General features: G+C 52.6%; 1 pseudogene; it reads right to left on the bottom strand.

Annotated features, from left to right (window-relative positions):
- Positions 1 to 30648: 30648 nt before the first annotated feature.
- On the bottom strand, positions 30649 to 58867 carry LOC110518299 (tubulin beta chain-like; annotated as a pseudogene).
- Positions 58868 to 72089: the final 13222 nt, after the last annotated feature.

Raw genomic sequence — 72089 nt, 5'->3', positions numbered from 1 at the left:
TGGTCTTCTGATACAGACAGGAGTCTCCTGACTGACCCTACCCTACCCCCTGGTCTTCTGATACAGACAGGAGTCTCATGACTGACCCACCCCCTGGTCTTCTGATACAGACAGGAGTCTCATGACTGACCCTACTCCCTGGTCTTCTGATACAGACAGGAGTGTCTCTGACTGACCCTACCCCCTCGTCTTCGGATACAGACAGGAGTCTCCTGACTGACCCTACCCCCTGGCCTTCTGATACGGACAGGAGTCTCCTGACTGACCCTACCATACCCCCTGGCCTTCAGATACAGACAGGATTCTCCTGACTGACCCTACCCCCTGGTCTTCTGATACAGACAGGAGTCTCCTGACTGACCCTACCCCCTGTTCTTCAGATACAGACAGGAGTCTCCTGACTAACCCTACCCCCTGGCCTTCTGATACAGACAGGAGTCTCCTGACTGACCCTACCCCCTGGTCTTCTGATACAGACAGGAGTCTCCTGACTGACCCTACCCCCTGGTCTTCAGATACAGACAGGATTCTCCTGACTGACCCTACCCCCTGGTCTTCTGATACAGACAGGAGTCTCCTGACTAACCCTACCCCCTGGCCTTCTGATACGGACAGGAGTCTCCTGACTGACCCTACCCTACCCCCTGGCCTTCTGATACGGACAGGAGTCTCTTGACTGACTCTACCCCCTGGTCTTCTGATACGGACAGGAGTCTCCTGACAGACCCCACCCTAACCCCTGGTCTTCTGATACAGACAGGAGTCTCCTGACTGACCCTACCCCCTGGTCTTCTGATACAGACAGGAGTCTCCTGACTGACCCTACCCCCTGGCCTTCAGATACAGACAGGATTCTCCTGACTGACCCTACCCCCTGGCCTTCTGATACAGACAGGAGTCTCCTGACTGACCCTACCCTACCCCCTGGTCTTCAGATACAGACAGGAGTCTCCTGACTGACCCTACCCCCTGGTCTTCAGATACAGACTGGAGTCTCCTGACTGACCCTACCCCCTGGTATTCTGATACAGACTGGAGTCTCCTGACTGACCCTACCCTACCCCCTGGTCTTCTGATACAGACAGGAGTCTCATGACTGACCCTACCCCCTGGTCTTCTGATACAGACAGGAGTCTCATGACTGACCCTACCCCCTGGTCTTCTGATACAGACAGGAGTGTCATGACTGACCCTACCCCCTCGTCTTCGGATACAGACAGGAGTCTCCTGACTGACCCTACCCCCTGGTCTTCAGATACAGACAGGAGTCTCCTGACCCTATCCTACCCCTTGGTCTTCAGATACAGACAGGAGTCTACTGACCTTACCCTTCCCCCTGGTCTTCTGATACGGACAGGAGTCTCCTGACTGACCCTACCCTACCCCCTGGTCTTCTGATACAAACAGGAGTCTCCTGGCTTACCCTACCCCTTGGCCTTCTAATACAGACAGGAGTCTCCTGGCTGACCCTACCCACTGGTCTTCTGATACAGACAGGAGTCTCCTGACTGACCCTACCCCCTGGCCTTCTGATACAGACTGGAGTCTTCTGACTGACCCTACCCCCTGGTCTTCAGATACAGACAGGAGTCTACTGACCCTACCCTACCCCCTGGTCTTCTGATACGGACAGGAGTCTCCTGACTGACCCTACCCCCTGGTCTTCTGATACAGACAGGAGTCTCCTGGCTTACCCTACCCTACCTCCTGGCCTTCTAATACAGACAGGAGTCTCCTGACTGACCCTACCCTACCCCCTGTCATTCTGATACTGACAGGAGTCTCCTGGCTGACCCTACCCTACCCCCTGGCCTTCTGATACAGACCGGAGTCTCCTGACTGACCCTACCCCCTGGTCTTCTGATACAGACAGGAGTCTCCTGACTAACCCTACCCCCTGGTCTTCTGATACAGACAGGAGTCTCCTGACTGACCCTACCCTACCCCCTGGTCTTCAGATACAGACAGGAGTCTCCTGACTGACCCTACCCCCTGGTCTTCAGATACAGACAGGATTCCCCTGACTGGCCCTACCCCCTGGCCTTCTGATACGGACAGGATTCTCCTGACTGACCCTACCCTACCCCCGGGTCTTCTGATACAGACAGGAGTCTCCTGACTGACCATACCCCCTGGCCTTCAGATACAGACAGGATTCTCCTGACTGACCCTACCCCCTGGCCTTCTGATACGGACAGGAGTCTCCTGACTGACACTACCCTACCCCCTGGCCTTCTGATACAGACAGGAGTCTCCTGACTGACTCTACCCCCTGGTCTTCTGATACGGACAGGAGTCTCCTGACAGACCCCACCCTAACCCCTGGTCTTCTGATACAGACAGGAGTCTCCTGACTGACCCTACCCCCTGGCCTTCAGATACAGACAGGATTCTCCTGACTGACCCTACCCCCTGGCCTTCTGATACAGACAGGAGTCTCCTGACTGACCCTACCCCCTGGTCTTCTGATACAGACAGGAGTCTCCTGACTGACCCTACCACCTGGTATTCTGATACAGACTGGAGTCTCCTGACTGACCCTACCCTACCCCCTGGTCTTCTGATACAGACAGGAGTCTCCTGACTGACCCTACCCTACCCCCTGGTCTTCTGATACAGACAGGAGTCTCCTGACTGACCCTACCCTACCCCCTGGCCTTCTGATACAGACAGGAGTCTCCTGACTGACTCTACCCCCTGGTCTTCTGATACGGACAGGAGTCTCCTGACAGACCCCACCCTAACCCCTGGTCTTCTGATACAGACAGGAGTCTCCTGACTGACCCTACCCCCTGGCCTTCAGATACAGACAGGATTCTCATGACTGACCCTACCCCCTGGTCTTCTGATACAGACAGGAGTGTCATGACTGACCCTACCCCCTCGTCTTCGGATACAGACAGGAGTCTCCTGACTGACCCTACCCCCTGGTCTTCAGATACAGACAGGAGTCTCCTGACCCTATCCTACCCCTTGGTCTTCAGATACAGACAGGAGTCTACTGACCTTACCCTTCCCCCTGGTCTTCTGTTACGGACAGGAGTCTCCTGACTGACCCTACCCTACCCCCTGGTCTTCTGATACAAACAGGAGTCTCCTGGCTTACCCTACCCCTTGGCCTTCTAATACAGACAGGAGTCTCCTGGCTGACCCTACCCACTGGTCTTCTGATACAGACAGGAGTCTCCTGACTGACCCTACCCCCTGGCCTTCTGATACAGACTGGAGTCTTCTGACTGACCCTACCCCCTGGTCTTCAGATACAGACAGGAGTCTACTGACCCTACCCTACCCCCTGGTCTTCTGATACGGACAGGAGTCTCCTGACTGACCCTACCCCCTGGTCTTCTGATACAGACAGGAGTCTCCTGGCTTACCCTACCCTACCTCCTGGCCTTCTAATACAGACAGGAGTCTCCTGACTGACCCTACCCTACCCCCTGTCATTCTGATACTGACAGGAGTCTCCTGGCTGACCCTACCCTACCCCCTGGCCTTCTGATACAGACCGGAGTCTCCTGACTGACCCTACCCCCTGGTCTTCTGATACAGACAGGAGTCTCCTGACTAACCCTACCCCCTGGTCTTCTGATACAGACAGGAGTCTCCTGACTGACCCTACCCTACCCCCTGGTCTTCAGATACAGACAGGAGTCTCCTGACTGACCCTACCCCCTGGTCTTCAGATACAGACAGGATTCTCCTGACTGGCCCTACCCCCTGGCCTTCTGATACGGACAGGATTCTCCTGACTGACCCTACCCTACCCCCGGGTCTTCTGATACAGACAGGAGTCTCCTGACTGACCATACCCCCTGGCCTTCAGATACAGACAGGATTCTCCTGACTGACCCTACCCCCTGGCCTTCTGATACGGACAGGAGTCTCCTGACTGACCCTACCCTACCCCCTGGCCTTCTGATACAGACAGGAGTCTCCTGACTGACTCTACCCCCTGGTCTTCTGATACGGACAGGAGTCTCCTGACAGACCCCACCCTAACCCCTGGTCTTCTGATACAGACAGGAGTCTCCTGACTGACCCTACCCCCTGGCCTTCAGATACAGACAGGATTCTCCTGACTGACCCTACCCCCTGGCCTTCTGATACAGACAGGAGTCTCCTGACTGACCCTACCCCCTGGTCTTCTGATACAGACAGGAGTCTCCTGACTGACCCTACCCCCTGGTATTCTGATACAGACTGGAGTCTCCTGACTGACCCTACCCCCTGGTCTTCTGATACAGACAGGAGTCTCCTGACTGACCCTACCCTACCCCCTGGTCTTCTGATACAGACAGGAGTCTCCTGACTGACCCTACCCTACCCCCTGGTCTTCTGATACAGACAGGAGTCTCATGACTGACCCACCCCCTGGTCTTCTGATACAGACAGGAGTCTCATGACTGACCCTACTCCCTGGTCTTCTGATACAGACAGGAGTGTCTCTGACTGACCCTACCCCCTCGTCTTCGGATACAGACAGGAGTCTCCTGACTGACCCTACCCCCTGGTCTTCAGATACAGACAGGAGTCTACTGACCCTACCCTACCCCCTGGTCTTCTGATACGGACAGGAGTCTCCTGACTGACCCTACCCCCTGGTCTTCTGATACAGACAGGAGTCTCCTGGCTGACCCTACCCTACCCCCTGTTATTCTGATACTGACAGGAGTCTCCTGGCTGACCCTACCCTACCCCCTGGCCTTCTGATACAGACAGGAGTCTCCTGACTAACCCTACCCCCTGGTCTTCTGATACAGACAGGAGTCTCCTGACTGACCCTACCCCCTGGTCTTCAGATACAGACAGGATTCTCCTGACTGGCCCTACCCCCTGGCCTTCTGATACGGACAGGATTCTCCTGACTGACCCTACCCTACCCCCGGGTCTTCTGATACAGACAGGAGTCTCCTGACTGACCATACCCCCTGGCCATCAGATACAGACAGGATTCTCCTGACTGACCCTACCCCCTGGCCTTCTGATACGGACAGGAGTCTCCTGACTGACCCTACCCTACCCCCTGGCCTTCTGATACGGACAGGAGTCTCCTGACTGACTCTACCCCCTGGTCTTCTGATACGGACAGGAGTCTCCTGACAGACCCCACCCTAACCCCTGGTCTTCTGATACAGACAGGAGTCTCCTGACTGACCCTACCCCCTGGTCTTCTGATACAGACAGGAGTCTCCTGACTGACCCTACCCCCTGGCCTTCAGATACAGACAGGATTCTCCTGACTGACCCTACCCCCTGGCCTTCTGATACAGACAGGAGTCTCCTGACTGACCCTACCCTACCCCCTGGTCTTCAGATACAGACAGGAGTCTCCTGACTGACCCTACCCCCTGGTCTTCAGATACAGACTGGAGTCTCCTGACTGACCCTACCCCCTGGTATTCTGATACAGACTGGAGTCTCCTGACTGACCCTACCCTACCCCCTGGTCTTCTGATACAGACAGGAGTCTCATGACTGACCCTACCCCCTGGTCTTCTGATACAGACAGGAGTCTCATGACTGACCCTACCCCCTGGCCTTCAGATACAGACAGGATTCTCCTGACTGACCCTACCCCCTGGCCTTCTGATACAGACAGGAGTCTCCTGACTGACCCTACCCCCTGGTCTTCTGATACAGACAGGAGTCTCCTGACTGACCCTACCCCCTGGTATTCTGATACAGACTGGAGTCTCCTGACTGACCCTACCCTACCCCCTGGTCTTCTGATACAGACAGGAGTCTCCTGACTGACCCTACCCTACCCCCTGGTCTTCTGATACAGACAGGAGTCTCCTGACTGACCCTACCCTACCCCCTGGTCTTCTGATACAGACAGGAGTCTCATGACTGACCCACCCCCTGGTCTTCTGATACAGACAGGAGTCTCATGACTGACCCTACTCCCTGGTCTTCTGATACAGACAGGAGTGTCTCTGACTGACCCTACCCCCTCGTCTTCGGATACAGACAGGAGTCTCCTGACTGACCCTACCCCCTGGTCTTCAGATACAGACAGGAGTCTACTGACCCTACCCTACCCCCTGGTCTTCTGATACGGACAGGAGTCTCCTGACTGACCCTACCCCCTGGTCTTCTGATACAGACAGGAGTCTCCTGGCTGACCCTACCCTACCCCCTGTTATTCTGATACTGACAGGAGTCTCCTGGCTGACCCTACCCTACCCCCTGGCCTTCTGATACAGACAGGAGTCTCCTGACTAACCCTACCCCCTGGTCTTCTGATACAGACAGGAGTCTCCTGACTGACCCTACCCCCTGGTCTTCAGATACAGACAGGATTCTCCTGACTGGCCCTACCCCCTGGCCTTCTGATACGGACAGGATTCTCCTGACTGACCCTACCCTACCCCCGGGTCTTCTGATACAGACAGGAGTCTCCTGACTGACCATACCCCCTGGCCATCAGATACAGACAGGATTCTCCTGACTGACCCTACCCCCTGGCCTTCTGATACGGACAGGAGTCTCCTGACTGACCCTACCCTACCCCCTGGCCTTCTGATACGGACAGGAGTCTCCTGACTGACTCTACCCCCTGGTCTTCTGATACGGACAGGAGTCTCCTGACAGACCCCACCCTAACCCCTGGTCTTCTGATACAGACAGGAGTCTCCTGACTGACCCTACCCCCTGGTCTTCTGATACAGACAGGAGTCTCCTGACTGACCCTACCCCCTGGCCTTCTGATACAGACAGGAGTCTCCTGACTGACCCTACCCTACCCCCTGGTCTTCAGATACAGACAGGAGTCTCCTGACTGACCCTACCCCCTGGTCTTCAGATACAGACTGGAGTCTCCTGACTGACCCTACCCCCTGGTATTCTGATACAGACTGGAGTCTCCTGACTGACCCTACCCTACCCCCTGGTCTTCTGATACAGACAGGAGTCTCATGACTGACCCTACCCCCTGGTCTTCTGATACAGACAGGAGTCTCATGACTGACCCTACCCCCTGGTCTTCTGATACAGACAGGAGTGTCATGACTGACCCTACCCCCTCGTCTTCGGATACAGACAGGAGTCTCCTGACTGACCCTACCCCCTGGTCTTCAGATACAGACAGGAGTCTCCTGACCCTATCCTACCCCTTGGTCTTCAGATACAGACAGGAGTCTACTGACCTTACCCTTCCCCCTGGTCTTCTGATACGGACAGGAGTCTCCTGGCTGACCCTACCCTACCCCCTGGTCTTCTGATACAAACAGGAGTCTCCTGGCTTACCCTACCCCTTGGCCTTCTAATACAGACAGGAGTCTCCTGGCTGACCCTACCCCCTGGTCTTCTGATACAGACAGGAGTCTCCTGACTGACCCTACCCCCTGGCCTTCTGATACAGACTGGAGTCTTCTGACTGACCCTACCCCCTGGTCTTCAGATACAGACAGGAGTCTACTGACCCTACCCTACCCCCTGGTCTTCTGATACGGACAGGAGTCTCCTGACTGACCCTACCCCCTGGTCTTCTGATACAGACAGGAGTCTCCTGGCTTACCCTACCCTACCTCCTGGCCTTCTAATACAGACAGGAGTCTCCTGACTGACCCTACCCTACCCCCTGTTATTCTGATACTGACAGGAGTCTCCTGGCTGACCCTACCCTACCCCCTGGCCTTCTGATACAGACCGGAGTCTCCTGACTGACCCTACCCCCTGGTCTTCTGATACAGACAGGAGTCTCCTGACTAACCCTACCCCCTGGTCTTCTGATACAGACAGGAGTCTCCTGACTGACCCTACCCTACCCCCTGGTCTTCAGATACAGACAGGATTCTCCTGACTGACCCTACCCCCTGGTCTTCAGATACAGACAGGATTCTCCTGACTGGCCCTACCCCCTGGCCTTCTGATACTGTAGTGGCAAATTGGTTCAAATATGACACAACCAAGAACTTTGTGAAAATCAATATAGACTTTTAATACAACAGTATCATAAGCCGAAGCGGTCCGCGGAACACACACACTTTTTCAGAGCCCTCGCTCTGAGTTATACACCTACCATATAAGTCCCTCCCATATGCAAATTAAGTTACATCCCAATCCATGCTTCCTGCTTGTTCAGCCCAATAACTCCCCCATCTGCTTTCCATTAGATCCTAATGGTGACAAGACCCTTGCTTTGACCCTTCACTCAGCTTAATGCGTTCTCCTGTTTGTGTGTTATCTAGGGTCAGCAGACTATGTGTCTCTTCTGTTTTTAGCATGCTCAGCTATACTAAAAATACTATACATTCCCCTTTCCTGTGGCCTGTGTTCATACCCTGTAATTAACTCCATGTGTCCCTTTTGGTGTCTTTCATCTCCTTTAGCTTTATGGTGCCTAGCTGTTCTGGTCGCCTTCTTTTCATATGGTTGTCTAAGATCAAACAGACTTGTCTCCTGTGATGTGATTGATGTCTGTAATCCATCAATTGGTCCTTTGGCTGACCCCCTCCTTAGATAACCTCTGACCTTTGTATGTCCAGCTGCCCTGGGTGTTGCCCTCTCCCATGGCCCCACTCTGGCTTCCTGTCCTATACAATAGACAATGTACCTTACCAGAATGGCAAATGCATCCCTCTTTTATATAGGACAGTATATTTATCCATATATGTACCTAATTTCTCCCACAATACGGACAGGATTCTCCTGACTGACCCTACCCTACCCCCGGGTCTTCTGATACAGACAGGAGTCTCCTGACTGACCATACCCCCTGGCCTTCAGATACAGACAGGATTCTCCTGACTGACCCTACCCCCTGGCCTTCTGATACAGACAGGAGTCTCCTGACTGACTCTACCCCCTGGTCTTCTGATACGGACAGGAGTCTCCTGACAGACCCCACCCTAACCCCTGGTCTTCTGATACAGACAGGAGTCTCCTGACTGACCCTACCCCCTGGTCTTCTGATACAGACAGGAGTCTCCTGACTGACCCTACCCCCTGGCCTTCAGATACAGACAGGATTCTCCTGACTGACCCTACCCCCTGGCCTTCTGATACAGACAGGAGTCTCCTGACTGACCCTACCCCCTGGTCTTCAGATACAGACTGGAGTCTCCTGACTGACCCTACCCCCTGGTATTCTGATACAGACTGGAGTCTCCTGACTGACCCTACCCTACCCCCTGGTCTTCTGATACAGACAGGAGTCTCATGACTGACCCTACCCCCTGGTCTTCTGATACAGACAGGAGTCTCATGACTGACCCTACCCCCTGGTCTTCTGATACAGACAGGAGTGTCATGACTGACCCTACCCCCTCGTCTTCGGATACAGACAGGAGTCTCCTGACTGACCCTACCCCCTGGTCTTCAGATACAGACAGGAGTCTCCTGACCCTATCCTACCCCTTGGTCTTCAGATACAGACAGGAGTCTACTGACCTTACCCTTCCCCCTGGTCTTCTGATACGGACAGGAGTCGCCTGACTGACCCTACCCTACCCCCTGTTCTTCTGATACAGACAGGAGTCTCCTGGCTTACCCTACCCCTTGGCCTTCTAATACAGACAGGAGTCTCCTGGCTGACCCTACCCCCTGGTCTTCTGATACAGACTGGAGTCTCCTGACTGACCCTACCCCCTGGCCTTCTGATACAGACTGGAGTCTTCTGACTGACCCTACCCCCTGGTCTTCAGATACAGACAGGAGTCTACTGACCCTACCCTACCCCCTGGTCTTCTGATACGGACAGGAGTCTCCTGACTGACCCTACCCCCTGGTCTTCTGATACAGACAGGAGTCTCCTGGCTTACCCTACCCTACCTCCTGGCCTTCTAATACAGACAGGAGTCTCCTGACTGACCCTACCCTACCCCCTGTTATTCTGATACTGACAGGAGTCTCCTGGCTGACCCTACCCTACCCCCTGGCCTTCTGATACAGACCGGAGTCTCCTGACTGACCCTACCCCCTGGTCTTCTGATACAGACAGGAGTCTCCTGACTAACCCTACCCCCTGGTCTTCTGATACAGACAGGAGTCTCCTGACTGACCCTACCCTACCCCCTGGCCTTCAGATACAGACAGGATTCTCCTGACTGACCCTACCCCCTGGCCTTCTGATAGGGACAGGAGTCTCCTGACTGACCCTACCCTACCCCCGGGTCTTCTGATACAGACAGAAGTCTCCTGACTGACCCTACCCCCTGGCCTTCTGATACGGACATGATTCTCATGACTGACCCTACCCTACCCCCGGGTCTTCTGATACAGACAGGAGTCTCCTGACTGACCATACCCCCTGGCCTTCAGATACAGACAGGATTCTCCTGACTGACCCTCCCCCTGGCCTTCTGATACGGACAGGAGTCTCCTGACTGACCCTACCCTACCCCCTGGCCTTCTGATACAGACAGGAGTCTCCTGACTGACTCTACCCCCTGGTCTTCTGATACGGACAGGAGTCTCCTGACAGACCCCACCCTAACCCCTGGTCTTCTGATACAGACAGGAGTCTCCTGACTGACCCTACCCCCTGGTCTTCAGATACAGACAGGATTCTCCTGACTGACCCTACCCCCTGGCCTTCTGATACGGACAGGAGTCTCCTGACTGACCCTACCTTACCCCCTGGTCTTCTGATACAGACAGGAGTCTCCTGACTGACCCTACCCCCTGGCCTTCAGATACAGACAGGAGTCTCCTGACTGACCCTACCCCCTGGCCTTCTGATACAGACAGGAGTCTCCTGACTGAACCTACCCTACCCCCTGGTCTTCAGATACAGACAGGAGTCTCCTGACTGACCCTACCCCCTGGTCTTCAGATACAGACAGGATTCTCCTGACTGACCCTACCCCCTGGCCTTCTGATACGGACCGGAGTCTCCTGACTGACCCTACCTTACCCCCGGGTCTTCTGATACAGACAGGAGTCTCCTGACTGACCATACCCCCTGGCCTTCAGATACAGACAGGAGTCTCCTGACTGACCCTACCCCCTGGCCTTCAGATACAGACAGGATTCTCCTGACTGACCCTACCCCCTGGCCTTCTGATAGGGACAGGAGTCTCCTGACTGACCCTACCCTACCCCCGGGTCTTCTGATACAGACAGAAGTCTCCTGACTGACCCTACCCTACCCCCTGGTCTTCTGATACAGACAGGAGTCTCCTGACTGACCCTACCCCCTGGTCTTCTGATACAGACAGGAGTCTCCTGACTAACCCTACCCCCTGGTCTTCTGATACAGACAGGAGTCTCCTGACTGACCCTACCCTACCCCCTGGTCTTCAGATACAGACAGGAGTCTCCTGACTGACCCTACCCCCTGGTCTTCAGATACAGACAGGATTCTCCTGACTGGCCCTACCCCCTGGCCTTCTGATACGGACAGGATTCTCCTGACTGACCCTACCCTACCCCCGGGTCTTCTGATACAGACAGGAGTCTCCTGACTGACCATACCCCCTGGCCTTCAGATACAGACAGGATTCTCCTGACTGACCCTACCCCCTGGCCTTCTGATACGGACAGGAGTCTCCTGACTGACCCTACCCTACCCCCTGGCCTTCTGATACGGACAGGAGTCTCCTGACAGACCCCACCCTAACCCCTGGTCTTCTGATACAGACAGGAGTCTCCTGACTGACCCTACCCCCTGGTCTTCTGATACAGACAGGAGTCTCCTGACTGACCCTACCCCCTGGCCTTCAGATACAGACAGGATTCTCCTGACTGACGCTACCCCCTGGCCTTCGGATACAGACAGGAGTCTCCTGACTGACCCTACCCTACCCCCTGGTCTTCAGATACAGACAGGAGTCTCCTGACTGACCCTACCCCCTGGTCTTCAGATACAGACTGGAGTCTCCTGACTGACCCTACCCCCTGGTCTTCTGATACAGACTGGAGTCTCCTGACTGACCCTACCCTACCCCCTGGTTTTCTGATACAGACAGGAGTCTCATGACTGACCCTACCCCCTGGTCTTCTGATACAGACAGGAGTCTCATGACTGACCCTACCCCCTGGTCTTCTGATACAGAAAGGAGTGTCATGACTGACCCTACCCCCTCGTCTTCGGATACAGACAGGAGTCTCCTGACTGACCCTACCCCCTGGTCTTCAGATACAGACAGGAGTCTCCTGACCCTATCCTACCCCCTGGTCTTCAGATACAGACAGGAGTCTACTGACCTTACCCTTCCCCCTGGTCTTCTGATATGGACAGGAGTCTCCTGACTGACCCTACCCTACCCCCTGGTCTTCTGATACAGACAGGAGTCTCCTGGCTTACCCTACCCCTTGGCCTTCTAATACAGACAGGAGTCTCCTGGCTGACCCTACCCCCTGGTCTTCTGATACAGACAGGAGTCTCCTGACTGACCCTACCCCCTGGCCTTCTGATACAGACTGGAGTCTTCTGACTGACCCTACACCCTGGTCTTCAGATACAGACAGGAGTCTACTGACCCTACCCTACCCCCTGGTCTTCTGATACAGACAGGAGTCTCCTGGCTTACCCTACCCTACCTCCTGGCCTTCTAATACAGACAGGAGTCTCCTGGCTGACCCTACCCTACCCCCTGTTGTTCTGATACTGACAGGAGTCTCCTGGCTGACCCTACCCTACCCCCTGGCCTTCTGATACAGACCGGAGTCTCCTGACTGACCCTACCCCCTGGTCTTCTGATACAGACAGGAGTCTCCTGACTAACCCTACCCCCTGGTCTTCTGATACAGACAGGAGTCTCCTGACTGACCCTACCCTACCCCCTGGTCTTCAGATACAGACAGGAGTCTCCTGACTGACCCTACCCCCTGGTCTTCAGATACAGACAGGATTCTCCTGACTGGCCCTACCCCCTGGCCTTCTGATACGGACAGGATTCTCCTGACTGACCCTACCCTACCCCCGGGTCTTCTGATACAGACAGGAGTCTCCTGACTGACCATACCCCCTGGCCTTCAGATACAGACAGGATTCTCCTGACTGACCCTACCCCCTGGCCTTCTGATACGGACAGGAGTCTCCTGACTGACCCTACCCTACCCCCTGGACTTCTGATACAGACAGGAGTCTCCTGACTGACTCTACCCCCTGGTCTTCTGATACGGACAGGAGTCTCCTGACAGACCCCACCCTAACCCCTGGTCTTCTGATACAGACAGGAGTCTCCTGACTGACCCTACCCCCTGGTCTTCTGATACAGACAGGAGTCTCCTGACTGACCCTACCCCCTGGCCTTCAGATACAGACAGGATTCTCCTGACTGACCCTACCCCCTGGCCTTCTGATACAGACAGGAGTCTCCTGACTGACCCTACCCTACCCCCTGGTCTTCAGATACAGACAGGAGTCTCCTGACTGACCCTACCCCCTGGTCTTCAGATACAGACAGGATTCTCCTGACTGACCCTACCCCCTGGCCTTCTGATACGGACAGGAGTCTCCTGACTGACCCTACCTTACCCCCTGGTCTTCTGATACAGACAGGAGTCTCCTGACTGACCCTACCCCCTGGTCTTCTGATACAGACAGGAGTCTCCTGACTGACCCTACCCCCTGGCCTTCAGATACAGACAGGATTCTCCTGACTGACCCTACCCCCTGGCCTTCTGATACAGACAGGAGTCTCCTGACTGACCCTACCCTACCCCCTGGTCTTCAGATACAGACAGGAGTCTCCTGACTGACCCTACCCCCTGGTCTTCAGATACAGACAGGATTCTCCTGACTGACCCTACCCCCTGGCCTTCTGATACGGACCGGAGTCTCCTGACTGACCCTACCTTACCCCCGGGTCTTCTGATACAGACAGGATTCTCCTGACTGACCATACCCCCTGGCCTTCAGATACAGACAGGAGTCTCCTGACTGACCCTACCCCCTGGCCTTCAGATACAGACAGGATTCTCCTGACTGACCCTACCCCCTGGCCTTCTGATAGGGACAGGAGTCTCCTGACTGACCCTACCCTACCCCCGGGTCTTCTGATACAGACAGGAGTCTCCTGACTGACCCTACCCTACCCCCTGGTCTTCTGATACAGACAGGAGTCTCCTGACTGACCCTACCCCCTGGTCTTCTGATACAGACAGGAGTCTCCTGACTGACCCTACCCCCTGGTCTTCTGATACAGACTGGAGTCTCCTGACTGACCCTACCCTACCCCCTGGTCTTCTGATACAGACAGGAGTCTCATGACTGACCCTACCCCCTGGTCTTCTGATACAGACAGGAGTCTCATGACTGACCCTACCCCCTGGTCTTCTGATACAGACAGGAGTGTCATGACTGACCCTACCCCCTCGTCTTCAGATACAGACAAGAGTCTCCTGACCCTATCCTACCCCCTGGTCTTCAGATACAGACAGGAGTCTACTGACTGACCCTACCCCCTGGTCTTCTGATACGGACAGGAGTCTCCTGACTGACCCTACCCTACCCCCTGGTCTTCTGATACAGACAGGAGTCTCCTGGCTTACCCTACCCCTTGGCCTTCTAATACAGACAGGAGTCTCCTGGCTGACCCTACCCCCTGGTCTTCTGATACAGACAGGAGTCTCCTGACTGACCCTACCCCCTGGCCTTCTGATACAGACTGGAGTCTCCTGACTGACCCTACCCCCTGGTCTTCTGATACAGACTGGAGTCTCCTGACTGACCCTACCCTACCCCCTGGTCTTCTGATACAGACAGGAGTCTCCTGACTGACCCTACCCTACCCCCTGGTCTTCTGATACAGACAGGAGTCTCCTGACTGACCCTACCCCCTGGCCTTCTGATACAGACTGGAGTCTCCTGACTGACCCTACCCCCTGGTCTTCTGATACAGACTGGAGTCTCCTGACTGACCCTACCCTACCCCCTGGTCTTCTGATACAGACAGGAGTCTCCTGACTGACCCTACCCTACCCCCTGGTCTTCTGATACAGACAGGAGTCTCCTGACTGACCCTACCCTACCCCCTGGTCTTCTGATACAGACAGGAGTCTCATGACTGACCCTACCCCCTGGTCTTCTGATACAGACAGGAGTGTCATGACTGACCCTACCCCCTCGTCTTCGGATACAGACAGGAGTCTCCTGACTGACCCTACCCTAACCCCTGGTCTTCAGATACAGACAGGAGTCTTCTGACTGACCCTACCCCCTGGTCTTCAGATACAGACAGGAGTCTACTGACCCTACCCTACCCCCTGGTCTTCTGATACAGACAGGAGTCTCATGACTGACCCTACCCCCTGGTCTTCTGATACAGACAGGAGTGTCATGACTGACCCTACCCCCTCGTCTTCGGATACAGACAGGAGTCTCCTGACTGACCCTACCCTACCTCATGGCCTTCTAATACAGACAGGAGTCTCCTGGCTGACCCTACCCCCTGTTATTCTGATACTGACAGGAGTCTCCTGGCTGACCCTACCCTACCCCCTGGCCTTCTGATACAGACTGGAGTCTCCTGGCTGACCCTACCCTACCCTCTAGCCTTCTGATACAGACAGGAGTCTCCTGACTGACCCTACCCCCTGGTCTTCAGATACAGACAGGAGTCTCCTGACTGACCCTACCCCCTGGTCTTCAGATACAGACAGGAGTCTCCTGACTGACCCTACCATCTGGTCTTCAGATACAGACAGGAGTCTCCTGACTGACCCTAGCCCCTGGTCTTCAGATACAGACACGAGTCTCCTGACGGACCCTACCCCCTGGTCTTCAGATACAGACAGGAGTCTCCTGACTGACCCTACCCCCTGGTCTTCAGATACAGACAGGAGTCTCCTGACTGACCCTACCCCCTGGACTTCAGATACAGACAGGAGTCTCCTGACTGACCCTACCCCCTGGTCTTCTGATACAGACAGGAGTCTCCTGACTAACCCTACCCCCTGGTCTTCTGATACAGACAGGAGTCTCCTGACTGACCCTACCCTACCCCCTGGTCTTCAGATACAGACAGGATTCTCCTGACTGGCCCTACCCCCTGGCCTTCTGATACGGACATGATTCTCCTGACTGACCCTACCCTACCCCCGGGTCTTCTGATACAGACAGGAGTCTCCTGACTGACCATACCCCCTGGCCTTCAGATACAGACAGGATTCTCCTGACTGACCCTACCCCCTGGCCTTCTGATACGGACAGGAGTCTCCTGACTGACCCTACCCTACCCCCTGGCCTTCTGATACAGACAGGAGTCTCCTGACTGACTCTACCCCCTGGTCTTCTGATACGGACAGGAGTCTCCTGACAGACCCCACCCTAACCCCTGGTCATCTGATACAGACAGGAGTCTCCTGACTGACCCTACCCCCTGGTCTTCTGATACAGACAGGAGTCTCCTGACTGACCCTACCCTACCCCCTGGCCTTCAGATACAGACAGGATTCTCCTGACTGACCCTACCCCCTGGCCTTCTGATACAGACAGGAGTCTCCTGACTGACCCTACCCTACCCCCTGGTCTTCAGATACAGACAGGAGTCTCCTGACTGACCCTACCCCCTGGTCTTCAGATGCAGACAGGATTCTCCTGACTGACCCTACCCCCTGGCCTTCTGATACGGACAGGAGTCTCCTGACTGACCCTACCTTACCCCCTGGTCTTCTGATACAGACAGGAGTCTCCTGACTGACCCTACCCCCTGGTCTTCTGATACAGACAGGAGTCTCCTGACTGACCCTACCCCCTGGCCTTCAGATACAGACAGGATTCTCCTGACTGACCCTACCCCTTGGCCTTCTGATACAGACAGGAGTCTCCTGACTGACCCTACCTTACCCCCGGGTCTTCTGATACAGACAGGAGTCTCCTGACTGACCATACCCCCTGGCCTTCAGATACAGACAGGAGTCTCCTGACTGACCCTACCCCCTGGCCTTCAGATACAGACAGGATTCTCCTGACTGACCCTACCCCCTGGCCTTCTGATAGGGACAGGAGTCTCCTGACTGACCCTACCCTACCCCCGGGTCTTCTGATACAGACAGAAGTCTCCTGACTGACCCTACCCTACCCCCTGGTCTTCTGATACAGACAGGAGTCTCCTGACTGACCCTACCCCCTGGTCTTCTGATACAGACAGGAGTCTCCTGACTAACCCTACCCCCTGGTCTTCTGATACAGACAGGAGTCTCCTGACTGACCCTACCCTACCCCCTGGTCTTCAGATACAGACAGGAGTCTCCTGACTGACCCTACCCCCTGGTCTTCAGATACAGACAGGATTCTCCTGACTGGCCCTACCCCCTGGCCTTCTGATACGGACAGGATTCTCCTGACTGACCCTACCCTACCCCCGGGTCTTCTGATACAGACAGGAGTCTCCTGACTGACCATACCCCCTGGCCTTCAGATACAGACAGGATTCTCCTGACTGACCCTACCCCCTGGCCTTCTGATACGGACAGGAGTCTCCTGACTGACCCTACCCTACCCCCTGGCCTTCTGATACGGACAGGAGTCTCCTGACTGACTCTACCCCCTGGTCTTCTGATACGGACAGGAGTCTCCTGACAGACCCCACCCTAACCCCTGGTCTTCTGATACAGACAGGAGTCTCCTGACTGACCCTACCCCCTGGTCTTCTGATACAGACAGGAGTCTCCTGACTGACCCTACCCCCTGGCCTTCAGATACAGACAGGATTCTCCTGACTGACCCTACCCCCTGGCTTTCTGATACAGACAGGAGTCTCCTGACTGACCCTACCCTACCCCCTGGTCTTCAGATACAGACAGGAGTCTCCTGACTGACCCTACCCCCTGGTCTTCAGATACAGACTGGAGTCTCCTGACTGACCCTACCCCCTGGTCTTCTGATACAGACTGGAGTCTCCTGACTGACCCTACCCTACCCCCTAGTCTTCTGATACAGACAGGAGTCTCATGACTGACCCTACCCCCTGGTCTTCTGATACAGACAGGAGTCTCATGACTGACCCTACCCCCTGGTCTTCTGATACAGACAGGAGTGTCATGACTGACCCTACCCCCTCGTCTTCGGATACAGACAGGAGTCTCCTGACTGACCCTACCCTACCCCCTGGTCTTCAGATACAGACAGGAGTCTTCTGACTGACCCTACCCCCTGGTCTTCAGATACAGACAGGAGTCTACTGACCCTACCCTACCCCCTGGTCTTCTGATACAGACAGGAGTCTCATGACTGACCCTACCCCCTGGTCTTCTGATACAGACAGGAGTGTCATGACTGACCCTACCCCCTCGTCTTCGGATACAGACAGGAGTCTCCTGACTGACCCTACCCTACCTCATGGCCTTCTAATACAGACGGGAGTCTCCTGGCTGACCCTACCCTACCCTCTAGCCTTCTGATACAGACAGGAGTCTCCTGACTGACCCTACCCCCTGGTCTTCAGATACAGACAGGAGTCTCCTGACTGACCCTACCCCCTGGTCTTCAGATACAGACAGGAGTCTCCTGACTGACCCTACCCCCTGGTCTTCAGATACAGACAGGAGTCTCCTGACTGACCCTACCCCCTGGTCTTCAGATACAGACAGGAGTCTCCTGACGGACCCTACCCCCTGGTCTTCAGATACAGACAGGAGTCTCCTGACTGACCCTACCCCCTGGTCTTCAGATACAGACAGGAGTCTCCTGACTGACCCTACCCCCTGGACTTCAGATACAGACAGGAGTCTCCTGACTGACCCTACCCCCTGGTCTTCTGATACAGACAGGAGTCTCCTGACTAACCCTACCCCCTGGTCTTCTGATACAGACAGGAGTCTCCTGACTGACCCTACCCTACCCCCTGGCCTTCAGATACAGACAGGATTCTCCTGACTGACCCTACCCCCTGGCCTTCTGATACGGACAGGAGTCTCCTGACTGACCCTACCCTACCCCCTGGCCTTCTGATACAGACAGGAGTCTCCTGACTGACTCTACCCCCTGGTCTTCTGATACGGACAGGAGTCTCCTGACAGACCCCACCCTAACCCCTGGTCTTCTGATACAGACAGGAGTCTCCTGACTGACCCTACCCCCTGGTCTTCTGATACAGACAGGAGTCTCCTGACTGACCCTACCCCCTGGCCTTCAGATACAGACAGGATTCTCCTGACTGACCCTACCCCCTGGCCTTCTGATACAGACAGGATTCTCCTGACAGACCCTACCCTCCCCCCGGGTCTTCTGATACAGACAGGAGTCTCCTGACTGACCATACCCCCTGGCCTTCAGATACAGACAGGATTCTCCTGACTGACCCTACCCCCTGGCCTTCTGATACGGACAGGAGTCTCCTGACTGACCCTACCCTACCCCCTGGCCTTCTGATACGGACAGGAGTCTCCTGACTGACTCTACCCCCTGGTCTTCTGATACGGACAGGAGTCTCCTGACAGACCCCACCCTAACCCCTGGTCTTCTGATACAGACAGGAGTCTCCTGACTGACCCTACCCCCTGGTCTTCTGATACAGACAGGAGTCTCCTGACTGACCCTACCCCCTGGCCTTCAGATACAGACAGGATTCTCCTGACTGACCCTACCCCCTGGCCTTCTGATACAGACAGGAGTCTCCTGACTGACCCTACCCTACCCCCTGGTCTTCAGATACAGACAGGATTCTCCTGACTGGCCCTACCCCCTGGCCTTCTGATACGGACAGGATTCTCCTGACTGACCCTACCCTACCCCCGGGTCTTCTGATACAGACAGGAGTCTCCTGACTGACCATACCCCCTGGCCTTCAGATACAGACAGGATTCTCCTGACTGACCCTACCCCCTGGCCTTCTGATACGGACAGGAGTCTCCTGACTGACCCTACCCTACCCCCTGGCCTTCTGATACGGACAGGAGTCTCCTGACTGACTCTACCCCCTGGTCTTCTGATACGGACAGGAGTCTCCTGACAGACCCCACCCTAACCCCTGGTCTTCTGATACAGACAGGAGTCTCCTGACTGACCCTACCCCCTGGTCTTCTGATACAGACAGGAGTCTCCTGACTGACCCTACCCCCTGGCCTTCAGATACAGACAGGATTCTCCTGACTGACCCTACCCCCTGGCTTTCTGATACAGACAGGAGTCTCCTGACTGACCCTACCCTACCCCCTGGTCTTCAGATACAGACAGGAGTCTCCTGACTGACCCTACCCCCTGGTCTTCAGATACAGACTGGAGTCTCCTGACTGACCCTACCCCCTGGTCTTCTGATACAGACTGGAGTCTCCTGACTGACCCTACCCTACCCCCTAGTCTTCTGATACAGACAGGAGTCTCATGACTGACCCTACCCCCTGGTCTTCTGATACAGACAGGAGTCTCATGACTGACCCTACCCCCTGGTCTTCTGATACAGACAGGAGTGTCATGACTGACCCTACCCCCTCGTCTTCGGATACAGACAGGAGTCTCCTGACTGACCCTACCCTACCCCCTGGTCTTCAGATACAGACAGGAGTCTTCTGACTGACCCTACCCCCTGGTCTTCAGATACAGACAGGAGTCTACTGACCCTACCCTACCCCCTGGTCTTCTGATACAGACAGGAGTCTCATGACTGACCCTACCCCCTGGTCTTCTGATACAGACAGGAGTGTCATGACTGACCCTACCCCCTCGTCTTCGGATACAGACAGGAGTCTCCTGACTGACCCTACCCTACCTCATGGCCTTCTAATACAGACGGGAGTCTCCTGGCTGACCCTACCCTACCCTCTAGCCTTCTGATACAGACAGGAGTCTCCTGACTGACCCTACCCCCTGGTCTTCAGATACAGACAGGAGTCTCCTGACTGACCCTACCCCCTGGTCTTCAGATACAGACAGGAGTCTCCTGACTGACCCTACCCCCTGGTCTTCAGATACAGACAGGAGTCTCCTGACTGACCCTACCCCCTGGTCTTCAGATACAGACAGGAGTCTCCTGACGGACCCTACCCCCTGGTCTTCAGATACAGACAGGAGTCTCCTGACTGACCCTACCCCCTGGTCTTCAGATACAGACAGGAGTCTCCTGACTGACCCTACCCCCTGGACTTCAGATACAGACAGGAGTCTCCTGACTGACCCTACCCCCTGGTCTTCTGATACAGACAGGAGTCTCCTGACTAACCCTACCCCCTGGTCTTCTGATACAGACAGGAGTCTCCTGACTGACCCTACCCTACCCCCTGGCCTTCAGATACAGACAGGATTCTCCTGACTGACCCTACCCCCTGGCCTTCTGATACGGACAGGAGTCTCCTGACTGACCCTACCCTACCCCCTGGCCTTCTGATACAGACAGGAGTCTCCTGACTGACTCTACCCCCTGGTCTTCTGATACGGACAGGAGTCTCCTGACAGACCCCACCCTAACCCCTGGTCTTCTGATACAGACAGGAGTCTCCTGACTGACCCTACCCCCTGGTCTTCTGATACAGACAGGAGTCTCCTGACTGACCCTACCCCCTGGCCTTCAGATACAGACAGGATTCTCCTGACTGACCCTACCCCCTGGCCTTCTGATACAGACAGGATTCTCCTGACAGACCCTACCCTCCCCCCGGGTCTTCTGATACAGACAGGAGTCTCCTGACTGACCATACCCCCTGGCCTTCAGATACAGACAGGATTCTCCTGACTGACCCTACCCCCTGGCCTTCTGATACGGACAGGAGTCTCCTGACTGACCCTACCCTACCCCCTGGCCTTCTGATACGGACAGGAGTCTCCTGACTGACTCTACCCCCTGGTCTTCTGATACGGACAGGAGTCTCCTGACAGACCCCACCCTAACCCCTGGTCTTCTGATACAGACAGGAGTCTCCTGACTGACCCTACCCCCTGGTCTTCTGATACAGACAGGAGTCTCCTGACTGACCCTACCCCCTGGCCTTCAGATACAGACAGGATTCTCCTGACTGACCCTACCCCCTGGCCTTCTGATACAGACAGGAGTCTCCTGACTGACCCTACCCTACCCCCTGGTCTTCAGATACAGACAGGAGTCTCCTGACTGACCCTACCCCCTGGTCTTCAGATACAGACTGGAGTCTCCTGACTGACCCTACCCCCTGGTCTTCTGATACAGACTGGAGTCTCCTGACTGACCCTACCCTACCCCCTAGTCTTCTGATACAGACAGGAGTCTCATGACTGACCCTACCCCCTGGTCTTCTGATACAGACAGGAGTCTCATGACTGACCCTACCCCCTGGTCTTCTGATACAGACAGGAGTGTCATGACTGACCCTACCCCCTCGTCTTCGGATACAGACAGGAGTCTCCTGACTGACCCTACCCTACCCCCTGGTCTTCAGATACAGACAGGAGTCTTCTGACTGACCCTACCCCCTGGTCTTCAGATACAGACAGGAGTCTACTGACCCTACCCTACCCCCTGGTCTTCTGATACAGACAGGAGTCTCATGACTGACCCTACCCCCTGGTCTTCTGATACAGACAGGAGTGTCATGACTGACCCTACCCCCTCGTCTTCGGATACAGACAGGAGTCTCCTGACTGACCCTACCCTACCTCATGGCCTTCTAATACAGACGGGAGTCTCCTGGCTGACCCTACCCTACCCTCTAGCCTTCTGATACAGACAGGAGTCTCCTGACTGACCCTACCCCCTGGTCTTCAGATACAGACAGGAGTCTCCTGACTGACCCTACCCCCTGGTCTTCAGATACAGACAGGAGTCTCCTGACTGACCCTACCCCCTGGTCTTCAGATACAGACAGGAGTCTCCTGACTGACCCTACCCCCTGGTCTTCAGATACAGACAGGAGTCTCCTGACGGACCCTACCCCCTGGTCTTCAGATACAGACAGGAGTCTCCTGACTGACCCTACCCCCTGGTCTTCAGATACAGACAGGAGTCTCCTGACTGACCCTACCCCCTGGACTTCAGATACAGACAGGAGTCTCCTGACTGACCCTACCCCCTGGTCTTCTGATACAGACAGGAGTCTCCTGACTAACCCTACCCCCTGGTCTTCTGATACAGACAGGAGTCTCCTGACTGACCCTACCCTACACCCTGGCCTTCAGATACAGACAGGATTCTCCTGACTGACCCTACCCCCTGGCCTTCTGATACGGACAGGAGTCTCCTGACTGACCCTACCCTACCCCCTGGCCTTCTGATACAGACAGGAGTCTCCTGACTGACTCTACCCCCTGGTCTTCTGATAGGGACAGGAGTCTCCTGACAGACCCCACCCTAACCCCTGGTCTTCTGATACAGACAGGAGTCTCCTGACTGACCCTACCCCCTGGTCTTCTGATACAGACAGGAGTCTCCTGACTGACCCTACCCCCTGGCCTTCAGATACAGACAGGATTCTCCTGACTGACCCTACCCCCTGGCCTTCTGATACAGACAGGAGTCTCCTGACTGACCCTACCCTACCCCCTGGTCTTCAGATACAGACAGGAGTCTCCTGACTGACCCTACCCCCTGGTCTTCAGATACAGACAGGATTCTCCTGACTGACCCTACCCCCTGGCCTTCTGATACGGACCGGAGTCTCCTGACTGACCCTACCTTACCCCCGGGTCTTCTGATACAGACAGGAGTCTCCTGACTGACCATACCCCCTGGCCTTCAGATACAGACAGGAGTCTCCTGACTGACCCTACCCCCTGGCCTTCAGATACAGACAGGATTCTCCTGACTGACCCTACCCCCTGGCCTTCTGATAGGGACAGGAGTCTCCTGACTGACCCTACCCTACCCCCGGGTCTTCTGATACAGACAGAAGTCTCCTGACTGACCCTACCCTACCCCCTGGTCTTCTGATACAGACAGGAGTCTCCTGACTGACCCTACCCCCTGGTCTTCTGATACAGACAGGAGTCTCCTGACTAACCCTACCCCCTGGTCTTCTGATACAGACAGGAGTCTCCTGACTGACCCTACCCTACCCCCTGGTCTTCAGATACAGACAGGAGTCTCCTGACTGACCCTACCCCCTGGTCTTCAGATACAGACAGGATTCTCCTGACTGGCCCTACCCCCTGGCCTTCTGATACGGACAGGATTCTCCTGACTGACCCTACCCTACCCCCGGGTCTTCTGATACAGACAGGAGTCTCCTGACTGACCATACCCCCTGGCCTTCAGATACAGACAGGATTCTCCTGACTGACCCTACCCCCTGGCCTTCTGATACGGACAGGAGTCTCCTGACTGACCCTACCCTACCCCCTGGCCTTCTGATACGGACAGGAGTCTCCTGACTGACTCTACCCCCTGGTCTTCTGATACGGACAGGAGTCTCCTGACAGACCCCACCCTAACCCCTGGTCTTCTGATACAGACAGGAGTCTCCTGACTGACCCTACCCCCTGGTCTTCTGATACAGACAGGAGTCTCCTGACTGACCCTACCCCCTGGCCTTCAGATACAGACAGGATTCTCCTGACTGACCCTACCCCCTGGCCTTCTGATACAGACAGGAGTCTCCTGACTGACTCTACCCTACCCCCTGGTCTTCAGATACAGACAGGAGTCTCCTGACTGACCCTACCCCCTGGTCTTCAGATACAGACTGGAGTCTCCTGACTGACCCTACCCCCTGGTCTTCTGATACAGACTGGAGTCTCCTGACTGACCCTACCCTACCCCCTGGTCTTCTGATACAGACAGGAGTCTCATGACTGACCCTACCCCCTGGTCTTCTGATACAGACAGGAGTGTCATGACTGACCCTACCCCCTCGTCTTCGGATACAGACAGGAGTCTCCTGACTGACCCTACCCCCTGGTCTTCAGATACAGACAGGAGTCTCCTGACCCTATCCTACCCCCTGGTCTTCAGATACAGACAGGAGTCTACTGACCTTACCCTTCCCCCTGGTCTTCTGATATGGACAGGAGTCTCCTGACTGACCCTACCCTACCCCCTGGTCTTCTGATACAGACAGGAGTCTCCTGGCTTACCCTACCCCTTGGCCTTCTAATACAGACAGGAGTCTCCTGGCTGACCCTACCCCCTGGTCTTCTGATACAGACAGGAGTCTCCTGACTGACCCTACCCCCTGGCCTTCTGATACAGACTGGAGTCTTCTGACTGACCCTACCCCCTCGTCTTCGGATACAGACAGGAGTCTCCTGACTGACCCTACCCCCTGGTCTTCAGATACAGACAGGAGTCTCCTGACCCTATCCTACCCCCTGGTCTTCAGATACAGACAGGAGTCTACTGACCTTACCCTGACCCCCTGGTCTTCAGATACAGACAGGAGTCTACTGACCCTACCCTACCCCCTGGTCTTCTGATACAGACAGGAGTCTCCTGGCTTACCCTACCCTACCTCCTGGCCTTCTAATACAGACAGGAGTCTCCTGGCTGACCCTACCCTACCCCCTGTTGTTCTGATACTGACAGGAGTCTCCTGGCTGACCCTACCCTACCCCCTGGCCTTCTGATACAGACCGGAGTCTCCTGACTGACCCTACCCCCTGGTCTTCTGATACAGACAGGAGTCTCCTGACTAACCCAACCCCCTGGTCTTCTGATACAGACAGGAGTCTCCTGACTGACCCTACCCTACCCCCTGGTCTTCAGATACAGACAGGAGTCTCCTGACTGACCCTACCCCCTGGTCTTCATATACAGACAGGATTCTCCTGACTGGCCCTACCCCCTGGCCTTCTGATACGGACAGGATTCTCCTGACTGACCCTACCCTACCCCCGGGTCTTCTGATACAGACAGGAGTCTCCTGACTGACCATACCCCCTGGCCTTCAGATACAGACAGGATTCTCCTGACTGACCCTACCCCCTGGCCTTCTGATACGGACAGGAGTCTCCTGACTGACCCTACCCTACCCCCTGGCCTTCTGATACAGACAGGAGTCTCCTGACTGACTCTACCCCCTGGTCTTCTGATACGGACAGGAGTCTCCTGACAGACCCCACCCTAACCCCTGGTCTTCTGATACAGACAGGAGTCTCCTGACTGACCCTACCCCCTGGTCTTCTGATACAGACAGGAGTCTCCTGACTGACCCTACCCCCTGGCCTTCAGATACAGACAGGATTCTCCTGACTGACCCTACCCCCTGGCCTTCTGATACAGACAGGAGTCTCCTGACTGACCCTACCCTACCCCCTGGTCTTCAGATACAGACAGGAGTCTCCTGACTGACCCTACCCCCTGGTCTTCAGATACAGACAGGATTCTCCTGACTGACCCTACCCCCTGGCCTTCTGATACGGACAGGAGTCTCCTGACTGACCCTACCTTACCCCCGGGTCTTCTGATACAGACAGGAGTCTCCTGACTGACCCTACCCCCTGGTCTTCTGATACAGACAGGAGTCTCCTGACTGACCCTACCCCCTGGCCTTCAGATACAGACAGGATTCTCCTGACTGACCCTACCCCCTGGCCTTCTGATACAGACAGGAGTCTCCTGACTGACCCTACCCTACCCCCTGGTCTTCAGATACAGACAGGAGTCTCCTGACTGACCCTACCCCCTGGTCTTCAGATACAGACAGGATTCTCCTGACTGACCCTACCCCCTGGCCTTCTGATACGGACCGGAGTCTCCTGACTGACCCTACCTTACCCCCGGGTCTTCTGATACAGACAGGAGTCTCCTGACTGACCATACCCCCTGGCCTTCAGATACAGACAGGAGTCTCCTGACTGACCCTACCCCCTGGCCTTCAGATACAGACAGGATTCTCCTGACTGACCCTACCCCCTGGCCTTCTGATAGGGACAGGAGTCTCCTGACTGACCCTACCCTACCCCCGGGTCTTCTGATACAGACAGGAGTCTCCTGACTGACCCTACCCTACCCCCTGGTCTTCTGATACAGACAGGAGTCTCATGACTGACCCTACCCCCTGGTCTTCTGATACAGACAGGAGTCTCATGACTGACCCTACCCCCTGGTCTTCTGATACAGACAGGAGTGTCATGACTGACCCTACCCCCTCGTCTTCGGATACAGACAGGAGTCTCCTGACTGACCCTACCCCCTGGTCTTCAGATACAGACAAGAGTCTCCTGACCCTATCCTACCCCCTGGTCTTCAGATACAGACAGGAGTCTACTGACCTTACCCTTCCCCCTGGTCTTCTGATACGGACAGGAGTCTCCTGACTGACCCTACCCTACCCCCTGGTCTTCTGATACAGACAGGAGTCTCCTGGCTTACCCTACCCCTTGGCCTTCTAATACAGACAGGAGTCTCCTGGCTGACCCTACCCCCTGGTCTTCTGATACAGACAGGAGTCTCCTGACTGACCCTACCCCCTGGCCTTCTGATACAGACTGGAGTCTCCTGACTGACCCTACCCCCTGGTCTTCTGATACAGACTGGAGTCTCCTGACTGACCCTACCCTACCCCCTGGTCTTCTGATACAGACAGGAGTCTCCTGACTGACCCTACCCTACCCCCTGGTCTTCTGATACAGACAGGAGTCTCCTGACTGACCCTACCCTACCCCCTGGTCTTCTGATACAGACAGGAGTCTCATGACTGACCCTACCCCCTGGTCTTCTGATACGGACAGGAGTGTCATGACTGACCCTACCCCCTCGTCTTCGGATAGAGACAGGAGTCTCCTGACTGACCCTACCCTACCCCCTGGTCTTCAGATACAGACAGGAATCTTCTGACTGACCCTACCCCCTGGTCTTCAGATACAGACAGGAGTCTACTGACCCTACCCTACCCCCTGGTCTTCTGATACGGACAGGAGTCTCCTGACTGACCCTACCCTACCTCATGGCCTTCTAATACAGACAGGAGTCTCCTGGCTGACCCTACCCCCTGTTATTCTGATACTGACAGGAGTCTCCTGGCTGACCCTACCCTACCCCCTGGCCTTCTGATACAGACGGGAGTCTCCTGGCTGACCCTACCCTACCCTCTAGCCTTCTGATACAGACAGGAGTCTCCTGACTGACCCTACCCCCTGGTCTTCAGATACAGACAGGAGTCTCCTGACTGACCCTACCCCCTGGTCTTCAGATACAGACAGGAGTCTCCTGACTGACCCTACCCCCTGGTCTTCAGATACAGACAGGAGTCTCCTGACTGACCCTACCCCCTGGTCTTCAGATACAGACAGGAGTCTCCTGACGGACCCTACCCCCTGGTCTTCAGATACAGACAGGAGTCTCCTGACCCTACCCTACCCCCTGGTCTTCTGATACAGACAGGAGTCTCCTGGCTTACCCTACCCCTTGGCCTTCTAATACAGACAGGAGTCTCCTGGCTGACCCTACCCCCTGGTCTTCTGATACAGACAGGAGTCTCCTGACTGACCCTACCCCCTGGCCTTCTGATACAGACTGGAGTCTCCTGACTGACCCTACCCCCTGGTCTTCTGATACAGACTGGAGTCTCCTGACTGACCCTACCCTACCCCCTGGTCTTCTGATACAGACAGGAGTCTCCTGACTGACCCTACCCTACCCCCTGGTCTTCTGATACAGACAGGAGTCTCCTGACTGACCCTACCCTACCCCCTGGTCTTCTGATACAGACAGGAGTCTCATGACTGACCCTACCCCCTGGTCTTCTGATACAGACAGGAGTGTCATGACTGACCCTACCCCCTCGTCTTCGGATAGAGACAGGAGTCTCCTGACTGACCCTACCCTACCCCCTGGTCTTCAGATACAGACAGGAATCTTCTGACTGACCCTACCCCCTGGTCTTCAGATACAGACAGGAGTCTACTGACCCTACCCTACCCCCTGGTCTTCTGATACGGACAGGAGTCTCCTGACTGACCCTACCCTACCTCATGGCCTTCTAATACAGACAGGAGTCTCCTGGCTGACCCTACCCCCTGTTATTCTGATACTGACAGGAGTCTCCTGGCTGACCCTACCCTACCCCCTGGCCTTCTGATACAGACGGGAGTCTCCTGGCTGACCCTACCCTACCCTCTAGCCTTCTGATACAGACAGGAGTCTCCTGACTGACCCTACCCCCTGGTCTTCAGATACAGACAGGAGTCTCCTGACTGACCCTACCCCCTGGTCTTCAGATACAGACAGGAGTCTCCTGACTGACCCTACCCCCTGGTCTTCAGATACAGACAGGAGTCTCCTGACTGACCCTACCCCCTGGTCTTCAGATACAGACAGGAGTCTCCTGACGGACCCTACCCCCTGGTCTTCAGATACAGACAGGAGTCTCCTGACTGACCCTACCCCCTGGTCTTCCGATACAGACAGGAGTCTCCTGACTGACCCTACCCCCTGGTCTTCAGATACAGACAGGAGTCTCCTGACTGACCCTACCCCCTTTCCTTCTGATACAGACAGGAGTCTCCTGACTGACCCTACCCCCTTGTCTTCAGATACAGACAGGAGTCTCCTGACTGACCCTACCCCCTGGACTTCAGATACAGACAGGAGTCTCCTGACGGACCCTACCCCCTGGTCTTCAGATACAGACAGGAGTCTCCTGACTGACCCTACCCCCTGGTCTTCAGATACAGACAGGGGTCTCCTGACTGACCCTTACCCCCTGGTCTTCAGGTACAGATACTGTATACTTCTAATTGATGCCGAAATTATACTTTATAGATTTTTAAAAAACAACATTTTAGCAGACAATTTACAATTGTCATTTACAATGACAAAAACAAATATAGACATTAATGCATTTCTACAGCTTTCAGAATAAAATGACTACTGTTTGGGAGAGCCAAGATGGTTAAAACAGCGCCCCCTGGCAGTCATCTAGTGTGTGTATATATATATATATATATATATATATATATATATATATATATATATATACACATCACTGGGTGAGTCTCATAACAGCAGAACCATGTTATCATGGGGTTGAGTCTCTCTTGTGAGGCAATGAAAAGTGTAACAATCTTTAGAATTATATGTTTCTGCCTTCTTGTTCTTCATGCAAAATCATATTACATCCACTGTTATTCATTGCAAACCAATCATCTAGAAATGGAAAACATACCCCTGTGAGTTAACAGTATTAGAATAACATGTAAATGCTTTATGGGTTGTCATTTCTCATTTTACCTTTCCTTACTGAACTCTTACCATTTTATTAAATTGTTCCCACTGAATAACTCGTGTTTATTTACAAGCATTAGGCTGTGTTCATCTTTAAACTTGTTTTTTCTTTGAGAAAATGACAAACAAATGCACAAAACCCAGAATTCTAAAAATAACCAAAGAATCAAGCGGGGGGAACCAAGGGATAAGGGGGGAACCAAGTGTTAAGGGGGGAACCAAGTGTTAAGGGGGAACCAAGTGTTAAGGGGGGAACCAAGTGTTAAGGGGGGAACCAAGTGTTAAGGGGGGAACCAAGTGTTAAGGGGGGAACCAAGTGTTAAGGGGGGAACCAAGTGTTAAGGGGGGAACCAAGTGTTAAGGGGGGAACCAAGTGTTAAGGGGGGAACCAAGTGTTAAGGGGGGAACCAAGGGATAAGGGGGGGGGGGGTCCAAGGGATAAGGGGGAACCAAGGGATAAGTGGGGAACCAAGGGATAAGTGGGGAACCAAGGGATAAGTGGGGAACCAAGGGATAAGTGGGGAACCAAGGGATAAGGGGTGGACCAAGGGTTAAGGGGGGACCAAGGGATAAGGGGGGACCAAGGGATAAGGGGGGAACCGAGGGATAGGGGGGAACCGAGGGATAAGGGGGGGACAAAGGGATAAGGGGGAACCGAGGGATAGGGGGGGAACCGAGGGATAAGGGGGGAACCGAGGGATAAGGGGGTACCAAGGGATAAGGGGGGGAACCAAGGGATAAGAGGGGAACCAAGGGATAGGAAGTTGTGTGTCAGTCTTCAGCCCATATCCTCCTCTCCAAACTCTCCCTCCTCCTCAGCAGAGGCATTCTGGTACTGTTGGTACTCTTGACACCAGGTCGTTCATGTTGCTCTCCGCCTCAGTGAACTCCATCTCGTCCATGCCCTCCCCGGTGTACCAGGAAGGCCTTACGACGGAACATGTCTGTGAACTGCTCAGAGATACGCTTGAACAGCTCCTGGATGGCCGTGCTGTTGCCGATGAAGGTGGCGGCCATCTTGAGGCCACGGGGTGGGATGTAGCAGAAAGAGGTCTTCACGTTGTTGGGGATCCATTCCACAAAGTAGCTGCTGTTCTTGTTCTGGACGTTCAGCATCTGCTCGTCCACCTCCTTCATGGACATGCGGCCTCGGAAGATGGCGGCCACGGTGAGGTAACGGCAGAGGCGGGGGTCGCAGGCGGCCATCATGTTCTTAAACATCAAAACATCTGCTGGGTGAGCTCGGGGACAGTCAGGGCACGGTACTGCTGGCTGTCTCTGCTGGGTGAGCTCGGGGACAGTCGGGGCACGGTACTGCTGGCTGTCTCTGCTGGGTGAGCTCGGGGACAGTCGGGGCACGGTACTGCTGGCTGTCTCTGCTGGGTGAGCTCGGGGACAGTCGGGGCACGGTACTGCTGGCTGTCTCTGCTGGGTGAGCTCGGGGACAGTCGGGGCACGGTACTGCTGGCTGTCTCTGCTGGGTGAGCTCGGGGACAGTCGGGGCACGGTACTGCTGGCTGTCTCTGCTGGGTGAGCTCGGGGACAGTCGGGGCACGGTACTGCTGGCTGTCTCTGCTGGGTGAGCTCGGGGACAGTCGGGGCACGGTACTGCTGGCTGTCTCTGCTGGGTGAGCTCGGGGACAGTCGGGGCACGGTACTGCTGGCTGTCTCTGCTGGGTGAGCTCGGGGACAGTCGGGGCACGGTACTGCTGGCTGTCTCTGCTGGGTGAGCTCGGGGACAGTCGGGGCACGGTACTGCTGGCTGTCTCTGCTGGGTGAGCTCGGGGACAGTCGGGGCACGGTACTGCTGGCTGTCTCTGCTGGGTGAGCTCGGGGACAGTCGGGGCACGGTACTGCTGGCTGTCTCTGCTGGGTGAGCTCGGGGACAGTCAGGGCACGGTACTGCTGGCTGTCTCTGCTGGGTGAGCTCGGGGACAGTCAAGGCACGATACTGCTGGCTGTCTCTGCTGGGTGAGCTCGGGGACAGTCAGGGCACGGTACCGCTGGCTGCCTCTGCTGGGTGAGCTCGGGGACAGTCAGGGCACGGTACTGCTGGCTGCCTCTGCTGGGTGAGCTCGGGGACAGTCAGGGCACGGTACTGCTGGCTGTCTCTGCTGGTGAGTGGGGCGAAGCCAGGCTTGAAGAAGTGCAGGCGGGGGAAGGGGACCATGTTGACGGCTAGCTTACTCATGTCAGCATTGAGCTGGCCAGGGAACCTCAGGCAGGTAGTGACTCCACTCATGGTGGCTGATACCAGGGGATTTAGATCACCATATGTGGGGATGGTCAGCTTCAGGGTACCGAAGCAGATATCGTACAAGGCTTCATTGTCTATGCAATAGGTTTCGTCAGTGTTCTCTACAAGCTGGTGAAGGAGAGGGTAGCATTGTAAGACTCAACAACAGTGTCCGATACTTTGGGAGAGGGCACCACGCTAAAGGTGTTCATGATTCGGTCGGGGTATTCTTCACGGATTTTGCTGATCAGTAGAGTTCCCATGCCGGATCCTGTGCCTCCACCCAGGGAGTGAGTGAGTTGGAATCCCTGTAAACAGTCACAGCTCCCGGGCATCTTTCCTCACCACATCCAGAACAGAGTCTACCAGCTCCCGGGCCTTTTTCCTCACCACATCCAGAACAGAGTCCACCAGCTCCCGGGCCTCTTTCCTCACCACATCCAGAACAATGTCCACCAGCTCCCGGGCCTTTTTCCTCACCAGATCCAGAACAGAGTCCACCAGCTCCCAGGCCTCTTTCCTCACCACATCCAGAACAGAGTCCACCAGCTCCTTGGCCTCTTTCCTCACCACATCCAGAACAGAGTCCACCAGCTCCCGGGCCTTTTTCCTCACCACATCCAGCAAGCTCAAGGTGAAATAACGTTAGCTAATACATAATTAGCAAACTGCAGATCCCTACATTACACCACCTTGGCGTCCGATCTGATTTCCACATTGACCCACTTTGTAGGTGAACAATTTCCCTCATTGTACTTATACGTGACGACAAATAGTCGTGAAAATATTTAATTAAATGACATCTCTACTGGCATCTCTCTCTTCCATCTTCTTCTTCCATTCGTCTTATAGCTTTAGAACCAGTAGCCTAGCCCAACCGGTAGCCTAACCCAACTAGTATACTAACCCAACCAGTAGCCTAGCCCAACCTGTAGCCTAACCCAACCTGTAGCCTAGCCCAACCAGTAGCCTAACCAGTAGCCTAATCCAACCAGTAGCCTAATCCAACCAGTAGCCTAGCCCAACCAGTAGCCTAGCCCAACCAGTAACCTAACCCAACCAGAAGCCTAACCCAATGCATGTCCTGTCCCCACATGCTTCAAGATGGCCACCATTCTTCACATACCCAAGAAGGCAAAGATAACTGAAATAAATGACTACCGTCCCATAGCACTGCACTCACTTCTGTCATCATGAAGTGCTTTGAGAGACTAATCAAGGATAATATCACCTCCACCCTACCTGACACCCTAGACCCACTCCAATTGGCATACCGGTCCACAGATGAAGCAATCGCCATGCACACTGCACACTGCCCTATCCCACCTGGACAAGAGGAATGCCTATGTAAGAATGCTGTTCATTGACTACAGCTCAGCATTCAACACCATAGTGCCCTCAAAGCTCATCATCAAGCTGGAACCCCTGAGAATCAACCCCGCCCTGTGCAATTGGGTCCTGGACTTTGACGGGCCGCCCCCCAGGTGGTGAAGGTAGGAAACAACACCTCCACTTCGCTGATCCTCAACACTGGGGCCCCACAAGGGTGCGTTCTCAGCCATCTCCTGTACTCCCTGTTCACCCATGACTGCGTGGCCATGCACGCCTCCAACTCAATCATCAAGTTTGCCAACGACACTACAGTGGTAGGCTTGATTACCAACAACAACGAGACGGCCTACAGGGAGGAGGTGAGGGCCCTCGGAGTGTGGTGTCAGGAAAATAACCTCACACTCAACGTCAACAAAACAAAGGAGAGAATTGTGGACTTCCCCCATCTACATCGACAGTAGTGGAAAAGGTGGAAAGCTTCAAGTTCCTCGGCGTACACATCACAGACAAACTGAATTGGTCCACCCACACAGACAGCGTGGTGAAGAAGGCACAGCAGCGCCTCTTCAACCTCAGGAGGCTGAAGAAATTTGGCTTGGTCCCTAAGACCCTCACAAACTTTTACAGATGCACAATCGAGAGCATCCTGTCGGACTGTATCACCGCCTGGTACGGCAACTGCACCGCCCTCAACCGCAAGGCTCTCCAGAGGGGAGTGAGGTCTGCACAACGCATCACCGGGGGCAAACTACCTGCCCTCCAGGACACCTACACCACCCGATGTCACAGGAAGGCCATAAAGATCATCAAGGACAACAACCACCCGAGCCACTGCCTGTTCACCCCGCTATCATCCAGAAGGCGAGGTCAGTACAGGTGCATCAAAGCAGAGACCGAGAGACAGCTTCTATCTCAAGGCCATCAGATTGTTAAACAGCCATCACTAGCACAGAGAGGCTGCTGCCTACATACTGACTCAAGTCATTGGCCACTTTTATAAATGGAACACTGTCACTTTAAATAATGTTAACATATCTTACATTACTCATCACATATATACAGTATTTTATACCATCTACTGCATCTTGCCTATGCCGTTCGGCCATCGCTCATCCATATACTTATATGTATATATTCTCATTCACCCCTTTAGATGTTTGTGTGTATGAGGTAGTTGTTGGGGAATTGTTAGATTACTTGTTTGTTATTACTGCACTGTCAGAACTAGAAGCACAAGCATTTCTCTACACTCACATTAACATCTGCTAACCATGTGACCAATAACATCTGCTAACCATGTGACCAATAACATCTGCTAACCATGTGACCAATAACATCTGCTAACCATGTGACCATTAACATCTGCTAACCATGTGACCAATAACATCTGCTAACCATGTGACCAATAACATCTGCTAACCATGTGACCAATAACATCTGCTAACCGTGTGACCATTAACATCTGCTAACCATGTGACCAATAACATCTGCTAACCATGTGACCATTAACATCTGCTAACCATGTGACCAATAACATCTGCTAACCATGTGACCATTAACAACTGCTAACCATGTGACCATTAACATCTGCTAACCATGTGACCAATAACATCTGCTGACCATGTGACCATTAACATCTGCTGACCATGTGACCATTAACATCTGCTAACCATGTGACCATTAACATCTGCTAACCATGTGACCAATAACATCTGCTAACCGTGTGACCATTAACATCTGCTAACCATGTGACCAATAACATCTGCTAACCATGTGACCAATAACATCTGCTAACCATGTGACCAATAACATCTGCTAACCATGTGACCATTAACATCTGCTAACCATGTGACCAATAACATCTGCTAACCATGTGACCAATAACATCTGCTAACCATGTGACCAATAACATCTGCTAACCGTGTGACCATTAACATCTGCTAACCATGTGACCAATAACATCTGCTAACCATGTGACCATTAACATCTGCTAACCATGTGACCAATAACATCTGATAACCATGTGACCATTAACAACTGCTAACCATGTGACCATTAACATCTGCTAACCATGTGACCAATAACATCTGCTAACCATGTGACCAATAACATCTGCTAACCATGTGACCAATAACATCTGCTAACCGTGTGACCATTAACATCTGCTAACCATGTGACCAATAACATCTGCTAACCATGTGACCATTAACATCTGCTAACCATGTGACCAATAACATCTGATAACCATGTGACCATTAACAACTGCTAACCATGTGACCATTAACATCTGCTAACCATGTGACCAATAACATCTGCTGACCATGTGACCATTAACATCTGCTGACCATGTGACCATTAACATCTGCTAACCATGTGACCATTAACCAATCAATCAAATTTATTTTATATAGCCCTTCGTACATCAGCTGATATCTCAAAGTGCTGTACAGAAACCCAGCCTAAAACCCCAAACAGCAAGCAATGCAGGTGAAGAAGCACGGTGGCTAGGAAAAACTCCCTAGAAAGGCCAAAACCTAGGAAGAAACCTAGAGAGGAACCAGGCTATGTGGGGTGGCCAGTCCTCTTCTGGCTGTGCCGGGTGGAGATTATAACAAAACATGGTCAAGATGTTCAAATGTTCATAAATGACCAGCATGGTCGAATAATAATAAGGCAGAATAGTTGAAACTGGAGCAGCAGCACAGTCAGGTGGACTGGGGACAGCAAGGAGTCATCATGTCAGGTATTCCTGGGGCATGGTCCTAGGGCTCAGGTCCTCCGAGAGAGAGAAAGAAAGAGAGAATTAGAGAGAGCATATGTGGGATGGCCAGTCCTCTTCTGGCTGTGCCGGGTGGAGATTATAACAGAACATGGCCAAGATGTTCAAATGTTCAGAAATGATCAGCATGGTCGAATAATAATAAGGCAGAACAGTTGAAACTGGAGCAGCAGCACAGCCAGGTGGACTGGGGACAGCAAGGAGTCATCATGTCAGGTAGTCCTGGGGCATGGTCCTAGGGCTCAGGTCCTCCGAGAGAGAGAAAGAGAGAAGGAGAGAATTAGAGAACGCACACTTAGATTCACACAGGACACCGAATAGGACAGGAGAAGTACTCCAGATATAACAAACTGACCCTAGCCCCCCGACACATAAACTACTGCAGCATAAATACTGGAGGCTGAGACAGGAGGGGTCAGGAGACACTGTGGCCCACTCCGAGGACACCCCCGGACAGGGCCAAACAGGAAGGATATAACCCCACCCACTTTGCCAAAGCACAGCCCCCACACCACTAGAGGGATATCTTCAACCACCAACTTACCATCCTGAGACAAGGCTGAGTATAGCCCACAAAGACCTCCGCCACGGCACAACTTAAGGGGAGGGGGGGGGGGCGCCAACCCAGACAGGATGACCACATCAGTGACTCAACCCACTCAGGTGACGCACCTCCTCCAGGGACGGCATGAGAGAGCCCCAGTAAAGCCAGTGACTCAGCCCCTGTAATAGGGTTAGAGGCAGAGAATCCCAGTGGAAAGAGGGGAACCGGCCAGGCAGAGACAGCAAGGGTGGTTCGTTGCTCCAGAGCCTTTCCGTTCACCCTCCCACTCCTGGGCCAGACTACACTCAATCATATGACCCACTGAAGAGATGAGTCTTCAGTAGAGACTTAAAGGTTGAGACCGAGTTTGCGTCTCTGACATGGGTAGGCAGACCGTTCCATAAAAATGGAGCTCTATAGGAGAAAGCCCTGCCTCCAGCTGTTTGCTTAAAAATTCTAGGGACAATTAGGAGGCCTGCGTCTTGTGACCGTAGCGTACGTGTAGGTATGTACGGCAGGACCAAATCAGAGAGATAGATAGGAGCAAGCCCATGTAATGCTTTGTAGGTTCAGTAAAACCTTGAAATCAGCCCTTGCCTTAACAGGAAGCCAGTGTAGAGAGGCTAGCACTGGAGTAATATGATCAAATTTTTTGGTTCTAGTCAGGATTCTAGCAGCCGTATTTAGCACTAACTGAAGTTTATTTAGTGCTTTATCCGGGTAGCCGGAAAGTAGAGCATTGCAGTAGTCTAACCTGGAAGTGACAAAAGCATGGATTAATTTTTCTGCATCATTTTTGGACAGAAAGTTCCTGATTTTTGCAATGTTTCGTAGATGGAAAAAAGCTGTCCTTGAAATGGTCTTGATATGTTCTTCAAAAGAGAGATCAGGGTCCAGAGTAACGCCGAGGTCCTTCACAGTTTTATTTGAGACGACTGTACAACCATTAAGATTAATTGTCAGATTCAACAGAAGATCTCTTTGTTTCTTGGGACCTAGAACAAGCATCTCTGTTTTGTCCGAGTTTAAAAGTAGAAAGTTTGCAGCCATCCACTTCCTTATGTCTGAAACACATTCTTCTAGCAAGGGCAATTTTGGGGCTTCACCATGTTTAATTGAAATGTACAGCTGTGTGTCATCTGCATAGCAGTGAAAGTTAACATTATGTTTTCGAATAACATCCCCAAGAGGTAAAATATATAGTGAAAACAATAGTGGTCCTAAAACGGAACCTTGAGGAACACCGAAATTTACAGTTGATTTGTCAGAGGACAGACCATTCACAGAGACAAACTGATATCTTTCCGACAGATAAGATCTAAACCAGGCCAGAACATCTGCTAACCATGTGACCAATAACATCTGCTAACCGTGTGACCATTAACATCTGCTAACCATGTGACCAATAACATCTGCTGACCATGTGACCAATAACATCTGCTAACCATGTGACCAATAACATCTGCTAAGCATGTGACCAATAACATCTGCTAAGCACGTGACCAATAACATCTGCTAACCATGTGACCAATAACATCTGCTAACCATGTGACCAATAAAATGTGATTTGATTTGAAACCAACATCTGATCACAAAACATTAACATTGTGGATGAAGGTACATTACCACATTGCCACCGTGTGGACATATATCAAACTGCAGGGACATTATATACACCGAGTGCACAAAACATTAAGAACACCTTCCTAACCCCTTTGTCCCCAGAACAGCCTCAATTCATCAGGTCATGGACTCCACAAGGTGCCGAAAGTGTTCCACAGGGATGCCCATGTTGACTCCAAAGCTTCCCACAGTTGTGTCAGGTTGGCTGGATGTCCTTTGGGTGGTGGACCATTCTTGATACACACGGGAAACTGTTGAGTGTGAAAAACCCAGCAGCATTGCAGTTCTTGACACCAACCGGTGCACCTGGTACCTACTACCATACCCCGTTCAGAGACATTTTATATTTTGTCTTGCTCATTCATCCTCTGAATGGCACACAAACACAATCCATGTCTCAAGGCTTAAAAATCCTTCTTTAACCCGTCTCCCACCCTACACTATTTAACAAGTGAAATCAAGAAGGACTCATAGCTTCAGCTGGATTCACCTGGTCAGTCTATGTCAAGGAAACGCAGGTGTTAGTGTTTTGTATACTCAGTGTATTTAGTAGTTTTAGCCACACACACACACACACACACACACACACACACACACATTTTGAAGTGTTGCTGCTATAGAATGAGAGTCATAAAATCCATAGTAATCCATGTGAATAGTGAACAGAGAGAATGTGGGCTACAGCTTCCTCAACAAAAGCTCAATTTAAGACCCATTTCTCCAGTTTACTTTTCCAATCCAAGCCCTGTCGTTGACCGCATGGGACCAGAGAGAAATGGAATGAAATGCAGCACAACAGAAAGGGAAAAAAAACAAGTAAAAATTAGAAAAATGTTGTGAGAGAGAGAGAGAGGAGAGAGAGAGGAGAGAGAGAGAAGAAAGAGAGAAGAGTAGCGAGAGAGAGGATAGAGAGAGAGGAGAGTAGATAGAGAGACAGAGGGGGGAGAGTAGAGAGAGAGAGAGAGGGGGAGAGTAGAGAGAGAGAGAAGAGTAGAGAGGTAGAGTGGGAGAGAGAGAGAGAGGGGGGGGAGTAAGAGAGAGAGAGAGACAGAGAGAGAGGAGAGAGAGAGAGGGGGAGAGTAAGAGAGAGACAGAGAGCGGAGAGAGAGGAGAGAGGGAGGGGGAGAGAGAGTAGAGAGAGAGAGAGAGGAGAGAGTAGAGAGAGAGAGTAGAGAGAGAAAGGAGAGAGAGAGAGAGTAGAAAGGAGAGAGAGAGTAGAGAGAGAGAGAGCAGAGAGAGAGAGAGAGAGAGAGAGAGAGAGAGAGAGAGAGGGAGAGAGAGCAGAGAGAGAGTGGGGGGGGAGTAAGAGAGAGAGAGAGAGAGGAGATAGAATGATGACAGTAGATTAGGTCGGTGGGTTTCTAGGATGGGGAGAGTTACAGATATTTACAGTTATATCTACTGTGTGTGTAATGGACAGCATGTCTGTCTGTGTGTGCGGTAACCCTAAATTACAGTCTCTCTGATGTGAAAGTCTATGTCCCAGACAGCACGGTGGTGCTGTCCATCACACCGCTCATCTTTCCACCTCTTTGTTCCTCCTCTGTTCCTCTCCAGTCTTGTTGCCAGGCCCAGTGAGTTCCTCTCCAGTCTTGTTGCCAGGCCCAGTGAGTCCCTCTCCAGTCTTGTTGCCAGGCCCAGTGAGTCCCTCTCCAGTCTTGTTGCCAGGCCCAGTGAGTTCCTCTCCAGTCTTGTTACTAGGCCCAGTTTGTTCCTCTCCAGTCTTGTTGCCAGGCCCAGTGAGTCCCTCTCCAGTCTTGTTGCCAGGCCCAGTGAGTTCCTCTCCAGTCTTGTTGCCAGGCCCAGTGAGTTCCTCTCCAGTCTTGTTGCCAGGCCCAGTGAGTCCCTATCCTGTCTTGTTGCCAGGCCCAGTGAGTTCCTCTCCAGTCTTGTTGCCAGGCCCAGTGAGTTCCTCTCCAGTCTTGTTGCCAGGCCCAGTGAGTTCCTCTCCAGTCTTGTTGCTAGGCCCAGTGAGTTCCTCTCCAGTCTTGTTGCCAGGCCCAGTGAGTTCCTCTCCAGTCTTGTTGCCAGGCCCAGTGAGTTCCTCTCCAGTCTTGTTGAACGTGAGGCTGCGCCATAACCTCTTTCTTTCTCTATCCCTCTCTTTCTCCATCCCTCTCTTTCTCTATCCCTCTCTTTCTCTATCCCTCTCTTTCTCCATGCCTCTCTTTCTCTATCCCTCTCTTTCTCTATCCCTCTCTTTCTCTATCCCTCTCTTTCTCTATCCCTCTCTTTCTCTATCCCTCTATTTCTCTATCCCTCTCTTTCTCTATCCCTCTCTTTGTCTATCTGCTGATCCCCCCCCCCCCCCCCCTTTGTGATCCATCTCAACCAGGATGTCATTTGGAGGTGGAAGGAGAGCAGAAAAATCTATCTAATCCCCAGGGAGACACGTCTGTTGGTCGGACTGGAAGAAAGAGACCAAGAGACAATTTGAGAGATTGGTCTTTTTTTTTCCGATTCTGAGCTGAGCACAAAAGGGGCGAATGAGGAGGCTTATTTCATCTCACTCAAGTCTTTGTCCCGTTTTGAAATCACCTCACTGTCTGTCAGCACCACCACGTCAGGTCTTTATGTACCTGCTTAACTTCCACCAGCACATCATCTTTCTGCATTTTACACAACACAGTCCTGTCCTCTTTTACCTCTACTTTCTCTGTTTGTCTCTGTGTTACAGGGTGCTGTTCTGTCTTCCTGTTGCTGCTGCCTTCATATCTCAACCTGGTCTCATAGACTAGACGTAACATGGTACATGTAAATCCAGGACACTCAAATTAGTTGGGTATGGTTACATTAGACAGAAGATGACTTTTTAAGGCATAAAATGAAAGGAGGATGGTTGGTTGTGGTGGATGGGTAGGGTTATAATGTGACATCTAGCAAGCCAAAGGTTGTGTTTTAATCTCATCATTAATGACTTTAACTTTTTAGCTACTTTGCACCAACTTAGCATGTTAGCTAACCCTTCCCCTAACACTGACCTTAACCTTTTAACCTAACTCCTAATGGTAATGCTAACCCAGCTAACATTATCCACCTACCTAATGTAAGCATCAGCCACCTAGCTAACATTAGCCTTTTGGTCCTAGACCTTTTGGTCCTAGGAGCCTTTTGGTCCTAGACCTGGTGCTCCGGTACCACTTGCCCTGTGGTAACAGGGAGAACAGTCTGTGACTGGAGTCTTTAACCAATTTATGGGCTTTATATTATTTTAAATATTCTGGCCCAGGAGAGGGGGCCACACCTCAGTATACCTACAGACCCAGGATAGGGGGCCCCACCTCAATATACCTACAGGCCCAGGATAGGGGGGCCTACCTCAATATACATACAGGCCCAGGATAGGGGGCCCAACCACAGTATACCTACAGGCCCAGGAGAGGGGGCCCCACCTCAGTATACCTACAGGCCCAGGAGAGGGGGCCCCACCTCAGTATACCTACAGGCCCAGGAGAGGGGGCTCCACCTCAGTATACCTACAGGCCCAGGAGAGGGGGCCCCACCTCAGTATACCTACAGGCCCAGGAGAGGGGGCCCCACCTCAGTATACCTACAGGCCCAGGAGAGGGGGCTCCACCTCAGTATACCTACAGGCCCAGGAGAGGGGGCTCCACCTCAGTATACCTACAGGCCCAGGAGAGGGGGCGTGGATGGCAATAGAACCCTGCTTCAGCCCTCCCCTCCCTCTGGATCAGAATATCATTCTATGGACCGCAGGACCTGATCCAAGATCATCCCTCCTATTGTGAATACAGGCCCCTTAGACGTGTGCACTGCTTGACATCTTGTGATCAATCAAGACAGATAAGAGGAGTGCAGGAATGAAAGGCCCAGACAGCCCTATTCCTTATATGGTGTCCTACTATGACCATAGACCCCCATCGAGTCTCATAGTCCCCCATAATCAAATCAAATCATCAATCAAATCAAATTTATTTTATATAGCCCTTCGTACATCAGCTGATATCTCAAAGTGCTGTACAGAAACCCAGCCTAAAACCCCAAACAGCAAGCAATGCAGGTGAAGAAGCACGGTGGCTAGGAAAAACTCCCTAGAAAGGCCAAAACCTAGGAAGAAACCTAGAGAGGAACCAGGCTATGTGGGGTGGCCAGTCCTCTTCTGGCTGTGCCGGGTGGAGATTATAACAAAACATGGTCAAGATGTTCAAATGTTCATAAATGACCAGCATGGTCGAATAATAATAAGGCAGAATAGTTGAAACTGGAGCAGCAGCACAGTCAGGTGGACTGGGGACAGCAAGGAGTCATCATGTCAGGTATTCCTGGGGCATGGTCCTAGGGCTCAGGTCCTCCGAGAGAGAGAAAGAAAGAGAGAATTAGAGAGAGCATATGTGGGATGGCCAGTCCTCTTCTGGCTGTGCCGGGTGGAGATTATAACAGAACATGGCCAAGATGTTCAAATGTTCATAAATGATCAGCATGGTCGAATAATAATAAGGCAGAACAGTTGAAACTGGAGCAGCAGCACAGCCAGGTGGACTGGGGACAGCAAGGAGTCATCATGTCAGGTATTCCTGGGGCATGGTCCTAGGGCTCAGGTCCTCCGAGAGAGAGAAAGAGAGAAGGAGAGAATTAGAGAACGCACACTTAGATTCACACAGGACACCGAATAGGACAGGAGAAGTACTCCAGATATAACAAACTGACCCTAGCCCCCCGACACATAAACTACTGCAGCATAAATACTGGAGGCTGAGACAGGAGGGGTCAGGAGACACTGTGGCCCACTCCGAGGACACCCCCGGACAGGGCCAAACAGGAAGGATATAACCCCACCCACTTTGCCAAAGCACAGCCCCCACACCACTAGAGGGATATCTTCAACCACCAACTTACCATCCTGAGACAAGGCTGAGTATAGCCCACAAAGACCTCCGCCACGGCACAACTTAAGGGGGGGGGGGGGGGGGCGCCAACCCAGACAGGATGACCACATCAGTGACTCAACCCACTCAGGTGACGCACCTCCTCCAGGGACGGCATGAGAGAGCCCCAGTAAAGCCAGTGACTCAGCCCCTGTAATAGGGTTAGAGGCAGAGAATCCCAGTGGAAAGAGGGGAACCGGCCAGGCAGAGACAGCAAGGGTGGTTCGTTGCTCCAGAGCCTTTCCGTTCACCCTCCCACTCCTGGGCCAGACTACACTCAATCATATGACCCACTGAAGAGATGAGTCTTCAGTAGAGACTTAAAGGTTGAGACCGAGTTTGCGTCTCTGACATGGGTAGGCAGACCGTTCCATAAAAATGGAGCTCTATAGGAGAAAGCCCTGCCTCCAGCTGTTTGCTTAAAAATTCTAGGGACAATTAGGAGGCCTGCGTCTTGTGACCGTAGCGTACGTGTAGGTATGTACGGCAGGACCAAATCAGAGAGATAGATAGGAGCAAGCCCATGTAATGCTTTGTAGGTTAGCAGTAAAACCTTGAAATCAGCCCTTGCTTTGACAGGAAGCCAGTGTAGAGAGGCTAGCACTGGAGTAATATGATCAAATTTTTTGGTTCTAGTCAGGATTCTAGCAGCCGTATTTAGCACTAACTGAAGTTTATTTAGTGCTTTATCCGGGTAGCCGGAAAGTAGAGCATTGCAGTAGTCTAACCTGGAAGTGACAAAAGCATGGATTAATTTTTCTGCATCATTTTTGGACAGAAAGTTCCTGATTTTTGCAATGTTTCGTAGATGGAAAAAAGCTGTCCTTGAAATGGTCTTGATATGTTCTTCAAAAGAGAGATCAGGGTCCAGAGTAACGCCGAGGTCCTTCACAGTTTTATTTGAGACGACTGTACAACCATTAAGATTAATTGTCAGATTCAACAGAAGATCTCTTTGTTTCTTGGGACCTAGAACAAGCATCTCTGTTTTGTCCGAGTTTAAAAGTAGAAAGTTTGCAGCCATCCACTTCCTTATGTCTGAAACACATTCTTCTAGCAAGGGCAATTTTGGGGCTTCACCATGTTTAATTGAAATGTACAGCTGTGTGTCATCTGCATAGCAGTGAAAGTTAACATTATGTTTTCGAATAACATCCCCAAGAGGTAAAATATATAGTGAAAACAAAAGTGGTCCTAAAACGGAACCTTGAGGAACACCGAAATTTACAGTTGATTTGTCAGAGGACAGACCATTCACAGAGACAAACTGATATCTTTCCGACAGATAAGATCTAAACCAGGCCAGAACTTGTCCGTGTAGACCAATTTGGGTTTCCAATCTCTCCAAAAGAATGTGGTGATCGATGGTATCAAAAGCAGCACTAAGGTCTAGGAGCACGAGGACAGATGCAGAGCCTCGGTCCGATGCCATTAAAATGTCATTTACCACCTTCACAAGTGCCGTCTCAGTGCTATGATGGGGTCTAAAACCAGACTGAAGCATTTCGTATACATTGTTTGTCTTCAGGAAGGCAGTGAGTTGTTGCGCAACAGCCTTTTCTAAAATTTTTGAGAGGAATGGAAGATTCGATATAGGCCGATAGTTTTTTATATTTTCTGGGTCAAGGTTTGGCTTTTTCAAGAGAGGCTTTATTACTGCCACTTTTAGTGAGTTTGGTACACATCCGGTGGATAGAGAGCCGTTTATTATGTTCAACATAGTAGGGCCAAGCACAGGAAGCAGCTCTTTCAGTAGTTTAGTTGGAATAGGGTCCAGTATGCAGCTTGAAGGTTTAGAGGCCATGATTATTTTCATCATTGTGTCAAGAGATATAGTACTAAAACACTTGAGTGTCTCTCTTGATCCTAGGTCCTGGCAGAGTTGTGCAGACTCAGGACAACTGAGCTTTGAAGGAATACGCAGATTTAAGGAAGAGTCCGTAATTTGCTTTCTAATAATCATAATCTTTTCCTCAAAGAAGTTCATGAATTTATCACTGCTAAAGTGAAAGTCATCCTCTCTTGGGGAATGCTGCTTTTTAGTTAGCTTTGCGACAGTATCAAAAAGGAATTTCGGATTGTTCTTATTTTCCTCAATTAAGTTAGAAAAATAGGATGATCGAGCAGCAGTAAGGGCTCTTCGGTACTGCACAGTACTGTCTTTCCAAGCTAGTCGGAAGACTTCCAGTTTGGTGTGGCGCCATTTCCGTTCCAATTTTCTGGAAGCTTGCTTCAGAGCTCGGGTATTTTCTGTGTACCAGGGAGCTAGTTTCTTATGAGAAATGTTTTTAGTTTTTAGGGGTGCAACTGCATCTAGGGTATTGCGCAAGGTTAAGTTGAGTTCCTCAGTTAGGTGGTTAACTGATTTTTGTCCTCTGGCGTCCTTGGGTAGGCAGAAGGAGTCTGGAAGGACATCAAGGAATCTTTGTGTTGTCTGTGAATTTATAGCACGACTTTTGATGATCCTTGGTTGGGGTCTGAGCAGATTATTTGTTGCAATTGCAAACGTAATAAAATGGTGGTCCGATAGTCCAGGATTATGAGGAAAAACATTAAGATCCACAACATTTATTCCATGGGACAAAACTAGGTCCAGCGTATGACTGTGACAGTGAGTGGGTCCAGAGACATGTTGGACAAAACCCACTGAGTCGATGATGGCTCCGAAAGCCTTTTGGAGTGGGTCTGTGGACTTTTCCATGTGAATATTAAAGTCACCAAAGATTAGAATATTATCCGCTATGACTACAAGGTCCGATAGGAATTCAGGGAACTCAGTGAGGAACGCTGTATATGGCCCAGGAGGCCTGTAAACAGTAGCTATAAAAAGTGATTGAGTAGGCTGCATAGATTTCATGACTAGAAGCTCAAAAGACGAAAACGTCATTTTTTTTTTGTAAATTGAAATTTGCTATCGTAAATGTTAGCAACACCTCCGCCTTTGCGGGATGCACGGGGGATATGGTCACTAGTGTAGCCAGGAGGTGAGGCCTCATTTAACACAGTAAATTCATCAGGCTTAAGCCATGTTTCAGTCAGGCCAATCACATCAAGATTATGATCAGTGATTAGTTCATTGACTATAATTGCCTTTAAAGTAAGGGATCTAACATTAAGTAGCCCTATTTTGAGATGTGAGGTATCATGATCTCTTTCAATAATGACAGGAATGGAGGTGGTCTTTATCCTAGTGAGATTGCTAAGGCGAACACCGCCATGTTTAGTTTTGCCCAACCTAGGTCGAGGCACAGACACGGTCTCAATGGTGATAGCTGAGCTGACTACACTGACTGTGCTAGTGGCAGACTCCACTATGCTGGCAGGCTGGCTAACAGCCTGCTGCCTGGCCTGCACCCTATTTCATTGTGGAGCTAGAGGAGTTAGAGCCCTGTCTATGTTGGTAGATAAAATGAGAGCACCCCTCCAGCTAGGATGGAGTCCGTCACTCCTCAGCAGGTCAGGCTTGGTCCTGTTTGTGGGCGAGTCCCAGAAAGAGGGCCAATTATCTACAAATTCTATCTTTTGGGAGGGGCAGAAAACAGTTTTCAACCAGCGATTGAGTTGTGAGACTCTGCTGTAGAGCTCATCACTCCCCCTAACTGGGAGGGGGCCAGAGACAATTACTCGATGCCGACACATCTTTCTAGCTGATTTACACACAGAAGCTATGTTGCGCTTGGTGATCTCTGACTGTTTCATCCTAACATCGTTGGTGCCGACGTGGATAACAATATCTCTATACTCTCTACACTCGCCAGTTTTAGCTTTAGCCAGCACCATCTTCAGATTAGCCTTAACGTCGGTAGCCCTGCCCCCCGGTAAACAGTGTATGATCGCTGGATGATTCTCAAGTCTAATACTGCGGGTAATGGAGTCGCCAATGACTAGAGTTTTCAATTTGTCAGAGCTAATGGTGGGAAGCTTCGGCGTCTCAGACCCCGTAACGGGAGGAGTAGAGACCAGAGAAGACTCGGCCTCTGACTCCGACCCGCTGCTTAATGGGGAAAACCGGTTGAAAGTTTCTGTCGGCTGAATGAGCGACACCGGTCGAGCGTTCCTACAGCATTTCCTTCCAGAAACCGTGAGAAAGTTGTCCGGCTGCGGGGACTGTGCCAGGGGATTTATACTACTATCTGTACTTACTGGTGGCACAGACGCGGTCTCATCCTTTCCTACACTGAAATTACCCTTGCCTAGCGATTGCGTCTGAAGCTGGGCTTGTAGCAGCGACTACAATTAGAAGGCATCATGTTAATGTTACTACTTAGCTTCGGCTGTTGGAGGTCCTGACGAATCGTGTCCAGATAAAGCGTCCGGAGTGAAAAAGTTGAGTAGGAAAAAACAAAAATATACACGGTAATTAAAAAGTAAAAACCGTAAATTTGTCAGGTAGCAAAACAGGTTGGCAACAAAACGCACAGCAACTCAAAAACAAGTCTGCAAGTCGTGACCGGAAATGACGTCTAGCAGTCTCGTAGTCCCATAGTCCCATAGTCTCATAGTCCCCCATAGAGTCCCATAGTCCCCCATGGAGTCCCATAGTCACCCATAGAGTCCCATAGTCCCCCATAGACTCCCATAGTCCCCCATAGTCCCCCATAGAGTCCCATAGTCCCCCATCAAGTCCCATAGTCCCCCATCAAGTCCCATATAGAGTCTCATAGTCCCCCAAAGAGTCCCAAAGAGTGAGCATAGTCCCCCATAGAGTCCCATAATCCCCATAGTCCCCCATAGAGTCCCATAGTCACCCATCGAGTCCCATAGTCCCCCATAGGGTCCCATAGTCACCCATAAAGTCCCATAGAGTCCCATAGTCCCCCATAGAGTCCCATAGTCTTCCATAGAGTCCCATAGTCTCCCATAGAGTCCCATAGTCACCCATCGAGTCCCATAGTCACCCATCGAGTCCCATAGTCCCCCATAGGGTCCCATAGTCACCCATAAAGTCCCATAGAGTCCCATAGTCCCCCATAGAGTCCCATAGTCCCCCATAGAGTCCCATAGTCTTCCATAGAGTCCCATAGTCTCCCATAGAGTCCCATAGTCTCCCATAGAGTCCCATAGTCTTCCAAAGAGTCCCATAGTCTCCCATTGAGTCCCATAGTCCCCCATAGAGTCCCATAGTCCCCCATAGAGTCCCATAGTCCCCCATAGAGTCCCATAGTCACCCATAGAGTCCCATAGAGTCCCATAGCCCCCCATAGAGTCCCATAGTCCCCCATAGAGTCCCATAGTCCCCCATAGAGTCCCATAGTCCCCCATAGAGTCCCATAGTCCCCCATAGAGTCCCATACTCCCCCATAGAGTCCCATAGTCCCCCATAGAGTCCCATAGTCCCCCATAGAGTCCCATAGTCCCCCATAGAGTCCCATAGTCCCCCATAGAGTCCCATAGTCCCCCATAGAGTCCCATAGTCCCCCATAGTCCCATATTCTCCCATAGAGTCCCATAGTCCCCCATAGAGTCCCATAGTCTTTCATAGAGTCCCATAGTCCCCCATAGTCCCCCATAGTCCCCCATCGAGTCCCATAGTCCCCCATCGAGTCCCATAGTCCCCCATCGAGTCCCATAGTCCCCCATAGAGTCCCATAGTCACCCATCGAGTCCCATAGTCCACCATAGAGTCCCCCATAGTCCCTCATATTGTCCCCCATAGTGTCCACCATGGCGTCCTCCATAGAGTCCCCCATAGAGTCCCCTAGTCCCCCATCGAATCCCATAGTCACCCATTGAGTCCCATAGTCCACCATAGAGTCCCCCATAGTCCCTCATATTGTCCCCCATAGTGTCCACCATGGCGTCCTCCATAGAGTCCCACATAGAGTCCCGTAGTCCCACATAGAGTCCCGTAGTCCCCCATAGAGTCCCATAGTCCCCCATAGAGTCCCATAGTCCCCCATAGAGTCCCATAGTCCCCCATAGAGTCCCGTAGTCCCCCATAGAGTCCCGTAGTCCCCCATAGAGTCCCATAGTCCCCCATAGAGTCACGTAGTCCCCCATCAAGTCCCATAGTCCCCCATCAAGTCCCATATAGAGTCCCATAGTCCCCCAAAGAGTCCCAAAGAGTGAGCATAGTCCCCCATAGAGTCCCATAATCCCCAAAATCCCCATAGTCCCCCATAGTCACCCATCGAGTCCCATAGTCCCCCATAGGGTCCCATAGTCACCCATAAAGTCCCATAGAGTCCCATAGTCCCCCATAGAGTCCCATAGTCCCCCATAGAGTCCCATAGTCCCCCATAGAGTCCCATAGTCCCCCATAGAGTCCCATAGTCCCCCATAGAGTCCCATAGTCTCCCATAGAGTCCCATAGTCCCCCATAGAGTCCCATAGTCCCCCATAGAGTCCCATAGTCTCCCATAGAGTCCCATTGTCTCCCATAGAGTCCCATTGTCTCCCATAGAGTCCCATAGTCCCCCATAGAGTCCCATAGTCTTTCATAGAGTCCCATAGTCCCCCATAGTCCCCCATAGTCACCCATCGAGTCCCATAGTCACCCATCGAGTCCCATAGTCACCCATCGAGTCCCATAGTCCACCATAGAGTCCCCCATAGTCCCTCATATTGTCCCCCATAGTGTCCACCATGGCGTCCTCCATAGAGTCCCCCATAGAGTCCCCTAGTCCCCCATCGAATCCCATAGTCACCCATTGAGTCCCATAGTCCACCATAGAGTCCCCCATAGTCCCTCATATTGTCCCCCATAGTGTCCACCATGGCGTCCTCCATAGAGTCCCCCATAGAGTCCCCTAGTCCCCAATTTAATCCCATAGTCACCCATTGAGTCCCATAGTCCACCATAGAGTCCCCCATAGTCCCTCATATTGTCCCCCATAGTGTCCACCATGGCATCCTCCATAGAGTCCCACATAGAGTCCCGTAGTCCCACATAGAGTCCCGTAGTCCCACATAGAGTCCCGTAGTCCCCCATAGAGTCCCATAGTCCCCCATAGAGTCCCATAGTCCCCCATAGAGTCCCGTAGTCCCCCATAGAGTCCCATAGTCCCCCATAGAGTCACGTAGTCCAACATAGAGTCCTGTAGTCCCCCATAGAGTCCCATAGTCCCCCAATGAGTACCATAGTCCCCCATCGAGTCCCATAGTTTTTCGGTACTTGGATTTGAACACAACGTCATTTCCGGTCACGACTTGCAGACTTGTTTTTGAGTTGCTGTGCGTTTTGTTGCCAACCTGTTTTGCTACCTGACAAATTTACGGTTTTTACTTTTTAATTACCGTTTATATTTTTGTTTTTTCCTACTCAACTTTTTCACTCCGGACGCTTTATCTGGACACGATTCGTCAGGACCTCCAACAGCCGAAGCTAAGTAGTAACATTAACATGATGCCTTCTAATTGTAGTCGCTGTACTCGCCTTACGGCGAGGATAGCTGTGCTACAAGCCCAGCTTCAGACGCAATCGCTAGGCAAGGGTAATTTCAGTGTAGGAAAGGATGAAACAGCGTCTGTGCCACCAGTAAGTACAGATAGTAGTATAAATCCCCTGGCACAGTCCCCGCAGCCGGACAACTTTCTCACGGTTTCTGGAAGGAAATGCTGTAGGAACGCTCAACCGGTGTCGCTCATTCAGCCGACAGAAACTTTCAACCGGTTTTCCCCATTAAGCAGCGGGTCGGAGTCAGAGGCCGAGTCTTCTCTGGTCTCTACTCCTCCCGTTACGGGGTCTGAGACGCCGAAGCTTCCCACCATTAGCTCTGACAAATTGAAAACTCTAGTCATTGGCGACTCCATTACCCGCAGTATTAGACTTCAGAATCATCCAGCGATCATACACTGTTTACCGGGGGGCAGGGCTACCGACGTTAAGGCTAATCTGAAGATGGTGCTGGCTAAAGCTAAAACTGGCGAGTGTAGAGAGTATAGAGATATTGTTATCCACGTCGGCACCAACGATGTTAGGATGAAACAGTCAGAGATCACCAAGCGCAACATAGCTTCTGTGTGTAAATCAGCTAGAAAGATGTGTCGGCATCGAGTAATTGTCTCTGGCCCCCTCCCAGTTAGGGGGAGTGATGAGCTCTACAGCAGAGTCTCACAACTCAATCGCTGGTTGAAAACTGTTTTCTGCCCCTCCCAAAAGATAGAATTTGTAGATAATTGGCCCTCTTTCTGGGACTCGCCCACAAACAGGACCAAGCCTGACCTGCTGAGGAGTGACGGACTCCATCCTAGCTGGAGGGGTGCTCTCATTTTATCTACCAACATAGACAGGGCTCTAACTCCTCTAGCTCCACAATGAAATAGGGTGCAGGCCAGGCAGCAGGCTGTTAGCCAGCCTGCCAGCATAGTGGAGTCTGCCACTAGCACAGTCAGTGTAGTCAGCTCAGCTATCACCATTGAGACCGTGTCTGTGCCTCGACCTAGGTTGGGCAAAACTAAACATGGCGGTGTTCGCCTTAGCAATCTCACTAGGATAAAGACCACCTCCATTCCTGTCATTATTGAAAGAGATCATGATACCTCACATCTCAAAATAGGGCTACTTAATGTTAGATCCCTTACTTTAAAGGCAATTATAGTCAATGAACTAATCACTGATCATAATCTTGATGTGATTGGCCTGACTGAAACATGGCTTAAGCCTGATGAATTTACTGTGTTAAATGAGGCCTCACCTCCTGGCTACACTAGTGACCATATCCCCCGTGCATCCCGCAAAGGCGGAGGTGTTGCTAACATTTACGATAGCAAATTTCAATTTACAAAAAAAAAATGACGTTTTCGTCTTTTGAGCTTCTAGTCATGAAATCTATGCAGCCTACTCAATCACTTTTTATAGCTACTGTTTACAGGCCTCCTGGGCCATATACAGCGTTCCTCACTGAGTTCCCTGAATTCCTATCGGACCTTGTAGTCATAGCGGATAATATTCTAATCTTTGGTGACTTTAATATTCACATGGAAAAGTCCACAGACCCACTCCAAAAGGCTTTCGGAGCCATCATCGACTCAGTGGGTTTTGTCCAACATGTCTCTGGACCCACTCACTGTCACAGTCATACGCTGGACCTAGTTTTGTCCCATGGAATAAATGTTGTGGATCTTAATGTTTTTCCTCATAATCCTGGACTATCGGACCACCATTTTATTACGTTTGCAATTGCAACAAATAATCTGCTCAGACCCCAACCAAGGATCATCAAAAGTCGTGCTATAAATTCACAGACAACACAAAGATTCCTTGATGTCCTTCCAGACTCCTTCTGCCTACCCAAGGACGCCAGAGGACAAAAATCAGTTAACCACCTAACTGAGGAACTCAACTTAACCTTGCGCAATACCCTAGATGCAGTTGCACCCCTAAAAACTAAAAACATTTCTCATAAGAAACTAGCTCCCTGGTACACAGAAAATACCCGAGCTCTGAAGCAAGCTTCCAGAAAATTGGAACGGAAATGGCGCCACACCAAACTGGAAGTCTTCCGACTAGCTTGGAAAGACAGTACTGTGCAGTACCGAAGAGCCCTTACTGCTGCTCGATCATCCTATTTTTCTAACTTAATTGAGGAAAATAAGAACAATCCGAAATTCCTTTTTGATACTGTCGCAAAGCTAACTAAAAAGCAGCATTCCCCAAGAGAGGATGACTTTCACTTTAGCAGTGATAAATTCATGAACTTCTTTGAGGAAAAGATTATGATTATTAGAAAGCAAATTACGGACTCTTCCTTAAATCTGCGTATTCCTTCAAAGCTCAGTTGTCCTGAGTCTGCACAACTCTGCCAGGACCTAGGATCAAGAGAGACACTCAAGTGTTTTAGTACTATATCTCTTGACACAATGATGAAAATAATCATGGCCTCTAAACCTTCAAGCTGCATACTGGACCCTATTCCAACTAAACTACTGAAAGAGCTGCTTCCTGTGCTTGGCCCTACTATGTTGAACATAATAAACGGCTCTCTATCCACCGGATGTGTACCAAACTCACTAAAAGTGGCAGTAATAAAGCCTCTCTTGAAAAAGCCAAACCTTGACCCAGAAAATATAAAAAACTATCGGCCTATATCGAATCTTCCATTCCTCTCAAAAATTTTAGAAAAGGCTGTTGCGCAACAACTCACTGCCTTCCTGAAGACAAACAATGTATACGAAATGCTTCAGTCTGGTTTTAGACCCCATCATAGCACTGAGACGGCACTTGTGAAGGTGGTAAATGACATTTTAATGGCATCGGACCGAGGCTCTGCATCTGTCCTCGTGCTCCTAGACCTTAGTGCTGCTTTTGATACCATCGATCACCACATTCTTTTGGAGAGATTGGAAACCCAAATTGGTCTACACGGACAAGTTCTGGCCTGGTTTAGATCTTATCTGTCGGAAAGATATCAGTTTGTCTCTGTGAATGGTCTGTCCTCTGACAAATCAACTGTAAATTTCGGTGTTCCTCAAGGTTCCGTTTTAGGACCACTATTGTTTTCACTATATATTTTACCTCTTGGGGATGTTATTCGAAAACATAATGTTAACTTTCACTGCTATGCAGATGACACACAGCTGTACATTTCAATTAAACATGGTGAAGCCCCAAAATTGCCCTTGCTAGAAGAATGTGTTTCAGACATAAGGAAGTGGATGGCTGCAAACTTTCTACTTTTAAACTCGGACAAAACAGAGATGCTTGTTCTAGGTCCCAAGAAACAAAGAGATCTTCTGTTGAATCTGACAATTAATCTTAATGGTTGTACAGTCGTCTCAAATAAAACTGTGAAGGACCTCGGCGTTACTCTGGACCCTGATCTCTCTTTTGAAGAACATATCAAGACCATTTCAAGGACAGCTTTTTTCCATCTACGTAACATTGCAAAAATCAGGAACTTTCTGTCCAAAAATGATGCAGAAAAATTAATCCATGCTTTTGTCACTTCCAGGTTAGACTACTGCAATGCTCTACTTTCCGGCTACCCGGATAAAGCACTAAATAAACTTCAGTTAGTGCTAAATACGGCTGCTAGAATCCTGACTAGAACCAAAAAATTTGATCATATTACTCCAGTGCTAGCCTCTCTACACTGGCTTCCTGTCAAAGCAAGGGCTGATTTCAAGGTTTTACTGCTAACCTACAAAGCATTACATGGGCTTGCTCCTATCTATCTCTATGATTTGGTCCTGCCGTACATACCTACACGTACGCTACGGTCACAAGACGCAGGCCCATCCCCCATAGAGTCCCATAGTCCCCCATAGAGTCACGTAGTCCCACATAGAGTCACGTAGTCCCACATAGAGTCCTGTAGTCCCCCATAGAGTCCCATAGTCCCCCATAGAGTCCCATAGTCACCCATAAAGTCCCATAGAGTCCCATAGTCCCCCATAGAGTCCCATAGTCCCCCATAGAGTCCCATAGTCCCCCATAGAGTCCCATAGTCCCACATAGAGTCCCATAGTCCCCCATGGAGCCCCGTAGTCCCCCATAGAGTTCCATAGTCCCCCATCAAGTCCCATAGTCCCCCATCAAGTCCCATATAGAGTCCCATAGTCCCCCATAGAGTCCCATAGAGTGAGCATAGTCCCCCATAGAGTCCCATAGTCCCCCATAGAGTCCCATAGTCCCCCATAGAGTCCCATAGTCCCCCATAGAGTCCCATAGTCACCCATTGAGTCCCATAGTCCACCATAGAGTCCCCCATAGTCCCTCATATTGTCCCCCATAGTGTCCACCATGGCGTCCTCCATAGAGTCCCCCATAGAGTCCCCTAGTCCCCCATCGAATCCCATAGTCACCCATTGAGTCCCATAGTCCACCATAGAGTCCCCCATAGTCCCTCATATTATCCTCCATAGTCCCACATAGAGTCCCGTAGTCCCACATAGAGTCCCGTAGTCCCACATAGAGTCCCGTAGTCCCCCATAGAGTCCCATAGTCCCCCATAGAGTCCCATAGTCCCCCATAGAGTCCCATAGTCCCCCATAGAGTCCCATAGTCCCCCATAGAGTCCCATAGTCCCCCATAGAGTCCCATAGTCCCCCATAGAGTCCCGTAGTCCCCCATAGAGTCACGTAATCCCACATAGAGTCACGTAGTCCCACATAGAGTCACGTAGTCCCCCATAGAGTCCCATAGTCCCCCATAGAGTTCCATAGTCCCCCATCAAGTCCCATAATCCCCCATCAAGTCCCATATAGAGTCCCATAGTCCCCCAAAGAGTCCCAAAGAGTGAGCATAGTCCCCCATAGAGTCCCATAATCCCCATAATCCCCATAGTCCCCCATAGAGTCCCATAGTCCCCCATAGAGTTCCATAGTCCCCCATCAAGTCCCATAATCCCCCATAAAGTCCCATATAGAGTCCCATAGTCCCCCAAAGAGTCCCAAAGAGTGAGCATAGTCCCCCATAGAGTCCCATAATCCCCATAATCCCCATAGTCCCCCATCGAGTCCCATAGTCCCCCATAGACCCCCATCGAGTCCCATAGTCCCCCATCGAGTCCCATAGTCCCCCATCGAGTCCCATAGTCCCCCATCGAGTCCCATAGTCCCCCATCGAGTCCCATAGTCCCCCTTCGAGTCCCATAGTCCCCCATCGAGTCCCATAGTCTCCCATAGAGTCCCATAGTCTCCCATAGAGTCCCATAGTCCCACAAAGAGTCCCATAGTCTTTCATAGAGTCCCATAGTCCCCCATAGTCCCCCATAGAGTCCCATAGTCCCACAAAGAGTCCCATAGTCCCCTATAGAGTCCAATAGTCCCCCAAAGAGCCCCGTAGTCCCCATAGAGTCCCATAGTCCCCCATAGAGTCCCATAGTCCCCCATAGAGTCCCATAGTCCCCCATAGAGTCCCATAGTCCCCCATAGAGTCCCATAGTCACCCATAAAGTCACGTAGTCCCCCATAGAGTCCCATAGTCCCCCATAGAGTCCCATAGTCCCCCATAGAGTTCCATAGTCTCCCATCAAGTCCCATAATCCCCCATCAAGTCCCATATAGAGTCCCATAGTCCCCCAAAGAGTCCCAAAGAGTGAGCATAGTCCCCCATAGAGTCCCATAATCCCCATAATCCCCATAGTCCCCCATAGAGTCCCATAGTCCCCCATAGAGTTCCATAGTCCCCCATCAAGTCCCATAATCCCCCATAAAGTCCCATATAGAGTCCCATAGTCCCCCAAAGAGTCCCAAAGAGTGAGCATAGTCCCCCATAGAGTCCCATAATCCCCATAATCCCCATAGTCCCCCATCGAGTCCCATAGTCCCCCATAGGGTCCCATAGTCACCCATAAAGTCCCATAGAGTCCCATAGTCCCCCATAGAGTCCCATAGTCCCCCATTGAGTCCCATAGTCCACCATCGAGTCCCATAGTCCCCCATCGAGTCCCATAGTCCCCCATCGAGTCCCATAGTCCCCCATCGAGTCCCATAGTCCCCCATCGAGTCCCATAGTCCCCCATCGAGTTCCATAGTCCCCCATCGAGTCCCATAGTCTCCCATAGAGTCCCATAGTCTCCCATAGAGTCCCATAGTCCCCCATAGAGTCCCATAGTCCCCCATAGAGTCCCATAGTCCCCCATAGAGTCCCATAGCCCCCCATAGAGTCCCATAGTCCCCCATAGAGTCCCATAGTCCCCCATAGAGTCCCATAGTCCCCCATAGAGTCCCATAGTCCCCCATAGAGTCCCATAGTCCCCCATAGAGTCCCATAGTCCCCCATAGAGTCCCATAGTCCCCCATAGAGTCCCATAGTCCCCCATAGAGTCCCATAGTCACCCATAGAGTCCCATAGTCACCCATCGAGTCCCATAGTCCCCCATAGTCCCTCATATTGTCCCCCATAGTGTCCACCATGGCGTCCTCCATAGAGTCCCCCATAGAGTCCCCTAGTCCCCCATCGAATCCCATAGTCACCCATTGAGTCCCATAGTCCACCATAGAGTCCCCCATAGTCCCTTATATTGTCCCCCATAGTGTCCACCATGGCGTCCTCCATAGAGTCCCACATAGAGTCCCGTAGTCCCACATAGAGTCCCGTAGTCCAACATAGAGTCCCGTAGTCCCCCATAGAGTCCCATAGTCCCCCATAGAGTCCCGTAGTCCCCCATAGAGTCCCATAGTCCCCCATAGAGTCCCATAGTCCCCCATAGAGTCACGTAGTCCCACATAGAGTCACGTAGTCCCCCATAGAGTCCCATAGAGTGAGCATAGTCCCCCATAGAGTCCCATAGTCACCCATCGACCCACATAGAGTCCCATAGTCCCCCATAGAGTTCCATAGTCACCCATCGAGTCCCATAGTCCACCATAGAGTCCCCCATAGTCCCTCATATTGTCCCCCATAGTGTCCACCATGGCGTCCTCCATAGAGTCCCCCATAGAGTCCCCTAGTCCCCCATCGAATCCCATAGTCACCCATTGAGTCCCATAGTCCACCATAGAGACCCCATAGTCCCCCATCAAGTCCCATAGTCCCCCATCAAGTCCCATATAGAGTCCCATAGTCCCCCATAGAGTCCCATAGAGTGAGCATAGTCCCCCATAGAGTCCCATAGTCCCCCATAGAGTCCCATAGTCCCCCATAGAGTCCCATAGTCCCCCATAGAGTCCCATAGTCACCCATCGAGTCCCATAGTCCACCATAGAGTCCCCCATAGTCCCTCATATTGTCCCCCATAGTGTCCACCATGGCGTCCTCCATAGAGTCCCCCATAGAGTCCCCTAGTCCCCCATCGAATCCCATAGTCACCCATTGAGTCCCATAGTCCACCATAGAGTCCCCCATAGTCCCTCATATTGTCCCCCATAGTGTCCACCATGGCATCCTCCATAGTCCCACATAGAGTCCTGTAGTCCCACATAGAGTCCCGTAGTCCCACATAGAGTCCCGTAGTCCCCCATAGAGTCCCATAGTCCCCCATAGAGTCCCGTAGTCCCCCATAGAGTCCCATAGTCCCCCATAGAGTCCCATAGTCCCCCATAGAGTCACGTAGTCCCACATAGAGTCACGTAGTCCCACATAGAGTCCTGTAGTCCCCCATAGAGTCCCATAGTCCCCCATAGAGTTCCATAGTCCCCCATCAACTCCCATAATCCCCCATCAAGTCCCATAGTCCCCCATCGAGTCCCATAGTCTCCCATAGAGTCCCATAGTCTCCCATAGAGTCCCATAGTCCCACAAAGAGTCCCATAGTCTTTCATAGTCCCCCATAGAGTCCCATAGTCCCACATAGAGTCCTGTAGTCCCCCATAGAGTCCCATAGTCCCCCATAGAGTTCCATAGTCCCCCATCAAGTCCCATAATCCCCCATCAAGTCCCATAGTCCCCCATCGAGTCCCATAGTCTCCCATAGAGTCCCATAGTCTCCCAAAGAGTCCCATAGTCCCACAAAGAGTCCCATAGTCTTTCATAGTCCACCATAGTCCCCCATAGTCCCTCATATTGTCCCCCATAGTGTCCACCATGGCGTCCTCCATAGAGTCCCCCATAGAGTCCCCTAGTCCCCCATCGAATCCCATAGTCACCCATTGAGTCCCATAGTCCACCATAGAGTCCCCCATAGTCCCTCATATTGTCCCCCATAGTGTCCACCATGGCGTCCTCCATAGAGTCCCACATAGAGTCCCGTAGTCCCACATAGAGTCCCGTAGTCCCCCATAGAGTCCCATAGTCCCCCATAGAGTCCCGTAGTCCCCCATAGAGTCCCATAGTCCCCCATAGAGTCCCATAGTCCCCCATAGAGTCACGTAGTCCCACATAGAGTCACGTAGTCCCACATAGAGTCCTGTAGTCCCCCATAGAGTTCCATAGTCCCCCATCAAGTCCCATAATCCCCCATCAAGTCCCATAGTCCCCCATCGAGTCCCATAGTCTCCCATAGAGTCCCATAGTCTCCCATAGAGTCCCATAGTCCCACAAAGAGTCCCATAGTCTTTCATAGTCCCCCATAGAGTCCCATAGTCCCCCATCGAGTCCCATAGTCCCCCATAGGGTCCCATAGTCACCCATAAAGTCCCATAGAGTCCCATAGTCCCCCATAGAGTCCCATAGTCCCCCATTGAGTCCCATAGTCCACCATCGAGTCCCATAGTCCCCCATCGAGTCCCATAGTCCCCCATCGAGTCCCATAGTCCCCCATCGAGTCCCATAGTCCCCCATCGAGTCCCATAGTCCCCCATCGAGTCCCATAGTCCCCCATCGAGTCCCATAGTCCCCCATCGAGTCCCATAGTCCCCCATCGAGTCCCATAGTCCCCCATCGAGTCCCATAGTCTCCCATAGAGTCCCATAGTCCCACAAAGAGTCCCATAGTCTTTCATAGAGTCCCATAGTCCCCAATAGTCCCCCATAGAGTCCCATAGTCCCACAAAGAGTCCCATAGTCCCCTATAGAGTCCAATAGTCCCCCAAAGAGCCCCGTAGTCCCCATAGAGCCCCGTAGTCCCCCATAGAGTCCCATAGTCACCCATAGTCCCCCAGAGTCCCATAGTCCCCCATTGAGTCCCATAGTCACCCATAGTCCCCCATAGAGTCCCATAGTCCCCCATTGAGTCCCGTAGTCCCCCATAGAGTCCCATAGAGTCCCGTAGTCCCCCATAGAGTCCCGTAGTCCCCCATAGAGTCCCATAGTCCCCCATAGAGTCCCATAGTCCCCCATAGAGTCCCATAGTCCCCCATAGAGTCCCATAGTCCCCCATAGAGTCCCATAGTCACCCATCGAGTCCCATAGTCCACCATAGAGTCCCCCATAGTCCCTCATATTGTCCCCCATAGTGTCCACCATGGCGTCCTCCATAGAGTCCCCCATAGAGTCCCCTAGTCCCCCATCGAATCCCATAGTCACCCATTGAGTCCCATAGTCCACCATAGAGTCCCCCATAGTCCCTCATATTGTCCCCCATAGTGTCCACCATGGCATCCTCCATAGTCCCACATAGAGTCCTGTAGTCCCACATAGAGTCCCGTAGTCCCACATAGAGTCCCGTAGTCCCCCATAGAGTCCCATAGTCCCCCATAGAGTCCCGTAGTCCCCCATAGAGTCCCATAGTCCCCCATAGAGTCCCATAGTCCCCCATAGAGTCACGTAGTCCCACATAGAGTCACGTAGTCCCACATAGAGTCCTGTAGTCCCCCATAGAGTCCCATAGTCCCCCATAGAGTTCCATAGTCCCCCATCAACTCCCATAATCCCCCATCAAGTCCCATAGTCCCCCATCGAGTCCCATAGTCTCCCATAGAGTCCCATAGTCTCCCATAGAGTCCCATAGTCCCACAAAGAGTCCCATAGTCTTTCATAGTCCCCCATAGAGTCCCATAGTCCCACATAGAGTCCTGTAGTCCCCCATAGAGTCCCATAGTCCCCCATAGAGTTCCATAGTCCCCCATCAAGTCCCATAATCCCCCATCAAGTCCCATAGTCCCCCATCGAGTCCCATAGTCTCCCATAGAGTCCCATAGTCTCCCAAAGAGTCCCATAGTCCCACAAAGAGTCCCATAGTCTTTCATAGTCCACCATAGTCCCCCATAGTCCCTCATATTGTCCCCCATAGTGTCCACCATGGCGTCCTCCATAGAGTCCCCCATAGAGTCCCCTAGTCCCCCATCGAATCCCATAGTCACCCATTGAGTCCCATAGTCCACCATAGAGTCCCCCATAGTCCCTCATATTGTCCCCCATAGTGTCCACCATGGCGTCCTCCATAGAGTCCCACATAGAGTCCCGTAGTCCCACATAGAGTCCCGTAGTCCCCCATAGAGTCCCATAGTCCCCCATAGAGTCCCGTAGTCCCCCATAGAGTCCCATAGTCCCCCATAGAGTCCCATAGTCCCCCATAGAGTCACGTAGTCCCACATAGAGTCACGTAGTCCCACATAGAGTCCTGTAGTCCCCCATAGAGTTCCATAGTCCCCCATCAAGTCCCATAATCCCCCATCAAGTCCCATAGTCCCCCATCGAGTCCCATAGTCTCCCATAGAGTCCCATAGTCTCCCATAGAGTCCCATAGTCCCACAAAGAGTCCCATAGTCTTTCATAGAGTCCCATAGTCCCCCATCGAGTCCCATAGTCCCCCATAGGGTCCCATAGTCACCCATAAAGTCCCATAGAGTCCCATAGTCCCCCATAGAGTCCCATAGTCCCCCATTGAGTCCCATAGTCCACCATCGAGTCCCATAGTCCCCCATCGAGTCCCATAGTCCCCCATCGAGTCCCATAGTCCCCCATCGAGTCCCATAGTCCCCCATCGAGTCCCATAGTCCCCCATCGAGTCCCATAGTCCCCCATCGAGTCCCATAGTCCCCCATCGAGTCCCATAGTCCCCCATCGAGTCCCATAGTCCCCCATCGAGTCCCATAGTCTCCCATAGAGTCCCATAGTCCCACAAAGAGTCCCATAGTCTTTCATAGAGTCCCATAGTCCCCAATAGTCCCCCATAGAGTCCCATAGTCCCACAAAGAGTCCCATAGTCCCCTATAGAGTCCAATAGTCCCCCAAAGAGCCCCGTAGTCCCCATAGAGCCCCGTAGTCCCCCATAGAGTCCCATAGTCACCCATAGTCCCCCAGAGTCCCATAGTCCCCCATTGAGTCCCATAGTCACCCATAGTCCCCCATAGAGTCCCATAGTCCCCCATTGAGTCCCGTAGTCCCCCATAGAGTCCCATAGAGTCCCGTAGTCCCCCATAGAGTCCCGTAGTCCCCCATAGAGTCCCATAGTCCCCCATAGAGTCCCATAGTCCCCCATAGAGTCACGTAGTCCCACATAGAGTCACGTAGTCCCACATAGAGTCCTGTAGTCCCCCATAGAGTCCCATAGTCCCCCATAGAGTTCCATAGTCCCCCATCGAGTCCCATAGTCCCCCATAGAGTCCCGTAGTCACCCATAGTCCCCCATAGAGTCCCATAGTCCCCCATTGAGTCCCGTAGTCCCCCATAGAGTCCCGTAGTCCCCCATAGAGTCCCGTAGTCCCCCATAGAGTCCCGTAGTCCCCCATAGAGTCCCATAGTCGCCCATAGAGTCCCATAGTCCCCCATAGAGTCCCATAGTCCCCCATAGAGTCACGTAGTCCCACATAGAGTCACGTAGTCCCACATAGAGTCCTGTAGTCCCCCATAGAGTCCCATAGTCCCCCATAGAGTCCCATAGTCACCCATAAAGTCCCATAGAGTCCCATAGTCCCCCATAGAGTCCCATAGTCCCCCATAGAGTCCCATAGTCCCACATAGAGTCCCATAGTCCCCCATGGAGCCCCGTAGTCCCCCATAGAGTTCCATATGAGTCCCATAGTCGCCCATAGAGTCCCATAGTCCCCCATAGAGTCCCATAGTCCCACATAGAGTCCCATAGTCCCCCATGGAGCCCCGTAGTCCCCCATAGAGTTCCATATGAGTCCCATAGTCGCCCATTGAGTCCCATAGTCCCCCATAGAGTCCCATAGTCCCCCATAGAGTCACGTAGTCCCACATAGAGTCACGTAGTCCCACATAGAGTCCTGTAGTCCCCCATAGAGTCCCATAGTCCCCCATAGAGTCCCATAGTCACCCATAAAGTCCCATAGAGTCCCATAGTCCCCCATAGAGTCCCATAGTCCCCCATAGAGTCCCATAGTCCCACATAGAGTCCCATAGTCCCCCATGGAGCCCCATAGTCCCCCATAGAGTCCCATAGTCCCCCATAGAGTCCCATAGTCCCCCATTGAGTCCCATAGTCCCCCATCGAGTCCCATAGTCACCCATCGAGTCCCATAGTCCACCATAGAGTCCCCCATAGTCCCTCATATTGTCCCCCATAGTGTCCACCATGGCGTCCTCCATAGAGTCCCCCATAGAGTCCCCTAGTCCCCCATCGAATCCCATAGTCACCCATTGAGTCCCATAGTCTACCATAGAGTCCCCCATAGTCCCTCATATTGTCCCCCATAGTGTCCACCATGGCGTCCTCCATAGAGTCCCACATAGAGTCCCGTAGTCCCACATAGAGTCCCGTAGTCCAACATAGAGTCACGTAGTCCCACATAGAGTCCTGTAGTCCCCCATAGAGTTCCATAGTCCCCCATCAAGTCCCATAATCCCCCATCAAGTCCCATATAGAGTCCCATAGTCCCCCAAAGAGTCCCAAAGAGTGAGCATAGTCCCCCATAGAGTCCCATAATCCCCATAATCCCCATAGTCCCCCATAGAGTCCCATAGTCCCCCATAGACCCCCATCGAGTCCCATAGTCCCCCATCGAGTCCCATAGTCCCCCATCGAGTCCCATAGTCCCCCATCGAGTCCCATAGTCTCCCATAGAGTCCCATAGTCCCCTATAGAGTCCAACAGTCCCCCAAAGAGCCCCGTAGTCCCCATAGAGCCCCGTAGTCCCCCATAGAGTCCCATAGTCACCCATAGTCCCCCATAGAGTCCCATAGTCCCCCATAGAGTCCCATAGTCCCCCATAGAGTCCCATAGTCACCCATAGTCCCCCATTGAGTCCCATAGTCCCCCATCGAGTCCCATAGTCCCCCATCGAGTCCCATAGTCCCCCATCGAGTCCCATAGTCCCCCATCGAGTCCCATAGTCCCCCATCGAGTCCCATAGTCCCCCATCGAGTCCCATAGTCCCCCATCGAGTCCCATAGTCCCCCATCGAGTCCCATAGTCCCCCATCGAGTCCCATAGTCCCCCATCGAGTCCCATAGTCCCCCATCGAGTCCCATAGTCCCCCATCGAGTCCCATAGTCCCCCATCGAGTCCCATAGTCCCCCATCGAGTCCCATAGTCCCCCATCGAGTCCCATAGTCCCCCATCGAGTCCCATAGTCCCCCATCGAGTCCCATAGTCCCCCATCGAGTCCCATAGTCCCCCATCGAGTCCCATAGTCCCCCATCGAGTCCCATAGTCCCCCATCGAGTCCCATAGTCCCCCATCGAGTCCCATAGTCCCCCATCGAGTCCCATAGTCCCCCATCGAGTCCCATAGTCCCCCATCGAGTCCCATAGTCCCCCATCGAGTCCCATAGTCCCCCATCGAGTCCCATAGTCCCCCATCGAGTCCCATAGTCCCCCATCGAGTCCCATAGTCCCCCATCGAGTCCCATAGTCCCCCATCGAGTCCCATAGTCCCCCATCGAGTCCCATAGTCCCCCATCGAGTCCCATAGTCCCCCATAGAGTCCCATAGTCCCCCATAGAGTCCCATAATCTCCCATAGAGTCCCATAGTCCCCCATCGAGTCCCATAGTCCCCCATCGAGTCCCATAGTCCCCCATCGAGTCCCATAGTCCCCCATCGAGTCCCATAGTCCCCCATCGAGTCCCATAGTCCCCCATCGAGTCCCATAGTCCCCCATCGAGTCCCATAGTCCCCCATCGAGTCCCATAGTCCCCCATCGAGTCCCATAGTCCCCCATAGAGTCCCATAGTCTCCCATAGAGTCCCATAGTCCCCCATAGAGTCCCATAGTCCCACAAAGAGTCCCATAGTCACCCATAGTCCCCCATATAGTCCCATAGTCCCCCATCGAGTCCCATAGTCCCCCATCGAGTCCCATAGTCCCCCATCGAGTCCCATAGTCCCCCATCGAGTCCCATAGTCCCCCATCGAGTCCCATAGTCCCCCATCGAGTCCCATAGTCCCCCATCGAGTCCCATAGTCCCCCATCGAGTCCCATAGTCCCCCATCGAGTCCCATAGTCCCCCATCGAGTCCCATAGTCTCCCATAGAGTCCCAAAGAGTGAGCATAGTCCCCCATAGAGTCCCATAATCCCCATAATCCCCATAGTCCCCCATAGAGTCCCATAGTCCCCCATAGACCCCCATCGAGTCCCATAGTCCCCCATCGAGTCCCATAGTCCCCCATCGAGTCCCATAGTCCCCCATCGAGTCCCATAGTCCCCCATCGAGTCCCATAGTCCCCCATAGAGTCCCATAGTCTCCCATAGAGTCCCATAGTCCCACAAAGAGTCCCATAGTCTTTCATAGTCCCCCATAGAGTCCCATAGTCCCCCATCGAGTCCCATAGTCCCCCATAGGGTCCCATAGTCACCCATAAAGTCCCATAGAGTCCCATAGTCCCCCATAGAGTCCCATAGTCCCCCATTGAGTCCCATAGTCCACCATCGAGTCCCATAGTCCCCCATCGAGTCCCATAGTCCCCCATCGAGTCCCATAGTCCCCCATCGAGTCCCATAGTCCCCCATCGAGTCCCATAGTCCCCCATCGAGTCCCATAGTCCCCCATCGAGTCCCATAGTCCCCCATCGAGTCCCATAGTCCCCCATCGAGTCCCATAGTCTCCCATAGAGTCCCATAGTCCCACAAAGAGTCCCATAGTCTTTCATAGAGTCCCATAGTCCCCAATAGTCCCCCATAGAGTCCCATAGTCCCACAAAGAGTCCCATAGTCCCCTATAGAGTCCAATAGTCCCCCAAAGAGCCCCGTAGTCCCCATAGAGCCCCGTAGTCCCCCATAGAGTCCCATAGTCACCCATAGTCCCCCAGAGTCCCATAGTCCCCCATTGAGTCCCATAGTCACCCATAGTCCCCCATAGAGTCCCATAGTCCCCCATTGAGTCCCGTAGTCCCCCACAGAGTCCCATAGAGTCCCGTAGTCCCCCATAGAGTCCCGTAGTCCCCCATAGAGTCCCATAGTCCCCCATAGAGTCCCATAGTCCCCCATAGAGTCACGTAGTCCCACATAGAGTCACGTAGTCCCACATAGAGTCATGTAGTCCCCCATAGAGTCCCATAGTCCCCCATAGAGTTCCATAGTCCCCCATCGAGTCCCATAGTCCCCCATAGAGTCCCATAGTCACCCATAGTCCCCCATAGAGTCCCATAGTCCCCCATTGAGTCCCGTAGTCCCCCATAGAGTCCCGTAGTCCCCCATAGAGTCCCGTAGTCCCCCATAGAGTCCCGTAGTCCCCCATAGAGTCCCATAGTCGCCCATAGAGTCCCATAGTCCCCCATAGAGTCCCATAGTCCCCCATAGAGTCACGTAGTCCCACATAGAGTCACGTAGTCCCACATAGAGTCCTGTAGTCCCCCATAGAGTCCCATAGTCCCCCATAGAGTCCCATAGTCACCCATAAAGTCCCATAGAGTCCCATAGTCCCCCATAGAGTCCCATAGTCCCCCATAGAGTCCCATAGTCCCACATAGAGTCCCATAGTCCCCCATGGAGCCCCGTAGTCCCCCATAGAGTTCCATATGAGTCCCATAGTCGCCCATAGAGTCCCATAGTCCCCCATAGAGTCCCATAGTCCCACATAGAGTCCCATAGTCCCCCATGGAGCCCCGTAGTCCCCCATAGAGTTCCATATGAGTCCCATAGTCGCCCATAGAGTCCCATAGTCCCCCATAGAGTCCCATAGTCCCCCATAGAGTCACGTAGTCCCACATAGAGTCACGTAGTCCCACATAGAGTCCTGTAGTCCCCCATAGAGTCCCATAGTCCCCCATAGAGTCCCATAGTCACCCATAAAGTCCCATAGAGTCCCATAGTCCCCCATAGAGTCCCATAGTCCCCCATAGAGTCCCATAGTCCCACATAGAGTCCCATAGTCCCCCATGGAGCCCCATAGTCCCCCATAGAGTCCCATAGTCCCCCATAGAGTCCCATAGTCCCCCATCGAGTCCCATAGTCCCCCATCGAGTCCCATAGTCACCCATCGAGTCCCATAGTCCACCATAGAGTCCCCCATAGTCCCTCATATTGTCCCCCATAGTGTCCACCATGGCGTCCTCCATAGAGTCCCCCATAGAGTCCCCTAGTCCCCCATCGAATCCCATAGTCACCCATTGAGTCCCATAGTCTACCATAGAGTCCCCCATAGTCCCTCATATTGTCCCCCATAGTGTCCACCATGGCGTCCTCCATAGAGTCCCACATAGAGTCCCGTAGTCCCACATAGAGTCCCGTAGTCCAACATAGAGTCACGTAGTCCCACATAGAGTCCTGTAGTCCCCCATAGAGTTCCATAGTCCCCCATCAAGTCCCATAATCCCCCATCAAGTCCCATATAGAGTCCCATAGTCCCCCAAAGAGTCCCAAAGAGTGAGCATAGTCCCCCATAGAGTCCCATAATCCCCATAATCCCCATAGTCCCCCATAGAGTCCCATAGTCCCCCATCGAGTCCCATAGTACCCCATCGAGTCCCATAGTCCCCCATCGAGTCCCATAGTCCCCCATCGAGTCCCATAGTCCCCCATCGAGTCCCATAGTCCCCCATCGAGTCCCATAGTCCCCCATCGAGTCCCATAGTCCCCCATCGAGTCCCATAGTCCCCCATCGAGTCCCATAGTCCCCTATCGAGTCCCATAGTCCCCCATAGAGTCCCATAGTCCCCCATAGAGTCCCATAGTCCCCCATAGAGTCCCATAGTCCCCCATAGAGTCCCATAGTCTCCCATCGAGTCCCATAGTCCCCCATAGAGTCCCATAGTCCCCCATAGAGTCCCATAGTCCCCCATAGAGTCCCATAGTCACCCATAGTCCCCCATTGAGTCCCATAGTCCCCCATTGAGTCCCATAGTCCCCCATTGAGTCCCATAGTCCCCCATCGAGTCCCATAGTCCCCCATCGAGTCCCATAGTCCCCCATCGAGTCCCATAGTCCCCCATCGAGTCCCATAGTCCCCCATCGAGTACCATAGTCCCCCATCGAGTCCCATAGTCCCCCATCGAGTCCCATAGTCCCCCATCGAGTCCCATAGTCCCCCATCGAGTCCCATAGTCCCCCATCGAGTCCCATAGTCCCCCATCGAGTCCCATAGTCCCCCATCGAGTCCCATAGTCCCCCATAGAGTCCCATAGTCTCCCATAGAGTCCCATAGTCTCCCATAGAGTCCCATAGTCCCCCATAGAGTCCCATAGTCCCACAAAGAGTCCCATAGTCACCCATAGTCCCCCATATAGTCCCATAGTCCCCCATCGAGTCCCATAGTCCCCCATCGAGTCCCATAGTCCCCCATCGAGTCCCATAGTCCCCCATCGAGTCCCATAGTCCCCCATCGAGTCCCATAGTCCCCCATCGAGTCCCATAGTCCCCCATCGAGTCCCATAGTCCCCCATCGAGTCCCATAGTCCCCCATCGAGTCCCATAGTCCCCCATCGAGTCCCATAGTCCCCCATCGAGTCCCATAGTCCCCCATCGAGTCCCATAGTCTCCCATAGAGTCCCAAAGAGTGAGCATAGTCCCCCATAGAGTCCCATAATCCCCATAATCCCCATAGTCCCCCATAGAGTCCCATAGTCCCCCATAGACCCCCATCGAGTCCCATAGTCTTTCATAGAGTCCCATAGTCCCCCATAGTCCCCCATAGAGTCCCATAGTCCCACAAAGAGTCCCATAGTCCCCTATAGAGTCCAACAGTCCCCCAAAGAGCCCCGTAGTCCCCATAGAGCCCCGTAGTCCCCCATAGAGTCCCATAGTCACCCATAGTCCCCCATAGAGTCCCATAGTCCCCCATAGAGTCCCATAGTCTCCCATAGAGTCCCATAGTCCCACAAAGAGTCCCATAGTCTTTCATAGAGTCCCATAGTCCCCCATAGTCCCCCATAGAGTCCCATAGTCCCCTATAGAGTCCAACAGTCCCCCAAAGAGCCCCGTAGTCCCCATAGAGTCCCATAGTCTCCCATAGAGTCCCATAGTCTCCCATAGAGTCCCATAGTCCCCCATCGAGTCCCATAGTCCCCCATCGAGTCCCATAGTCCCCCATCGAGTCCCATAGTCCCCCATCGAGTCCCATAGTCCCCCATCGAGTCCCATAGTCCCCCATCGAGTCCCATAGTCCCCCATCGAGTCCCATAGTCCCCCATCGAGTCCCATAGTCCCCCATAGAGTCCCATAGTCCCCCATAGAGTCCCATAGTCTCCCATAGAGTCCCATAGTCTCCCATAGAGTCCCATTGTCCCCCATAGAGTCCCATAGTCCCACAAAGAGTCCCATAGTCACCCATAGTCCCCCATATAGTCCCATAGTCCCCCATTGAGTCCCATAGTCCCCCATTGAGTCCCATAGTCCCCCATCGAATCCCATAGTCCCACATAGAGTCCTGTAGTCCCCCATAGAGTCCCATAGTCCCCCATAGAGTCCCATAGTCACCCATAAAGTCCCATAGAGTCCCATAGTCCCCCATAGAGTCCCATAGTCCCCCATAGAGTCCCATAGTCCCACATAGAGTCCCATAGTCCCCCATGGAGCCCCATAGTCCCCCATAGAGTCCCATAGTCCCCCATAGAGTCCCATAGTCCCCCATAGAGTCCCATAGTCCCCCATCGAGTCCCATAGTCCCCCATCGAGTCCCATAGTCACCCATCGAGTCCCATAGTCCACCATAGAGTCCCCCATAGTCCCTCATATTGTCCCCCATAGTGTCCACCATGGCGTCCTCCATAGAGTCCCCCATAGAGTCCCCTAGTCCCCCATCGAATCCCATAGTCACCCATTGAGTCCCATAGTCTACCATAGAGTCCCCCATAGTCCCTCATATTGTCCCCCATAGTGTCCACCATGGCGTCCTCCATAGAGTCCCACATAGAGTCCCGTAGTCCCACATAGAGTCCCGTAGTCCAACATAGAGTCACGTAGTCCCACATAGAGTCCTGTAGTCCCCCATAGAGTTCCATAGTCCCCCATCAAGTCCCATAATCCCCCATCAAGTCCCATATAGAGTCCCATAGTCCCCCAAAGAGTCCCAAAGAGTGAGCATAGTCCCCCATAGAGTCCCATAATCCCCATAATCCCCACAGTCCCTCATAGAGTCCCATAGTCCCCCATAGACCCCCATCGAGTCCCATAGTCCCCCATCGAGTCCCATAGTCCCCCATCGAGTCCCATAGTCCCCCATCGAGTCCCATAGTCCCCCATCGAGTCCCATAGTCCCCCATCGAGTCCCATAGTCTCCCATAGAGTCCCATAGTCTCCCATAGAGTCCCATAGTCCCACAAAGAGTCCCATAGTCTTTCATAGAGTCCCATAGTCCCCCATAGTCCCCCATAGAGTCCCATAGTCCCACAAAGAGTCCCATAGTCCCCTATAGAGTCCAACAGTCCCCCAAAGAGCCCCGTAGTCCCCATAGAGCCCCGTAGTCCCCCATAGAGTCCCATAGTCACCCATAGTCCCCCATAGAGTCCCATAGTCCCCCATAGAGTCCCATAGTCCCCCATAGAGTCCCATAGTCACCCATAGTCCCCCATTGAGTCCCATAGTCCCCCATTGAGTCCCATAGTCCCCCATTGAGTCCCATAGTCCCCCATCGAGTCCCATAGTCCCCCATCGAGTCCCATAGTCCCCCATCGAGTCCCATAGTCCCCCATCGAGTCCCATAGTCCCCCATCGAGTCCCATAGTCCCCCATCGAGTCCCATAGTCCCCCATCGAGTCCCGTAGTCCCCCACAGAGTCCCATAGAGTCCCGTAGTCCCCCATAGAGTCCCGTAGTCCCCCATAGAGTCCCATAGTCCCCCATAGAGTCCCATAGTCCCCCATAGAGTCACGTAGTCCCACATAGAGTCACGTAGTCCCACATAGAGTCATGTAGTCCCCCATAGAGTCCCATAGTCCCCCATAGAGTTCCATAGTCCCCCATCGAGTCCCATAGTCCCCCATAGAGTCCCATAGTCACCCATAGTCCCCCATAGAGTCCCATAGTCCCCCATTGAGTCCCGTAGTCCCCCATAGAGTCCCGTAGTCCCCCATAGAGTCCCGTAGTCCCCCATAGAGTCCCGTAGTCCCCCATAGAGTCCCATAGTCGCCCATAGAGTCCCATAGTCCCCCATAGAGTCCCATAGTCCCCCATAGAGTCACGTAGTCCCACATAGAGTCACGTAGTCCCACATAGAGTCCTGTAGTCCCCCATAGAGTCCCATAGTCCCCCATAGAGTCCCATAGTCACCCATAAAGTCCCATAGAGTCCCATAGTCCCCCATAGAGTCCCATAGTCCCCCATAGAGTCCCATAGTCCCACATAGAGTCCCATAGTCCCCCATGGAGCCCCGTAGTCCCCCATAGAGTTCCATATGAGTCCCATAGTCGCCCATAGAGTCCCATAGTCCCCCATAGAGTCCCATAGTCCCACATAGAGTCCCATAGTCCCCCATGGAGCCCCGTAGTCCCCCATAGAGTTCCATATGAGTCCCATAGTCGCCCATAGAGTCCCATAGTCCCCCATAGAGTCCCATAGTCCCCCATAGAGTCACGTAGTCCCACATAGAGTCACGTAGTCCCACATAGAGTCCTGTAGTCCCCCATAGAGTCCCATAGTCCCCCATAGAGTCCCATAGTCACCCATAAAGTCCCATAGAGTCCCATAGTCCCCCATAGAGTCCCATAGTCCCACATAGAGTCCCATAGTCCCCCATGGAGCCCCATAGTCCCCCATAGAGTCCCATAGTCCCCCATAGAGTCCCATAGTCCCCCATCGAGTCCCATAGTCCCCCATCGAGTCCCATAGTCACCCATCGAGTCCCATAGTCCACCATAGAGTCCCCCATAGTCCCTCATATTGTCCCCCATAGTGTCCACCATGGCGTCCTCCATAGAGTCCCCCATAGAGTCCCCTAGTCCCCCATCGAATCCCATAGTCACCCATTGAGTCCCATAGTCTACCATAGAGTCCCCCATAGTCCCTCATATTGTCCCCCATAGTGTCCACCATGGCGTCCTCCATAGAGTCCCACATAGAGTCCCGTAGTCCCACATAGAGTCCCGTAGTCCAACATAGAGTCACGTAGTCCCACATAGAGTCCTGTAGTCCCCCATAGAGTTCCATAGTCCCCCATCAAGTCCCATAATCCCCCATCAAGTCCCATATAG

The sequence above is a fragment of the Oncorhynchus mykiss genome, chromosome 3 (assembly GCF_057628025.1).
Source record: "Oncorhynchus mykiss isolate SJ-2025 chromosome 3, ASM5762802v1, whole genome shotgun sequence".
Taxonomy (NCBI): Eukaryota; Metazoa; Chordata; class Actinopteri; order Salmoniformes; family Salmonidae; genus Oncorhynchus; species Oncorhynchus mykiss.
The sequence above is the reverse complement of the archived record's forward strand: the minus strand, read 5'-3'. Positions and strand labels throughout refer to the sequence as shown.